General features: G+C 44.2%; 1 protein-coding gene across 2 annotated transcripts; it reads left to right on the top strand.

Moving 5' to 3' along the window:
- Positions 1 to 28,032: 28,032 nt before the first annotated feature.
- Positions 28,033 to 58,751, top strand: PTP4A2 (protein tyrosine phosphatase 4A2). Of its 2 annotated transcripts, XM_023219363.2 has the most exons (6): positions 28,033 to 28,397; positions 44,468 to 45,156; positions 48,470 to 48,562; positions 52,924 to 53,054; positions 54,957 to 55,031; positions 56,276 to 58,751. In XM_023219363.2, exons 2-6 carry the CDS (start codon positions 45,061 to 45,063, stop codon positions 56,382 to 56,384), a joined length of 504 nt encoding a protein of 167 aa, XP_023075131.1. In that variant the 5' UTR covers positions 28,033 to 28,397; positions 44,468 to 45,060; the 3' UTR covers positions 56,385 to 58,751. The 2 variants fall into 2 exon arrangements, with proteins under 2 accessions (XP_023075131.1, XP_023075132.1); XM_023219364.2 differs by lacking the exon at positions 54,957 to 55,031 and having other exon boundaries at positions 28,258 to 28,397.
- Positions 58,752 to 62,045: the final 3,294 nt, after the last annotated feature.

Here is a 62,045-nt window from a genome sequence, read left to right on the forward strand (position 1 = left end):
TCCTGAAACTTTGCCTTCTCTGCTGTCTTTCTTTTTCTTTTCTTTTTTTTTTTTTTGACAGAGTCTTGCTCTGTCGCCTGGGCTGGAGTGCAGTGGCCGGATCTCAGCTCACTGCAAGCTCCGCCTCCCGGGTTCACGCCATTCTCCTGCCTCAGCCTCCCGAGTAGCTGGGGCTATAGGTGCCCGCCACCTCGCCCGGCTAGTTTTTTGTATTTTTTAGTAGAGGCGGGGTTTCACCGTGTTAGCCAGGATGGTCTTGATCTCCTGACCTCGTGATCCGCCCGTCTCGGCCTCCCAAAGTGCTGGGATTACAGGCTTGAGCCACCGCACCCGGCCCCTCTGCTGTCTTAAACCCCAAGTTCAGACCATGAGTGCTCTCTCTAGTGGACAGGCAAGCTCTCCGTCACTTGCTCTAGCTGTCAGAAAAGAGTGTCTCCTGAAAGTCACTGGCTTGGAGTAGACAGCATTGTTCAGACAGGTGTGCAGTCTTTAGACTTAGGCTGCTAAGCCCTGATTATGGCCCGTTTTGGGACGGGGTGCTGGGCTACTGATGCTGGTGCGCATCGCATTAACCGTAGGGGTAGCCAGAGGTCACACTTCTGGGGATGACCTTGGTTTTCAGAGTAGACTGGGTGAGCTGTTTCGCTAGATCAAGCTCTGACCTGTTCTGACCACAAGAGGACAGTAATGAGCTGCCTAGCGTTTCTGCCAGACTCATGGAAGGCCCTTCCTGCACAGGGAGTGTCTGGAGTAGTTCCCCGGAGGACTGGGCAGCCAGGTAAATTCTCCTCTTCCTGAAGAAGGAAGGTATGTTAGAGGAAATCTGGTCGAATGTTATTTGAGGACAGTATAGGAGAAAGTAAAATCAAGGTGGACTCCTCATGAAAATAGCTTCATTTTTTTCTCATAATGTATGCAGATTATAAAAACTTCAAATAATACATAAAAGTACCAAGAGGCCAGGTGCAGTGGCTCCTGCCTGTAATCCCAGCACTTTGCGGGGCCGAGGCAGGAGGATCACGAGGTTAGGAGATCAAGGCCATCCTGGCTAACAAGGCGAAACACCGTTTCTACTAAAAATACAAATATTAGCCGGGCATGGTGGTGCACACCTGTAGTCCCAGCTTCTCAGGAGGCTGAGGCAGGAGAATCACTTGAACCTGGGAGGCGGAGGTTGCGGTGAGCTGACATCGCACCACTGCACTCCAGCCTGGGCAACAGAGCAAGACCCCGTCTCAAAAAAACCAAAACCAAGAAGAGAAAGATCTCCTGAAGTGTCGTGGCCTGAAATAACCACTGTTCACATTTTTGGCAATATTTTTGTTTTTTGGAGTCTTTTGGCAGTTTTGTTTTTTTTGAGCAGTAGCAAGGTTTATTGTGAAGAGTGAAAGGACGAAGCTTCCACGGCGTAGACGGGAGATCCAAGTGGGTCGCCCTTTTTTTGGCAATATTTTTGAAACCTGCGTTTTGTACTCGGAACATGTTGTGGATATCTATCTTTGTAAATACCTTTAATGTTAGAGGCCTCAAGACTTGCACTTGCATAAATGCTTCTTAAGTTTTTCCACCCAGTAACCCCAGAGGCAGAGAAGATGAATGCTGTGCCAGACAGGTAGTGCGTGAGACTGTGTGTGGGGTCTGGAATGTAAGCGAGCAACAGAAACTTCTTTGAAATATTGGACTTTCGCCTTAAACATTCAGACAAGTTCTGCAGCATATCCCATGACATTTTGAATTCTGCTCAGTAGTTGTTTTCAATTAAAAATATTATGTCCTTTCTCCTCCAAATCTTTATAACTGTCCGTTGTATGAAGGTATCATCGTTTTTTTTTTGTTTTTTTTTTGAGACGGAGTCTCGCTCTGTCGCCCAGGCTGGAGTGCAGTGGCGCGATCTCGGCTCACTGCAAGCTCCGCCTCCCAGGTTTACGCCATTCTCCTGCCTCAGCCTCCCCAGTAGCTGGGACTACAGGCACCCGCCACCTCGCCCGGCTAGTTTTTTTTTTTGTATTTTTTAGTAGAGACAGGGTTTCACCGGGTTAGCCAGGATGGTCTCTATCTCCTGACCTCGTGATCCACCCGTCTCGGCCTCCCAAAGTGCTGGGATTACAGGCTTGAGCCACCGCACCCAGCCGGTATCATCGTTTAATAAGCAAAACAGAGTGTTGGCCATTTAAGTCACTTCCAGTTTTTTTCTAATGTAAACACTATTGCAGCGAGCATCCTATGCATATGTATTTTCTCTTGTTTGATTATATCATTAGAATAGAGTTCCAGAACGGGTTTCTTTAAAAATAAAGCTATTTCTTTCCCCCTCAATGCTTTTAAAACATTGGTACAAGGCCAGGCATAGTAGCTCATGCCTGTAATCCCAGCATTTTGGGAGGCTGAGGTGGGTGGATCATTTGAGGCCAGGAGTTCTAAACCAGCCTGGTCAACATGGTGAAACCCTGTCTCTACTAATAACACAAAAGTTAGCCAGGCATGGTGGCAGGCACCTGCAGTTCCAGCTACTCCGACGACTGAGGTGGGAGAATCCCTTGAACCCATGGGGCAGAGGTTGCAGTGAGCCGTAATCCTGCCACTGCCCTCCAGCCTGGGTGACAGAGTGAGACTGTCTCAAAAAAAAAAAAAAAAATTATATATATATATATATATATATATAGGCACAAATGAGATGAAAAAATTGCTGATGGGGAGACGGGTTGTCCCTTTAAGCCTCTTTTCTGGTCTCCCAGCTGGGACCAACCAGGGGATGCTCTGGGCTTGGACGTAGCCCCTCGTCTGTGTTCAGCACATACAGGTGATATGGATTCTCTGTGCCCAGCACTCTGTTAAGCTCTGATTTCCACCTTCTGTCATTCAGTCTGATAAGATAGGCGCTATTATTTTTATTTTACAGGGGGCCAAGCCAGTCCAGTGAATCCAGGTGTTCTGGCCAAGGTGACACAGCTAACAAATATATGTTTGGGTCTCGATTCAGGGACCCAGAGTCTTTGTCATCACAGTGAACAAAACTGCTTAGCTGCAGACCTGTTCCTACAAAAAAAAGGTCTAAAAACCTTTTGGTTACAAGCAAAAACAAAAGATCAAAAAAACATTAGAGCTATTTTAAGTTTTAAAAAAATAGTGTGGAGGATAATGGTGAAAAGGAATTATAGAAACCCAGAGAAATCTCATCGAACCCAAGAGGAGAAGTAATTAGTCTCACGAGGAATGAGGAAGCAGAGCTATCTCTCTTTCTGTTTCTTTCTGTCTGGGAAATCATGGCCTTCAGCATCTGCTTCTATAAGTGCGTCTTCGTCATTCTTTACCCCGTATCTACCAAAAAATACAAAAATTAGCAGGGCGTGGTGGTGCGTGCCTGTAGTCCCAGACACTCGGGAAGCTGAGGCAGGAAAATCGCTTGAATCCATGAGGTGGAGGTTGCAGTGAGCTGAGCTCGCGCTACTGCACTCCAGTCTGGGCGACAGAGTGAGACTCTGTCTCAAACAACAACAAAAGCCTATAAGGAACCTGTCTACCTCTTTCTGTCTCTCACACCTTTTTCTGTGTTTGCTTCATTCCTAGGTAGGCCTTTGCCTCATGGTGGTAAATTGCTATTAGCAGCTCTATCTGGGCTTATGTTCTCATGACTTGGCTTCCTCAGTGGAAAGCAAATTTCCCCGTTCCAATAGTTCCAGCTCCGATTGTCCTTGATCGAGTCATAAGTCCATCCTGAACCCATCACTAAGGCCAGGGGATAGGTGTCTCTGACTGGTGAGCCCTTGGTCAGATGACCATTCCCAAGCTGAGGTGGGTCAGCCACATTGAGTAGAGGAGGGACAGCTCTCCAAAGGAAAAATGGGACGACATTAACAGAGACTCCAGAACCTACGAAACAGTGGATTGAGATTTGTACCAATAACATCCAAGGATATGTTAAAGGTCATGGTGGAGGGTGAAGAGATGCCTTTCATTCTTGTATTCTATACACATTATTGAGAGTTCTACGTGTACTCAGCATGCTTGGCTCAGGGGATAAAATAGGGAATCAGATAGACAAAGGTCCTTGCTCTCACGGAGCTTAACTTCCAAGGAGCATGCCAAGAAATAAATGTTTCTTGAATACCTACTATGGACAAAACAATGTTCCAACCCCATTTCTTCCCCTTTGCCCATATAAAGAGAAATAAAATGTGGCCTTTCACTCAAGAAGTTTAAAATATACCAAGGCAGATAAGATAGTAGTAAATAATAGCCTTTGGAAGGCTGAGGTGAGAGGATCGCTTGAGCTCAGGAGTTTGAGACCAGCCTGGGCTACATAGTAAGACCCCATCTCTACAAAAAATAAAAAAATTAGCTGAGTGTGGTAGTGCATGGCTATGATTCTAGCTACTTGGTAGGCTGAGGTAGGAGGATTGCTTGAGCCCAGGAGGTCAAGGCTGCAACGAGCTGATTTGTGCCATTGCACTCCAGCCTGGGCAACAGAGTGAAACCTTGTCTCAAAAAATAATGGGCCGGGCGCGGTGGCTCAAGCCTGTAATCCCAGCACTTTGGGAGGCCGAGACGGGCGGATCACAAGGTCAGGAGATCGAGACCATCCTGGCTAACATGGTGAAACCCCGTCTCTACTAAAAAAATACAAAAAAACTAGCCAGGCGAGGTGGCGGGCGCCTGTAGTCCCAGCTACTTGGGAGGCCAAGGCGGGCGGATCACGAGGTCAGGAGATCAAGACCATCCTAGCTAACATGGTGAAACCCTGTCTCTATTAAAAATACAAAAAAAAAAAAAAATTAGCTGGGCGTGGTGGCAGGCACCTGTAGTCCCAGCTACTAGGGAGGCTGAGGTTGGAGAATGGCGTGAACCCGGGAGGCGGAGGTTGCAGTGAGTCGAGATTGCACCACTGCACCCCAACCTGGGTGACAGAGCGAGACTCCATCTAAAAAAAAAAATAATAATAAATAAATAAATAATAATAATAAATGGTAAATGCCCGCAGTTATACAAATGTTTTGGGAGAGAGGGCTGGAATGACGAGGAATACTACTGCTAATGGCAGTAAAAATAAAAGTGGCTGACATCCATTCAGTGCTTACTGGGTGCCAGGCACTGTGCTAAGAGTTTTCTGAGCAGCATCTCATTTTATCCTAATAACAACCCTATGAAGTAAGTAGCCCATTTTACAGAGTAAGGAAGGAACTGAGGCTCAGAGAAGAAAAGTGACTTGCTTAAAGAGCACACAGCTGGGGAGTTGCAGACTCAGCAGCTGAACCTTGGTTTGTCTGGCCTCAGCGCCCATAACTTTTAGCTATTACATAATCTTGGGCCTGGAAAGAAGGGCAGGAGGTGTTGGGCCAGGAAACGTGGACATGTGGTGTATCCAGGGGCCAAGGAGTCAGCAGGAACAGGTTTTGTTCTCCTTGCTCCGCAGAGGGCTTTCTCTGCTTCTCCATACACACGGCAGAAAGTGGCTGTCTCCAGCTTTGAGTCCTGTGCCTAAACCTGACTCTCTGGCACCATCTGCAAACTGGCAGCCCTGTAGGCCAAATATGATGTAAAAAAAATATTCTTAGCCTGTGGCATTTACAAAAATGAATTAGTGCCCCAAATTCAAAAATTGGGAAATCTCACACAAAAATCTGGAAAATCAGAATATCTGACAAGTCTGGGCCCATATTCCCATGGCAACCATCTGCTAGAGCAGAGATGCAGCTGCTACCTTTAGCCAAGACACACCCTTTCCATTTGCCACAATTGCTGCCATTCCCCGTTGTCTCTTACTGGGCTGTTTCACTCATTGTCATTACTGTTGTGACCCCTGGGGGTGTTTGAACTAGAGTCACTATGTCCCAGTTTTAGAGTCCCAGGAGATATAATTCAGCCCAGTGTGGGTCAAATGGGCACCTCTGGTTCAAAACACTATGGCAATAGCAGAGCAGGCATCAGCAAGGTCAGCGAGAGTGTAGGGGGACCTCTTCAGCAAGGCCCGTGGCAATGGTGGGGTCTCAGGAAAGGGAGTCTAGTTGGGCAGACACTTGAAAAGGAGTTTAGTGCAAAGGGGAAAGAGGTTGAGGCTGAGAACCCCCTTATGAGACATGTAATAATAGGCCTGTGTGGTGGCTCACGCCTGTTATCCCAGTAGTTTGGGAGGCTGAGGTAGGAGGATTGCTGAAGTCCAAGAGATCAAGCCCAGCCTGGGCAACAGGGTGAAACCCCACCTCTACAAAAAATACAAAAATTAGCCAGGCATAGTGGCACATGCCTGTAGTCCCAGCTGGTTGGTTGGCTGAGGTGGGAGAGTCATCTGAGCCTGGGAGGTCAAGGCTGCAGTGAGCCATGATCGTGCCACTGCACTCCAGCCTGGGCGATGGGAGTGAGACCCTATCTCAAGAAAAACAAAAAAGAGGCTGGACACAGTGACTCATGCCTCTAATCCCAGCACTTGGGGGATCGAGGTGGGCAGATCACCTGAGGTCAGGAGTTCTGGACTAGCCTGGCCAACATGGCAAAACCTTGTCTCTACTAAAAATACAAAAATTAGCCAGGCATGGTGGCGCACATCTGTAATTCCAGCTAGTTGGGTGGCTGAGACACAAGAATGGCTTGAATCCAGGAGGCAGAGGTTGTAGTGAGCCAAGATCACGCCAGTGCACTACAGCCTGGGCGACAGAGCAATATTCTGTCTTTAAAAAAAAAAAACAAAACCACCAAAAAATGTATCAATCCAGGCTTCAGGTCATGATGAGGGCCTAAACTGAAGCAAAAACATTGGAGACAGGCCAGGTGTGGTGGCTCACGCCTGTAATCCAATCACTTTGGGAAACTGAGGCAGGAGGATCACTTATGCCCAGGAGTTCAAGACCAGGAGTTCTGGACTAGCCTGGGCAACACAGTGAAAACCCATCTTTATAAAAATAAGCAAAAATTAGCCAGGAATGGTGGCAAGTACCTGTAGTCCTAGCTACTTGCAGGGCTGAGGTGGGAGGATCACCTGAGCCCAGGAGGCTGAGGCTGCAGTGAGCTGTGATTGTGCCACTGCACTCCAGCCTGGGTGACAGAGCAAGACCCTATTAAAAAAAAGAAAAAAAGAAAAAAAGAAAGGCCGGGCGCGGTGGCTCAAGCCTGTAATCCCAGCACTTTGGGAGGCCGAGACAGGCGGATCACGAGGTCAGGAGATCGAGACCATCCTGGCTAACACGGTGAAACCCCGTCTCTACTAAAAAATACAAAAAACTAGCCGGACGAGGTGGCAGGCGCCTGTAGTCCCAGCTACTCGGGAGGCTAAGGCAGGAGAATGATGTGAACCCGGGAGGCGGAGCTTGCAATGAGCTGAGATCCGGCCACTGCACTCCAGCCCCGGCGACAGAGCAAGACTCCGTATCAAAAAAAAAAAAAGAAAGAAAGAGAGAGAAAGAAACAGTGGAGACAGAGGGAAGAGGGGAGGTTTATTTATAAGATATTATTAAGAGCATGGTGATTGGTGAGCTGGGCTGGGCAGAAGCAAGAGTGACATTTGAGCTTCTGGCTTGGGTAACAGGGTAAAAGGTGGCGTCATTCATCAAGATTGGGAACCTAGGAGGAGCAGGTTTGGGGGAAGATAAAGAGTTCAGTTTTGGCCTCGTTGAGCTTGCTGTACATGGCAGCTTGCAAGTGAAGCTGCTTGACAGGTGGGTGGCTCTTGGGGGGAAGATCTGTGGTTAAGATACAATCTGGGAAGTCACCAGCAAAGAAGTAGAGGTTGAAGACACAGGCATAGCTTAAAAGTGGGAGGGAGCATGAGGGTAGGAAGGGAAGAGGGCTAAGAGCAGAACCATGAGAAGTGATATATAAGGGCTGGAGTGTGGCCAGCAACCAAAGAAGAGAGAAGGAGGAGGAGAACCAGGGGTCTGTGGCCTCACAGAAGCTCAGGAAGGAGAGTTAAGAAAGAATGTGGTCAGGGTGGGGCACGGTGGCACATGCCTGTAATCCCAGCACTTTGGGAGGCCAAGATGGGCGGATCATATAAGGTCAGGAGTTCGAGATCAGCCTGACCAACATGGAGAAACCCTGTCTCTACTAAAAATACAAAATTAGCCAGGGGTGGTGGCGCATGCCTGTAATCCCAGTTACTCAGGAGGCCAAGGCAGGAGAATCACTTGAACCCAGGAGGCAGAGGTTGCAGTGAGCCGAGATCACGCCATTGCACTCCAGTCTGGGAAACAAGAGTGAAATGTCATCTCAATAATAATAATAATAATAAAATATGAAAGAAAAGAAGCTGGGCACAGTGGCTCACGCCTGTAATCCCAGCACTTTGGGAGACCGAGGCAGGTGGATCACTTGAGGTCAGGAGTTTGAGACTAGCCTGGCCGACCTGGTGCAACATCGTCTCTACTAAAAGTACAAAAATTAGCCCATGTGGTGGTGAGTGCCTGTAATTTCAGCTACCCAGGAGGCTGAGACAGGAGAATTGCTTGAACCTGGGAGGCAGAGGTTGCAGCGAGCTGCGATCTCGCCACTGTACTCCAGCCTGGGTAACAGACCAAGACTCTCTCTCAAAAAACAAACAGGCCGGGCACGTTGGCTCATGCCTATAATCCCAGCACTTTGGGAGGCTGAGGTGGGTGGATTACCTGAGGTAGGGAGTTTGAGACCAGCCTGGCCAGCATGGTGAAACCCCATCTCTACTAAAAATACAAAAATTAGCCGGGCATGGTGGTGCATGCACCTGTAATCCCAGCTATTCGGGAGGCTGAGGCAGGAGAATCACTTGAACCTGGGAGGCAGAGGTTGCAGTGAGCCGAGACTGCGCCATTGCACTCCAGCCTGGACCACAAGAGTGAAACTCCATCTCAGAAAATAAAAAATAAAAAAGAGAGTGGTCAACAGCTCTGACTGTTTAGAGAAGGCAAGTAGGAAAGGCCTGGAAAAAGTCTTTGGATTTGGTGATGAAGAGATCATCACTGAGTGTGATGAGAGACAGTTCAGTGGCCGGGCAGAAGTCAAATGACGGGGACTGAGAAATGAGTGGACAGTGAGAATGGGAGACAGGGTTTCGACTCTCCTGAGGCCTGGGATAGGGAGGAAAGGAGAGAGTTTGTCCAAAGGCAAAAAGTTTGTGTCAAACAAGACTCCAGAGAAAGGCCTGGCTGCTGTCGAGAGACTCAGGAGTAGCGAAGGCCTTTCTGGGTTCAGGAGGGCCTGGGAAGGTGCTGTTTTGTTTGTGAACCTGAAGTGAAAGCTCACCAGAGGGGCCAGCAGAGGGAACTGCCCTTCGAGAAGGCCCCAGCTTTGCGGCTGGGTTTTCCCCACTCTGCATCTAGTTTCCTTGATCCACTGATTATCTTGGGCTGGTTTTGCTCAATGACTCAGGAGCTTGAGCAAGCTTTGCTACTCAGTTTCACAGCTCTGGGGGAGGGGAAGTTGGATTCCTTTCTGATAGCTGGGAAACAGTCATTAGATATTGAAGGAAGAAGGATAATTGGGCCCCAGTTTCAGAAAAAAAGGGGAAAAAAAAGACTCTTCAAGGCTTTATTTATTTATTTATTTATTTTTGAGATGGAGTTTTGTTCTTGTTGTCCAGGCTGGAGTACAATGGCACAATCTCGGCTCACGGCAACCTCTGCCTCCCGGGTTCCAGTGATTCTCCTGCCTCAGCCTGCTAAATAGCTGGGATTACAGGCATGTGCCACCATACCTGGCTAATTTTGTATTTTTAGTAGAGACGGGGTTTCTCCATGTTGGTCAGGCTGGTTTTGAACTCCCGACCTCAGGTGATCCTCCCACCTCGGCCTCCCAAAGTGCTAGGATTACAGGGCATGAGCCACCATGCCCCAGCTCCTTTATTCTTAATAAAAATAACAATATCTAACAGTTATTGAGTCCTTGTACCATTGCCAGGCAATGTTCTATGGGCCTCCTGGCTTTATCTCTGGGATTGACTACTTGTTATTATCCTTGTTTGACATAGGGAGCTGAGAGTTAGGTGAAATGACTCGCCTGGGGCATCCAGCCAGTCACTGGAAGGGCTGAGACTTGACTGCCAAAAGCCCATGTCCTTAACCACTGTGCAATACCGCACCTCTTAGGACCTCTGTCGGTGATCCAGCAAGGCCCGTGGGATTGAGGAGGGGCCTCCCAAATGAAGATCCTGGGCAAATGGCTGGAAAACAAAGTCCTTAAAAAAGAAGCTTCTCCCCTGCTAGGATTTCTGCTGAGAAGGAAGGGATAAGATCCCCTGAGCTTGTTCTGAAGCTCCTTATCACCTGAGACCCCCTTCTGTGACTCCTTTCCCCCATTTCAGCTTAGATAAAGGGCCTATTCACAGCCTCCCTGAGCTGTGTCTGGAAGCTGGCCCTGGCAGCAGCCAGGGGTTTGTCCCCTGTCCTGCCTCCTTCCTCCCTGCCTGCCTCCCCTGCCCCTGATTCGACACCTGGTATCTCTTTCCAGTGTCCCTGAGTTCAGGGCACGTGAGGCCCAGGCAGGCACAGTATCACTTTCTTCCTAAACTGTCCCTGAAGCGGGGATAATTTTGTGTGCTGCCTGCCCCCCACTCTGTTGTCAGTGCACACTTCCAAGGGTTCCTGTGGAATCCAGGCTCCCGTAAACACCCAAAGAGGAGGAAGTGGGCCAAGCACTAAGCCTGTGATTGCATCAGGACTGACGCACTCTCTGCCTTTTCCCCTACCTCGGTCTCCAGGGGAGCCACGTGGGCAGGCCATTGGGTCAGGCCCAAGCCCTCTCCCCTTCATTCGGCTGAGGGGAAAAGGGAGATGCTATGGAAGGAACACAGACCTCCAGCAGCACCTCCTTGGCCTGAAAGGGAAGTAGCCAACACACTTGAAAACTGAAGAGAAGGCAAAGGTGGGGTAGCCTGAGGAAAGGGTCTGAAAAGGCTGGGAGGTAAAGTTTTTGGAGTGTCAACCAAGTGCCAGGCTCTCTATACATGTAACACTATTAACAATAGGTTGGGTACAGTGGCTAACATCTGTAATTCCAGCACTTAGGGAGGCAGAGGTGGGAGGATGGCTTGAGGCCAGGAGTTTGACACCAGCCTGGAAAGAAAAAAAGAGGGAAATTAAAAATAAATAAATAAATAACAATAATAATATCTGACTATGAGGCTCTCGATCAGGAATTCCATTTCTAGACTTAAAAGCAACTACCATAGGGGCCAGGCATGGTGGCTCATGCCTGTAATCCCAGCACTTTAGGAGGCCGAGGTGGGTGAATCACCTGAGGTCAGGAGTTCGAGACCATCCTGGCCAACATGGTGAAACCCCATTTTTACTAAAAATACAAAAAATTAGCCAGGCGTGGTGGCACGTGCCTGTAGTCCCAGCTACTCAGGAGGCTGAGGCATGAGAATTGCTTGAGCCTGGGAGGCAGAGCTTGCAAAAGGCCAGGCGCAGTGGCTCACACCTGTTATCCCAGCACTTTGGAGGCTTAGGTAGGTGGATCACCTGAGGTCAGGAGTTTGAGACCAGCCTGGCCAACATGGTGAAACCCCGTCTCTACTAAAAATACAAAAAATTAGCCAGGCATTATGGTGGGTGCCTGTAATCCCAGCTGCTAGGGAGGCTGAGGCAGGAGAATCGCTTGAACCCGGGAGGCGAAGGTTGCAGTGAGCCAAGATCGTGCCATTGTACTCCAGCTTGGGCAACAAGAGTGAAACTCTGTCTCAAAAACAAACAAACAAAAAAGCAGCTACTGGCTACCGGCCGGTTGCAGTGGCTTACGTCTATAATCTCAACACTTTGGGAGGCTGAGGTGGGGAGATCACCTGAGGTCAGGAGTTCAAGACCAGCCTGGCCAACGTGATGAAACCCCGTCTCTACTAAAAATACAAAAATTAACCGGATGCGGTAGCCCGTGCCTATAGTCCTAGCTACTCAAGAGGCTGATATTGGAGAATCACTTGAACCTGGGAAGTGGAGGTTTCAGTGACCTGAGATCATGCCACTGCACTCCAGCCTGGGTAACAGAGTGAGATTCTGTCTCAAAAACAAAACAAAACAAAACAAAACAAAAAACAAAAGCAGCTATCATTTTATTGTATGCTGGTGCTATGCGGTTTACATATATATATTCTCTTATCTAAGTCTAGAAACACCCTTATGCGTTGTGATTACCCTTTTACAAAGTAAGGAAACTGAGACTCAGAGACATGAAAGTTCAGAATTCTCCCAGTCACTCAGCTGGGCATTGGAGAATTAGGGTGTGGTGGGTCTAGGTCTGTCTTCTCTTTGCTTCATCATTATGTATTAATGAATGTCATTTTGTCAATAACAGTAATGCAGTTATTATTAGCTTTGACTTACAGATGGGGAAACTGAGGCTTGGGAAAGTGAGCAGACTTGTCTGAGGTCAGAGTAAGTCTCAACACGTCTCACCCTTAATTTTGATGCCCTTATGCTGTGCTCTTATGGGCTTGCCAGAATGTTTGTAAGAGTCCTTCTCAACACAGCTGAGACTTCACACAGTTTCCCAGCTCCCCACGAGGTGACAGAACCAGCACCTGCCTCAGTGAAGTCACTTCTTGTCTTAGCTTGTGATCACCTCCTGAACCAACCTTCCCTCTGTACTGCTGGCTCTCTGGGGGCCAATTCCAGCTCTTCATAGTCATCTGTGTATATCTGCCAATGCCTGACCCAGAACAGGGGTTGTTGTTTTGTTTGTTTGTTTGTTTTTGAGACAGAGTCTCGCCCAGAAAGTGTGCAGGCTGAAAAGCTAAGAGGCTCAAAAGTCGCAGACTTTTGGATGTCATCAACAGTTAAAAGTTTTAAAAATGAGGAGGGAGGCCAGGCGCGGTGGCTCAAGCCTGTAATCCCAGCACTTTGGGAGGCCGAGACGGGCGGATCACGAGGTCAGGAGATCGAGACCATCCTGGCTAACACAGTGAAACCCCGTTTCTACTAAAAAAATACAAAAAACTAGCCGGGCAAGGTGGCGGGCGCCTGTAGTCCCAGCTACTTGGGAGGCTGAGGCAGGAGAATGGCGTAAACCCGGGAGGCGGAGCTTGCAGTGAGCTGAGATCCAGCCACTGCACTCCAGCCTGGGCGACAGAGCGAGACTCCGTCCGTCTCAACAAAAAAAAAAAAAAAAAAAAAAAAAAAAAATGAGGAGGGAGACCCAGATAAGGTTGCTAGCTTTTAGTCTGGCTAAATGAGAACATTAACACTCTCAGCCAGGCTGGAGTGCAGTGGCGCAATCATAGTGATCATAGCTCACTGCAACCTCCACCTCCCAGGTTCAAGTGAGTCTCATGCCTCAGCCTCCCGATTAGCTGGACTTACAGGCATGCAACACCATGCCAGGATAATTTTTGTATTTTTAGTAGAGACAGGTTTTCACCATGATGGCCAGGCTGGTCTTAAACTCCCGGCCTCAAGGGATTCAACTCCCGGCCTCAAGGGATTCACCTGCCTCGGCCTCCCAAAGTGTTGGAATTACAGGTGTGAGCCACTGGCCTCCAGGGGTTGTTTGAATGAAAAAAATAAAAAGGGATTCCTTGAGGAACTGAGATTTGAACCTAGGTCTGTTGGGCTCCACCTGAGCCATTTCCACTTCCTCCGCCTGCTATTGGCCTCCCTCCCCTAGAGACGCCTAGATGTGCAGGCTGAAAAGCTGGGGCAAGGCAGCATGCGAGCTGATTTAGAATCCTTCCCCTCCCCTTTCCTTTTTCAGAAGCCAAGGAGAAACATGAAAACTCAAATGTGCCCTGAACCAGTCTCAACCCTGAAGTTAAGGAATGCAAAAGGTGAGGAGTCACCATGGTAACCACAGTGGCAGGTGTGTTGGTGAATACTTTGTTTCTGTAGCATCCACAGGCAAGGCCTGCCCAGGGCCTGTCTGAGGGTTTGTGCTATCTGGCTACAGGGGAGCTGCATTTCATTCATTTTTCTTAATGGGACATTATGGGAGACTTTTGCTTTTCATTGCCTCCATTTTCTTATAAGTAGAAGGGGAGGAAAAAAAAAACATTTTCCTTCCTTTCCCACCCACTCAGAGAAATGCCCAAAAAACACCAGCATTCCCATCAGAGGCTCTGCTGCCGCCGGTCATGAAACCCCATCATCACTTAAATTGCTCTATTTTAAAGGTTTGTGAAAACTGCACCAAATTGATTTTTCCCATATCACTTCTATCTGTTATTTCTGTGGTCTCTCTTCTTCATTGCTACATTTCCCCGGAGCAGGGGAGCAAATCTATATGGAAACTTGAAGGTACTCTTATGTGGTTTGGGAACCAAAAAATAAAAGTGTTTTAGAGGCTATCAGATTGTTGTCTTTCTGTTACTTACTCATGGACTTATGTATTTATTTTTACCCTGGGTCTGTTGAAAAGGATTTGGCTCACAGATTCTGAACTTAATTTAGCTTCAGGCCTTAATCACCGTTGAGCCGAGAATTTTATAATCACAGAGATGGAAAGAATCTTAGATGTCATCTGGCTCAGAAGTCCCCAGACTTTTGGATGTCATCAACAGTTAAAAGTTTTAAAAATGAGAAGGGAGACTCAGATATGGTTGCTAGCTTTTAGTTTGGTTAAATAAGGACATTAGAAAAAACACAACTATCATGTAGTACCACCACTGTTTCATTAAAAAAGCACATTTTAATATTAAAAAAGGTAAGAAGGAATGGTATACATTCTTAGAATAAAATACTGTTCTTAAACAATATATTTAGTAAATAATTCGCCCCTTTATACATATTTTTTTCTTTTTTCCACATACTAGCACCAGTCTGAGAGTAGACGTTTGAGAACCATTCATCTTGTTTGCTATCTCTGCCAGTATTTCTTGGAGATGGTATTTTGGCCTCTGCTTGGGTACCTTTGGTAGCTGGAGCACTCACTACCTTCCCTCTTTGGATAATTCAAGCTATTACTTCTTCTTCTTCTTCTTTTTTTTTTTTTTCTTTTTATGAGATGGAGTCTTGCTCTGTTGCCAGGCTGGAGTGCAGTGGCACGATCTCGGCTCACTGCAACCTCCGCCTCCTGGGTTCAAGCCATTCCCCTGCCTCAGCCTCCTGAGTAGCTGGAACTACAGGTGCGAGCCACTATGCCTGGCTAATTTTTCTTTTTTCTTTTGTATTTTAGTACAGATGGGGTTTTACCATGTTGGCCAGGATGGTCGCGATCTACTGACCTCATGATCCACCCACCTCAGTCTCCCAAAGTGCTGGGATTACAGATGTGAGCCACCACGCCCGGCCTCAAGCTATTACTTCTTTCTCGTAGCCCTTCCTCTTCCCCTTCCCCTTCCCCTTCCCTTCCCTTTCCTTTCCTTGCTTTTCCTTTCCTTCTTCAGGCGGGTTAGATGTCTCTTTTATGTGTTCCCTTATTTCCCCTGCAGGCAGTTACCACATTATTTATTTATTTATTTATTTCAGAGATGGAGTCTCACTCTGTCACCAAGGTTGGAGTACAGTGGTACAATCATAGCACACTGCAACCTCCATCTCCTGGGCTCAAGCAGTCCTGCCACCTCTACCTCCTAAGTAGCTGAGACCAAGGTATGAGCCACAGCACTTGGCTTGTTAGCATTTTTGTAGTACTCATCTCATGATGTTGTAATTGCTGGTTGAGACATCCATCAGTTTCTAGACTGTCAACTTTTTGAGGGCAGGGTCTATGTCTGTTCACTGTTGGGGCCTCAGACCTATTATATGGCAGAAGCTCATCAATAATTGTTGACTGAAGGAATGAGCTTCTATCCACTGAATTAGTGGTATCATGAACAATGGCCATGAAATTGATATTTGTTTCATGTGTACTATATGCTAAGCATTTTATTCAAGTTTGATCAGGAACAGGCTTTTATGTCAGGACATTTGGAATAAGATGAAAATTATAGTTGATGAAGCATATTGTTTTAAAAGGAAGTTTCTCTGGGAATTTATCCTACAGAATTTCCCTAAAAGTGCTCCAAGATGTATCAGGATATATGTGCAAAAATGTCCACTGCAGTACTGCTTCCAATAGCAAAAAATTGGAAACAACCAGGATATTTACCAGTAGGGAACCTGTTAAATTATACTTCAGTTGGCTGGGCACAGTGGCTCAGGCCTGTAATCCCAGTACTTTGGGAGCCCAAGGTGGGTGGATCATGAGGTCAGGAGTTCGAGACCAGCCTGGCCAACATGGTGAAACCCTGCCTCTACTAAAAATACAAAAATTAGCCAGGCGTGGTGGCGTGCGCCTGTAATCCCAGCTACTTGGGAGGCTGTGGCAGTAGAATCGCTTGAACTCGGGAGGCAGAGGTTGCAGTGAGCTGAGATCACACCATTGCATTCCAGCTCTGGGCGACACAGCAAGACTCTGCCTGGGAAAAAAGAGAAAAAGGATAACAGTTCAGTCATACTGTGTAGGTAGCCTTTAAAAAGAACAAGGTAGATTTAAACGTACTGACATGGAAAACTGTCCAACACATACTGTTAAGGGAAATAATTCTACTTCTGTTAAACACACACATACATATAAGTACACAGAAAAAATGTAAATGTACAGAAAAAATCTGGAAGAACAATATAATCCAAATTGTTAATAGTGGTTCTTTGGCCAGGCACGGTAGTTCATGCCTGTAATCCCAGCACCTTGGGAGGCCAAGGAGGGTGGATCACCTGAGGTTGGGAGAGTTCGAGACCAGCCTGGCCAACATGGCAAAACCCTGCCTCTACTAAAAATACAAAAATTATCCAGATGTGGTGGTGTATACCTGTAATCCCAGCTACTCGGGAGGCTGAGGAAGGAGAATTGCTTGAACCCAGGAGGCGGAGGTTGTGGTGAGCCGAGATTGTGCCACTGCGCTCCAACCTGGGCAACAAGAGTGAAACTCCTTCTCAAAAAAAAAAAAAAAAAAAAAAAAAAACTGGTTCTTTTTCTGGATAGGAATACAGAAGACTTTTGCTTTATTAAGCATCCTTCTCTGTAATTTAAAAACTGTGTGAGAAGCGTGTCTTATTTTTTTAGCAGCTTTATTAAAGTATAATTTACATGCCATAAAATGCGTGTATCATCTTTACAGTGGTGGTGGACAGATTATTTATTTATTTAAGACAGTCTTGCTCTGTTGCTCAGGCTCAAGTGCAGTGGCGTGATCTCCGCTCACTGCAACCTCCAGGGTTCAAGCGATTCTTGTGACTCAGCCTCCCAAGAGGCTGGAATTACAGGCAAATCACCACCACGTCCGGCTAATTTTTGTATTTTTAGTAGAGACGGGGTTTTGCTATGTTGGCCAGGTTGGTCTCTAGCTCCTGGCCTCAAGCAATCCACTTACCTCGGCTTCCCAAAGTGCTGGGATTATAGGCATGAGCCACAGTGCCCGGTCAGGGTCAGATTTTTTTTTTTTTTTTTGAGACGGAGTCTCGCTCTGTCACCCAGGCTGGACTGCAGTGGCCGGATCTCGGCTCACTGTAAGTTCCGCCTCCCGGGTTCACGCCATTCTCCTGCCTCAGCCTCCTGAGTAGCTGGGACTACAGGTGCCCACCACCTCGCCCGGCTAGTTTTTTGTATTTTTTTAGTAGAGACGGGGTTTCACCGTGTTAGCCAGGATGGTCTTGATCTCCTGACCTCATGATCCACCCGTCTCGGCCTCCCAAAGTGCTGGGATTACAGGCTTGAGCCACCGCGCCCGGCCCAGGGTCAGATTTTAAAAAACGCAAATGGAAGGAAAGGTTTCTTTTCTTTCTTTCTTTCTTTCTTTCCTTTCTTTCTTTCTTTCTTTTCTTTTTGAGATGGAGTCTCGCTCTGTTGCTCAGGTTGGAGTGCAGTGGCATGATTTCGGCTCTGCAACCTCTGCCTCCTGGGTTCAAGCAATTCTCTGCCTCAGCCTCCCAAGTAGCTGGGATTACAGGGACCTGCCACCATGCCCCACTAAGTTTTGTATTTTTAGTAGAGATGGGTTTCATCATCTTGGCCAGGCTGGTCTCGAACTTCTGACTTCGTGATCCACTTGCCTTGGCCTCCCAAAGTCCTGGGATTACAGGCGTGAGCCACCAGGCCCAGCCAGAAGGAAAGGTTTCTATGCAGGCACCGTAGCTCACGCCTGCAATCCCAGCACTTTGAGAAGCCAAGGTGGGAGGATTGCTTGAGCCCAGGAGTTTGAGAAGGAAAGGTTTCTGACATTGAGGCTAATCTAATCTTTTGTCCCTTTGCCTGCCCTTCTGTTTCTTTCCCCATAATAGCTTTCCCTCAGCCCCTTCTCAGACCCTCAATATCCCTGAGTGGCCTAAAAACTCTTTTTCTAGGCCAGGCACAGTGGCTCATGCCTGTAATCCCAGCACTTCGGGAGGCTGAGGCAGGTAGATCACCTGAGGTCAGGAGTTTGAGACGAGGCTGGCCAAAATGTCAAAACCCCATCTCTGCTAAAAACACAAAAATTAGCCAGGCGTGGTGGCAGGCACCTGTAATCTCAGCTACTGGGGAGGCTGAGTTGGGAGAATCGCTTGAACCTGGGAGGCGGAGGTTGCAGTGAGCTGAGATCACGCCATTTTACTCTAGCCCTGGGAGACAAGAACAAAACACTGTATAAAAACAAAAAACAAAAAACAAAAACAAAAACACCACCTCTTTTTTTTTTTATGTGTGCCTATAAAAGGAGGGGTTCCACTAGATGACTTCTAAGGTCCTTTCAGGTACTAATTGGGGTGAGTTGATAGTCCTGGTCTCTCTCCTACTAAAACTTGTTCCTAGGAAGGATCTGGTAATTTTCTGTGTGTGTGTGTGTTATTAGTAGAGACGGGGGTTCACCACATTGGCCAGGCTGGTCTCGAACTCCTGACCTCTGGTGATCCTCTTGCCTCCGCCTCCCAAAGTGCTGGGATTACAGGTATGAGCCACCATGCTTGGCCAGGATCTGGTCATCTCATTCTCATTACATGAAAATAGCTGATGAGGCCCAGTTTATTTTTCTCTCTTGTGATGTTTGCATTTTAACAAAAGATGAACTATCATTTTTGGCTTCAAACCAAGAAGGAAACCTCCAACTGTGCAGTTGTTACACATATAGGGGTAAGGGATATGTTTGAGTGGGCAGGACAACCTTTTCAGCATCCTTGAAAACACAGCAGCAGATAGGAAGTTTGGATCACTGATGTGGAGATAGGAAGGTACTCAAGGTTGCCACTAGGTAAAATGGGACCCACTATGGGTGGGAAAGTCAAAATTTTGGCCATCGCAATTGGCAGAATTAAGAAAGCTGTGGACCATTGGGGAAGCAGTCCTCTCAATTTCACATATGACCTTAATTGCCCCGTTGAAGCTAGTACTTTGAAGTTTCAGTGTGTAGAAACATTATCACCGGTCAGATAGCATATATTAAACATTTATACCGGCACAGATAATCTAAGTTACTCTGGAAGAGGTTGATAAAATGAAAAGAGTTCACACTGTTAGACCAACATCCAGAATGTGGTGGATTGTAACCACATTCTTATTAGGAGAGGCAGACACACAGTGGTTGAGGAAGTGGGGCCCTGGAAATATATTTGCTGGGTTCAAATCCTCCTGGCTCTGTCATATACTACCAGTTGGGTGACCTTGGTCAAGTGGCTTCACTGTTATTTATCTCAGTTTCTCCACGAAATGGGAATAACACGGTAATACTAGGAATAGTGATGTAAAATGGGGATAACGACAATTCCCAACCTTCAGGATTACGAAAGTTAAATTAGTTAAAACATATCAAGTGCTTAGAACAGTGCCTGGCACAGCCGGGCGGCGGTGGTTCACGCCTGTAATCCCAGCACTTTGGGAGGCTGAGGCGGGTGGATCACCTGAGATTGGGAGTTCGAGATCAGCCTGACCAACATGGAGAAACCCCATCTCTACTAAAAATACAAAATTAGCTGGGCCTGGTGGCGCATGCCTGTAATCCCAGATACTCGGGAGGCTGAGGCAGGAGAATCGCTTGAACCCGGAAGGCAGCGGTTGCGGTGAGCTGAGATCGCGCCATTGCACTTCAGCCTGGGCAATAAGAGCGAAACTGTTTCAAAAAAACAAAACAAAACAAAAACAAAAACAGTGCCTGACACATAGTAAGTGCTCAATAAATGTCAGCTATGAACATCATTACCTCTTAATCCCTTTGTTGTGTAGGTAGACTTGCTGCTTCACTTCCAACAGCTCTAGCTTCAGTTATTAATAACTCCTTTTCTATTTTCCAACTGCCAAATGGGGAAGCTGAGTCACAGAGTATCAGAGAATGCTGTGGAGGGAACCCAGAAGGCAGGGCAGCGCCAGAGGTTCAAGTGCAGTAGGCCCTCCATATTTCTGAATTCAACCAACCAGGGATCAAAAATATTCAGGAAAAAAAAAAAAATAGCATCTGCACTAAACATGTACTTTTTTCTTGTCATCATTCTGTAAACAATACAGTGTAACAACTACATAACATTTACACTGTATTAGGTATAAGTAATCTAGAGACGATTAAAGTATACGAGAGACAGGATGTGTGTAGGTTATACGCAAATACTATACCATTATATATATACATTTTTTTTTCTTTTTTTTTTTGAGACGGAGTCTCGCTCTGTCACCCAGGCTGGAGTGCAGTGGCCGGATCTCAGCTCACTGCAAGCTCCGCCTCCCGGGTTCATGCCATTCTCCTGCCTCAGCCTCCCAAGTAGCTGGGACTACAGGCGCCTGCCACCTCGCCCGGCTAGTTTTTTGTAGTTTTTAGTAGAGACAGGGTTTCACCGTGTTAGCCAGGATGGTCTCGATCTCCTGACCTCGTGATCCACCCGTCTCGGCCTCCCAAAGTGCTGGGATTACAGGCTTGAGCCACCGTGCCCGGCCCATTTTATATTTTATATTTTATTTGTTAGACTGAGTCTAGCTCTATCATCCAGGCTGGAGTGCAGTGGCACGCTCTCAGCTCACTGCAACCTCTGCCTCCCGGGTTCAAGCTAAGATTCCAGTGCCTCAGCCTTCCGAGTAGCTCGGATTACAGGTGCCTGTCACCATGCCCGGCTAATTTTTGTATTTTTTTTGTAGACACATGGGTTTCATCAACTTGGCCAGGCTGGTCTCGAACTCCTGACTTCAAGTGATCCTCCCGCCTCAGCCCCCCAAAGTGCTGGGATTACAGGCGTGAACCACAGCGCTTGGCCCATTTTATACTTTATAACAGGGACTTGATTATTCGCAGATTTTGGGATCCGCAGGGGTCCTGGAACCAATCAATCCCCCACGGAGAGGGAATGACCTATGGGCCTGCAGTCCCCCCGCTGATGCTCAGCGAGGCCCCGAGGAGCTCCCCGTCCGCGCCAGGCCTCCGCTGCCCCATGTGAAAGATGAACTAAGGAGGCTGAGCCATGTTTCTCAACTTTTCCCTCTCCTTCGTTGCCAGTTCCCGAAGTCGTTTTCTTCTCTGGCCGAAATCCAGTCCCACTTGACGGCGGGGGAGCTGGGGATCGTGACTGTGGATCGGCCCCGGGAAGGATCCCGCGGAGGCCGCCGCCCTCCCGTCCACTCAGGCCCCAGCTGAAGCTTTCCAGCTCCCGCCGGCACCAGGACAGAGAACCCCTCCGCCCGCGGACCCACGCCCCGAGCGAGCCTTGACTTCTCCCGGAATTCACAGCTTCACTCCCTCCCCTCCCCCAAAGGCGGACGCAGGGGAAGCTCTAGTGCCTGAGGAGGCCACAGAGTGCGAACTGGAGCGTCTCAGGGTACGACACCAGGGCTTCCTGCACAAGCGGATAGGCCAGGGGCGGGGGATTCCTGCAAACAGCTGGAACCGGCGCCCTGCCCCCTCCGCCCCGCCCCTGCAAAAGAGGGCTGTAAAATTCCGGAAGAGAGATTAGAGGCAGGGGATGGGTGGGGCGGCGAATAAGTACATTTCTTCTTCCCCCTGCCTCCTCCTACCGGGTTATCACTCTGGGAGGGTTGAGTCGTCTCTTGGCCTTCTCTTGGCCGGTGCACTGGCAGCGTCCAGACATGGGGCTTGAAACCTCCCATGCTCATCTGAACTTTGTGGAGCCTGGATCGCTTATTTCGCAGCTCATGACTCCATCTGGTTTCGGGCTCGGAAATTTTGGTTGTTACTTGCAACTGGGTCTTTTCCATAAGAGTGCTTCATAGGTCTGTCTGTGCGTTTGTTAGTAGTTCCTATTTATTGAGCGAACTTTGCAATGGAGGCATACTTTATTTAGTGTTAGAGGGAAGGAACCTGAAGGTTCAGACAGGCTGTGAAACCTCAAGGCCACACAATGGCAGAGCCAGGAATCAACTCAGCGATTGGTTCCACACATTTCCCATCGCATCCTGCTGCTTCCTTTGTTTCAGGTCTTTAAAAGGCAAGACTTATTTGTTAGGGGGTAGGGAAGTAACATTTATGGACCACCTCCCACTGTGCCAGCTACTTTAAATATATTGTCTTTAATCACTTAATTTGTCACAACACTTCAAGACAGATGTGATCACCGTGCCCATATTACAGATGAGGAAAACTTTAGAGGTGAGAAGTTTAAGCGCCAGAGCAGGGATTCCTGTACAGTCATATTGCAAGGCCTGTGCTCTTTCTAAAACCATAGTTAATGTCTGCATAGTGCTTGACAGTTTACAAAGCAAAGTATTTTCAAGGTCTTCATTTTAGAGCTATCATCCTATTTCATAGATGAAGAGAAAGGTTCATTTGTGAAGTTACAACATCTGTTCAAGGTCACAAAGCTAATGGTAAATTGCAGAAACTGTAATTTTGAAATCAACTGCAGAACTGGTGGTATCAAGGCTCATTTCATTTATTCATTGCATGGTGCCAAGTACCAACCTAAATAATACTAGCTAACATTTATTGAATACTTAACGTGTTCAATACATGAGTTATACACACTAAGTCCTTTAGTCCTCTAAAAACCTTTTTTTTTTTTTGAGAAGGAGTCTCGCTCTGTCACCTACGCTGGAGTGCAGTGGCACGACTTGGCTCACTGCAACCTCTGTCTCCCAGATTCAAGCAATTCTCCTGCCTCAGCCTCCCGAGTAGCTGAGATTGAGATTACAGGCATGCGCCACCACGCCCAGCTAATTTTGTGTTTTTAGTAGAGACGGGGTTTCACCATATAGGCCAGGCTGGTCTCGAACTCCTGACCTTGTGATCCGCCCGCCTCAGCCTCTCAAAGTGCTGGGATTACAGGAGTGAGCCACTATGCCCAGCTTTAAAAACCTTTTTTTTTTTTTTTTTTGAGGTTTACCTTTTCCATTTTACAGATGGGGAAATAGAGACTCAGGCAGATGAAATAACCCCCCCAAGTCTACATACACAACAACAAAATGCAATGCAAAGATGCCAGATGAATTAGTGTAAAATCCCAGGGTGGGAACCAGTCACCTGTTCCCAACCTCTGTCTAAACCACTTTTCTGAGGGCTTCAGTTTCTTTGCCACACAATCATGACTTTTTTTCTTTTCTTTTCTGAGACAGAGTCTCGCCTGTCACCCAGGCTGGAGTGCAATGGTGCAATCTCAGCTCACTGCAACCTCTGCCTCCCCGGTTCAAGTGATTCTTCCGACTCAGCCTCCCAAGTAGCTGGGATTACAGGTGTTCACCACCACGCCCAGTGAATTTTTTTTTGTATTTTTAGCAGAGACGGGGTTTCACCATGTTGGCCAAGCTGGTCTCGAACTCCTGGCCTCAGGTGATCCGCCTGCCTCGGCCTCCCAAAGTGCTGGGATTACAGGCATAAGCCACTGTGCCCAGCAGACCATTACTTGTTTTTCTAACCCCTGTATGTGGTGGGCCCACATAGCTCCTGCTCTCAAGGAGCTAACGCTCTGTAAAATCAGCCAAGAGTACTGCCAGCTTGCCCCCACAGGGGCACTGGAAAGATTAATCAGCGAATGGCACTTGGAATGCTTCAGCAAAAGCACTGGATAAACTCAGAGCACTTATGCATGAAACTCACTGCTAGGGGTGGTTCCTGCTGTAATAAGGCACCTGCAGCCCAGTTCCTGATCTGTTTAAGATGTGGAGGGAGTAAGACCACGTTACAGCCTTCTGTGGGAAGCCATTTGGATGTCAGGGGTGAGAGCATCTCTCTGCGGTTGGGGGGAGAGGGGGTAAGAGAATGTGGCAGTGGTGTCATGGGTTAGGACCTTTTCTGTCTCAGAGGCAGATATTTCACAAGGGGTTCCAGCTTATTCTGAGGACACCAGTTATTGACTGAAGTCAGAAACAAATATGATTATTTGGGCTTCAGAGGCAGACAAACCTGGGCTGACTCCTGTTTCCGTCATTTCGTCTCTCTGAGCCTCTGGTTCCTTTTTTCTTGCTTTCTTTTTTTTTTGACGGAGTCTCACTCTGTTGCCCAGGCTGGAGTGCAGTGGCATGATCTCAGCTCAGCTCACTGCAATCTCTGCCTCCCAGGTTCAAGTGATTCTCTTGCCTCAGCCTCCTAAGTAGCTGGGTTTACAGGCGCACGCCACCACGCCTGGCTAATTTTTGCATTTTTAGTGGAAATGAGGTTTCACCATGTTGGTCAGGCTGTTCTCGAACTCCTGACCTCGTGATCCACCTGCCTTGGCCTCCCAAAGTGTTGGGATACAGGCGTGAGCCACTGCAGCCGGCCTTTTTTTTCTGAGATAGAGTCTGGCTCTGTTGCCCAGGCTGGAGTGCAGTGTCTCAATCTCGGTTCACCACAACCTCTGCCTCCCAGGTTCAAGTGATTCTCCTGCCTCAACCTCCCACGTAGCTGGGACTACAGGCATGTGCCACCATTTCCGGCTAATTTTTGTATTTTTAGTAGAGATGGGTTTTCACTATGTTGGCCAGGCTGGTCTCAAACTCCTGACCTCGTGATCCGCCTGCCTTGGCCTCCCAAAATGCTGGGATTACAGGTGTGAGCCACCGTGCCCGACCGATTCTCTTTTTTAATGGGGGTAATAGTACCTTCCTAATAGGGTCATTTTGAATCATAAACTTGATAATAGATTTTATTTTATTATTTATTTATTTTGAGATGGAGTTTTGCTCTTGTTGCCCAGGCTAGAGTGAAGTGGCGCAATCTCAGCTCACTGCAACCTCCGCCTTCTGGGTTCAAGTGATTCTCCTGCCTCAGCCTCCTGAGTACCTGGGATTATAGACGCCTACCACCACCCTTGGCTAATTTTTGTATTTTTAGTAGAGATGGGGTTTCACCATGTTGGCCAGGCTGGTCTCAAACTCCTGACCTCAGGTGATCCACCTGCCTCGGCCTCCCAAAGTGTTGGGATTACAGGCATGAGCCACTGTGCTGGGCCTTGATAACATTTTAAAACATTTCAATCAGGACTTGGAAAAGAGTAGATGCTTAATAAAAGGTAACAATGGCTGGGTGTAGTGGTTCATGCCTATAATCCCAACACTTTGGGAGGCTGAGGTGGGAAGATTGCTTGAACCCAGGAGTTCAAGACCAGCCTAGGCAACATGGCAAGACCTCCATCTCTACAAAAATAAAAAAATAATTAGCTGGGCATGGTGGCATGGGCCCATGGTCCCACCTACTTGGGAGGCTGAGGTGGGAGGATTGTTTGAGCCTAGGAGGTTGAGGCTGCAGTGAGCCATGTTTGCACTACTGCATTCCCTCCTGGGTGACAAAGTGAGACCCTGTCTTAAAAAAAAAAGAAAGGCTGGGTGCAGTGGCTCACGCCTGTAATCCCAGCACTTTTGGAGGCTGAGCAGGCGGATCACGAGGTCAGGAGATCGAGACCATCCTGGCTAACACGGTGAAACCCTGTCTCTACTAAAAATACAAAAAATTAGCCGGGCGTGGTGGCGGGCGCCTGTAGTCCCAGCCACTCGGGAGGCTGAGGCAGGAGAATGGTGTAAACCCAGGAGGTGCTTGCAGCGAACCGAGATCGCACTACTGCACTCCAGCCTGTGTGACAGAGTGAGACTCTGTCTCAAAAAAAAAAAAAAAAAAAGAGGTAAACGTAACTATTATTGGAGCCATTATTCTTATCCTTATGTTGTTAATGTTGTTATTACACTATTTTATTTCAGAGCCAGAAGGAGAGCTAGGTGGAGGGGAGTGTCATTCACTTGGTCAAACAATCTACTAGATGAAAACAAACAAGCAAACAATCTGCTAGACTGCCCCAAATAGATCCATCTAAGCAGGGTAGAGTCTGAAAACAGGCAATTACAGTATTATGTTAAGTGCTATGGTAGAGGATTGCACAAGGTGTTTTGTAACTTTATCGGAAGAATCAATAACTCATAGACGCAGCAAAAGTTTTGCAGAGGAGGTAGCTGTTTGTTTCACATCAGTCTGTGTTTCCAGGAAGTAGAAAATACTGCTTGCTGGAGGCAGACAGAATACAAGTTAGCCCAGTCTGTGCTTCTCACCCAAGGGCCTTCCTACTGATCTGCAGCCCTTCTTGCTCCTTAAGGCCTCTCTCAACTCCCACACAGCCCTGCTAACCAGCTTTGCCCTAGAATACCCCCTCCTGGGCCACCTGCTGGTGGTGAACATCCTGGACTCTGCTGTGTGGCTTGATGCGGCTGAGTCATAAGACTTTTCATTTTACTGCTAAGCTCTAATGGAAGCCTTCTGGTCAGTAGCAATGCCCCAAGTCTACCTTGTGGGGAAGGTCTAATGATGACAGATTACTGCTTCTCCCCACAGGGCTGGATGAGCATGGATGTGGTGGTGAGGTAGGGGAGAAACACCCACGGGGGCATCTTCATTTCTTCCTAGATAGGCACCAGTTCTGGGCAGGCAAGACTTCCCAGGGGTGGACAGAAAGAACAGACCCTCCCCAACCCGCAATTCTCGGGGGGGGAGACATCTGCCTTCCTCCCAAGCCAGCCTCCAATGCCGCACTTTGGCTGCCATTTGGCCATGGCCCAAACCAGCCACCCAGCTCGCTAGTGACCACATTTTCCAAACCAAAACTCAGGACGCATGATCTGACAAAGAATTTCTGGCTAGCTTCCAAATGCAAGAGGCAAAAACCTTTCCACTTGAGAATCTCTATGATAATCTGCGTCGTTAAAGGTGACATTAAGTCGGAAACCTTGAAATTCAGGGTCTCCTCTTTCTCAAGCGTTTTGTTTTCCTTTTTTTTTGAGATGGAGTCCTGCTCTGTCGCCCAGGTTGGAGTGCAGTGGCGTGACCTTTGCTCACTGCAACCTCCACCTCCTGGGTTCAAGCGATTATCCTGCCTCAACCTCCCGAGTGGCTGGGATTACAGGTGCGCACCACCATGCCCGGCTAATTTTGTATTTTTAGTAGAGACAGGGTTCCACTATGTTGGCCAGGCTGGTCTCGAACTCCTGACCTAGTGATCTGCCCGCCTTGGCCTCCCAGAGTGCTGGGATTACAGGCATGAGCCACCGTGCCCGGCCTTTCTCAAGCGTTTTCATACCTTATCATCGATCGTGAAAGAGCCCATGAGGTTGTTGATTATTATTTCCACTTTATAGTTGACAATACTTGGAGAGAGGGAATCACTTGCCCAAGATCCTACATCCTGAAAGTCTGAATTTTGGCTTGTCAGGGACAGTTCTTAGGATGTGTGTGTGTCTTGTGGGCAGAGCCGGGGGTGGCGTATTAATATCCTCCACGAAGATGCACACGCCATTTATTTGGGGCCTCAGGAAGGGCAGCCAAGAACTGAGCTGCCCAGGTTCCCACTTCTGAGTTGGAAATCCCCAAGCACAGGACTTGGTGGCCACCCTGTCCCATCAGGATCTGACTCCAGGCCTGACGGCCTAGGAGCGAGAAAGAACCCTTCGACCTTGCAGGTCACACTTCGGCTGCAGGCCCTCGACCCAGCCCAGGTGCGGATGGGCGGGGCGCAGCGTGGGCGAACGACTCCTCAGGCCACGTTCTGCCTTTCCCTCCCCGGTCACATGGACTCGCCTTCCGTAGCCCGGAGTGCGGAGCGGAACGAACCACCAGGAGGAGGAGCGGGGGGAGGCGCCCAGGGCAGTGGGTCAGCGCCCCGCGGGGCAGGTGGGCGGGCCCAACCGCCCGCGAGCCGGCCGGCCAGCCAGTCAGCGAACGCGGAGGGCGGGTCAGCTGCCCCTTGAGCCGCGCCCCGCAGCGCCCCCTGAGGGGCGGCGGCGGGAGCTGGTTCCGGCTGCGCGCGCAGCGGTGGTGGCGGCGGCGCGATCGGCCGGGCTGTAACCGTCGTCCGTCCGGGAGCGGCTGGAGCGGCAGCGGCGGCCGGGCACGGCGCGAGGCGACGCCACAGGGCAGCGGCGGCAGCGGGGGCAGCGGCGGCAGCAGGAGACTCAGCGGCGACCGCAGCAGCAGCAGCAAGACGGACTCGTGGAGACGCGCCGCCGCCGCCGCCGGGCCGGGCCGGGTGTCGCGCGCCGAGGCTGGGGGGGAGTCGTCGCCGCCGCCGCCACCGCTACCGCCGCCGCCGCCGCCGCCGAGGTGACTGAGGAGAGAGGCGCCTCCTCGCTCCCGCCGCCGCCGGACTTCAATGCCCAGTCCCCAGCTCGCCAGCGTGAGTGCGCCCCTCCCGGGCGGCCCCCGCGCCGGCGCCGGGGGCCTCGGGGAAGGGGAGGGCGGGAGGCGCCGCAGCCATTAGTACAGGCCGGAGACACGTCCCCGGAAGGAGGGCCGGGCCGGGGCGGGGGAGCGAGGGTGGGTGAGCGAGGCGCGGGCTCGTGTGTGTGGAAGGGGGAGAGCTGTGCGAGCGTGGGGGAGAGTGTGAGTTGGTGAAGGGAGGGCGTGTGAGTGGGGGACAGGGCTGAGTGTCCGTGCGAGGAGGTGGGGGGAGTGGGAGCGGGTCGGGGGGCAGTGTCGATGTTGGGGGAGTGTGGGTGAAGGCGAGGGAGGGTATGGGTGTGCGGGGAGTGTGTGGGCATGAGGGGTGGGGGTACATGAGTGAGAAGTGGGGGAGGAGAGAGTTGAGAGTGTGGTAGAGAGCGGGTGAGTGTAGGGGGAGAACGTGGTGTGTGTCGGTGAGAAGGTGTGTGTCAGAGGCGGGAGTGTGGCAGGGTGTGCCGGCGTGTGTCCAGTGTGTGAGCAGGCATCCTGGAGGCCCTTCCCCTTCGTCTTTGTGTGTGGCTATAGTGAACTGTGGTGTGTTGGGTTAGGGAGTTCTTTCCGGGAGCATCTTGTCCCTGGGTCCTCAGGTTCAAGTTTGAGGAAAGGGGGTATAAGTTTCTCCTAGTGGCACTATGATCTTCTGGCTCTGGCATTTTAATTTTTTTTCCCCCAGAAAAGATGGTGTGTGTTTTTTTGTTGTTGTTCTATACGTTTTTTTCACCCACGTTTCATGACTTAAAAGTAAATTTTCAAATTTGTCAAGGATGCCATCCTATCCTAGTCTGGGGTCCCTGAGAGCTAACGAAAAGAAGTTTGTTTGTTGCCCAAGATCCTACACTCTGGCCTGTAGAGTGTTCAGGAGCATAAACTTTTGTAAAGTATTGCTAGTTTTTCAGGTGAAGAGTATTTTATTGTTAGGTAAATTGAACTGTAGGCTACTTTATTATTTCCTGGAATTTGTCAAGAAATTAGCAGTGACCCGCAGTTCTAGTGTCACTGTAGGCATTCAGCAAATGTTTGTCTGGAGTCACCGAACTACAACCACTGCTGAGTTGGAATATGGTACTTGCTGTCATGCTCTGTAACAGAATAGTTTCAGAGGGAAGTGAGTGAAGTTATGCCTTGCCGAATGTGCAAAAGGAAATTAAGGATGCAGAATGACACATTATCAGGGCTTCAGAATCACTTGCCAGCACACCATTGTATTGGTGAAGATGGTGAGAAGTTGTTTGCTGGTATTCTGATCTTGGCGTTTTTAAGTTTCATAATGGATGGACTAATTATTGTCATGGACTTTTCCCATTCTTGAGTTGTAAAAGTAGGGATTCTTGATGAAGAGTAGTACCTCGATAGGGATTTTACACTTTGATATAATATTAAAAATGATGTTATCTTAAAAACAATTGTCTCTTAGAAGTTAGTCTTTCAGTATAAGCAAAAAGTGGTATGGTCCTTTTGTTTTTGGTTTTGTTTTTTGAGATGGAGTCTCACTCTGTTGCCCAGGCTTCCCAGGTTCAAGTAATCTCCCGCCTCAGCCTCCCAAGTAGCTGAGAATACAAGTGTGTGCCACCACACCCAGCTAATTTTCATATTTTTAGTAGAGACGGGGTTTCACCTTGTTGGCCAGGCTGGTCTCGAACTCCTGACCGCCACTGATTCACCTGCCTTGGCCTCCCAAAGTGCTGGGATTAACAGGCGCGAGGGTGGTCCTTGATCGTGAACATAATAGAATTACAGGCAAAATCATTGATGTGTAATTAAAGTTAGAAATTATATTTTTCGGCTGAGCGAGGTGGCTCACGCCTGTAATCCTAGCGCTTTGGGAGACTGAGGCAGGAGGATCGATTGAGCCCAGGAGTTCAAGACCAGCCTGGGCAATATGGTGACTTCATTTCTACAGAAAATACAAAAGTTAGGCATGGTAGTATGTGCCGGTAGTTCCAGCTATCCTGGAGGCTGAGGTGAGAGGAACTTCTGAGTTCAGGAAGTCAAGGCTGCGGTGAGCCAGTGAGACCCTCTCTCAAAAAATAAGAAAGAAATAGTAAATAGTATTGTGACTATTCAGTGAGGGAAGGAATTAATTAGTGTTAATTGCCTACTGCGCTACAGGTGCTTTTTATATTCATTTAATTCTCGCAACTACAAGAAAGGTGGTATCTTCATTTGCATCCATTTGGCTTATTTTGAACCACTTCTGTTTGCCCGGCACTAGGGATACAGCGATGAGCTCCCATGGATTTACAGTGGTGAGAAGAAGAGATACAGAAACTCAAAAGGTTAAGTAACTTATCCCAGGTCACACAGATAATAAGAATTAGTGCTGGATTAAAAATCCAGGTCTTTGACTCCAAAGCCGTTGATTTTTCCAATACATCATACAGCTTTCTCAATAGCTCGTCTTACATTGAGGTTTCTCATCCACATGATGACCTAGCAGCTTGTACTTAGGAGAGCTGTTGAAACTAATGGAGAAGGCTGGAGGCAAGGGGATCATTTAGGAGATGCTGACTGGAGGCTCTTTGGGGCTAAGCTAGGCTTTTATGTGGGGGGAGATGCTGCCTTGAAACTCTCTTGGGGCCCCAGGTGTGTGCTTTGAGACAGTTTTTATGAGGCACCTGGGATATGTTTGCGTGAGAGAAGTCTGATTAAAGAAGTGCAACAGCCTTTTATGTTTTATTTTTTGGAAAAAAGAGAATATATTTATTGGGGCCAAGAACGAACTAGAACTTAACCACTGTATGAAAGTTTCTCTGTTGAGCCGTGTGGGACACTTAAATCAGAATACGTGAGAATACACATGTGAAAGCATTTTGTTAATTATAAATTGAACTACAGATTCAAGGTATTATTGCCACTAAGATCTTTCTACTAAGGCAACAGATTTTGTAGCTGGAAAAGGCTGGCATTTTTGAACACCTTTATAGATGGAAAAATAGTTTCGAACTGCTGAACGGGGTATTTTCTGACTCAGAACAGCAAAAGTCAGGCCACTCCCTCTGAGTCAGTCAAGTAATATTTAATTTGAACAAACCAAATTTATAGGCAGAAACCATTTACAACATCATTGAACTTTGTAGCACTGGGAAGAGTAAATGTTTGAATACTTTTGTATGTAGCTTTGAAGAAACATAGTATGAGAGCCCCATATATAGTTGACTTGAAAAAAATTTCAAACAAGGTAAATTGGATTTATTTTTCTTAAGAATTAACTTTTTATTCATTTTGTCCGATAAAGGTAGTATTTCCTTATGCAGTAATTAAGGAACACTTTACAATTTTCAGACACAAAGTTGAAATTTAGTGCGGATTTATTTTACAGGATTTGAATATACTTTTTCCTTTTTGTTGTAATGTGGGGATTGGTAACCAGTGAAGCCTAGAAAACTAATGTATTTACAAACAAGATGCAGAGGGAGCAGGTGCATACGTTTTTAGCTGTTGCTCTTGGTCTTGGAAGAATGAAGCTTAAGTTTTTGTGAAACTAAGTTTGGTTGATTTATTTGGGTGCTAGTCCATCAGCTATATTTGTTGAATAGAAGATGGGATCTAGTTTTAACATGACGGACTTAGTTATGTTTATTGAATAGCGTGATGGTAGAGATCTTGGGGTACTGGTAAAGTTCAGTATTACACTTTTAGGGTTTAGGTTTCCACGTTCCTTTCTTATGCCAAATCATGTATTGTCTCATTTAAAATTCAATAATCCTGTAAGTAGTATTCTGTTAGCTTTACAGATGAGGACATTTATTTATAGATAGATTGTTGTTGTTTTTTTTTCCAGACAGAGTCTTACTCTGTTGCCCAGGCTGGAGTGCAGTAGTGCGACCTCAGCTCACTGCAGCCTTCACCTCCTAGGTTCAAGCGATTGTCCTGCTTCAGCTGGGATTATAGGTGTGCGCCACCATGTCCCACTAATTTTTGTATTTTTAGTAGAGGCAGGGTTTTGCTATGTTACCCAGGCTGGTCTTGAATCCCTGAGCTCAGGCGCGAGCTGCTCGCCTTGGCCTCCCAAAGTACCGGGATTTGATTATTAAATCCCAGGTTTTAGAATCTAGGTTAAAGATTATCAATAGATAGCAGCGAATAATTTTTTTTTTTTCCTTTTAGGGACTTAAAGTTCTTAAACCTCTGTTGAACAGTGGATGCCACCAGTTATAATTACTTTGGGAGATGGTGATTTGAGTCTCTTAATCTGTGAATATTAGAAAAGTCTTGGCTAGGCACAGTGGCTCATTTTGGGAGGCAGACACAGGAGGATCACTTGAGGCCAGGAATTCGAGACCAGCCTGGGCAACATAGAGACACCATCTCTACAAAAAATACAAAAACTAGCCAGGCATATGGCATGAGCCTGTAGTTCCAGCTACTCGGGAGGCTGAAGTTGAAAGGATCACTGGAGCCTGGGAGGTCAAGGCTGAAGTGAGCCAAGATTGCGCCACTATAGTCTAGCCTGGGAGACAGGGAGACCCGGTCTCAAAAAAAAAGAAAAAATCTTTTTGCCATTTTCATCTTTTGAACTGTTACTACGTATTGAGGTGGCAGTTAGCTTTATCTCATTATCCTTTGTTTTATTGGCTGAATTCTATTCTATGGGCTCATTCTATGGGCTCCCTTGACTCCCTGGCCACTGTCTTAGCACTTGAAGCCTTTTAGGTTGTTTAGTGTAGAGCTGAGGTACATATTGTGTGAAAATCTTTTTGCTCTTTGGAGTGGTAGAGGTCTAGGCTCAACCAGAAACTGTCACTACCCTAGCACCTCCATGAAAGAAGCTGCACAGCAATGCTGTCTGCTTTCCACAGTTCCCCATTGTGGAGTTACCAGGACTCAGGTGAGAGAATGACTCCTTTCCTGCACTGTTTGTTCAGTCAGTGTAGATTTACAGGACTCTGAAATCTTTCCCAGAAAAATGACTGTGAGGAGTTGACAGATTATACGGATTTTATATACATATATAATATATATAATATACATATATAATATATATTATACATATATAATATATAATATACATATATAATATATGTAATATACATATATAATATATATTATACATATATAATATATAATATATATATAATATACATGTGTAATATATAATATACATATATAATATATAAAATATATGATATACATATATAATATATAATATCTATTATATATTATGTATATTATATATATGTATATTATATATATTATATATATATATATATTTTTTACTTTTTTTGAGACAGAGTCTTGCTCAGTCGCCCAGGCTGGAGTGCGGTGGCGCGATCTCGGCTCACTGCAAGCTCCGCCTCCCGGGTTCACGCCATTCTCCTGCCTCAACCTCCTGAGTACCTGGGACTACAGGCGCCTGCCACTACGCCTGGCTAGTTTTTTTGTACTTTTAGTAGAGACGGGGGTTTCACCGTATTATCCAGGAAGGTCTCGATCTCCTGACCTCGTGATCCGCCCGTCTTGGTCTCCCAAAGTGCTGGAATTAAGGCGTGAGCCACTATACGGATATTTTTATGTGACTTGAATATAGATGGTTTTTGTTTGCCTATACTGATTTTCTTGCCCACAGGTTACATTAACACAGCATCCACTTCATTTTAAGTGGCCTAGACACTAAATTTTCATCATTTGAATATAAATTGACATTACACAATGTTGGCTTTTTAAATTGTTGAGAATTTTAAGATTAGGCTTTTTTGTGACCCTTTTTTTGCTAGTTGAGTCTGGTTTGAAAAAATATTTTGAACATTAGAACAGTCTTTACCTTTAGAGAAGTGGTGTATTTAATTTCTCTCATAGTATTTTTTATTTGAAATTTTATTCTTCTCAAAACTTTAATTCTTTTGGAATAAAATGTACACATGATATATTTGTTTTAGCAGATCAGATAAATTACTTTATATTTTTATTTCTGCGGTGGTCAGATATGTTGGCTGTTAACTAAATGTATTGTTTGACAGGAATTCAAATTCACAATCAGGTCTGTTTTCTTCCAGTTGTCCTTTAGTTTTTGTTTAAATTTGACCATCTTTTTATTTTCCCCACTGTTTTACAGGAAACATTCACTAGGTTGTATCACCACAGTATTTGTAAATTGGATTTATGTACACGTTTGTATTTGTTTTTAGTAGCAGAACAAATAGTTGCGTATTGTATTTTCCATTATTGGTGAAAAGCCTTTCATTAGGAAACGGAGAGACTGGTTAATGCAGAAGGATATGAGTCACCAGCAGGATTTGTCAGCAACTAGAGAAGGATATGATGGAGAAACAATAGATTCTAGTGACATTATTTTCATTCCACATGTGTGGTTACAAACAAGTTTCCTTTTGGTGATTAGTTTAAGTTATGCAAATTTGGTCTTTCTGGGTGAAAAGTACTTTAAATACAAGTCACAGACTGTATTCTCAATTGTTTTTTTAGATGGGGTCTTCATTTGGAGGTCATCAACGGGTAGAATTTAGTTAAACTCATTATCTGTTGACTACGATTTAGTAAGTTGAAAGAATATTTTTGTTAAGCTTTTTGGTGATTATGGAGCTGCTTGCTCAGTAGATCAGAGGAGGCACATAAATACGGCAATATTTGCTCTCTTTCTCAGTGAGCAAAGACTTGCTTTTTACCACTATTCTGCTTTTAAATTCCTTAGAGCTTTTATTGCATTTGAATTGGTCTGAAATTCTCAGCCTGGTCAAGACTTCTCCAGAGTTATCTAACCAAAGACTAAGCCCTTTCTCACGTCACACTACCATGATTCTTCACTGTTTCTACCAGTTTTCTATTATAAAAGTTTTACCTTTCTTCAGAAGCCTTAATCCTATTCCATTCTTCTCACGCTTACTTTGTATCTTTAAAATATATGGTGTTAATATGAAAACTTAATACCAATCAAGCATTTTTCACCCACGTTGATTCTTCTAGGAGCTTGATCCTGGATAGTGTTTGTATGATGTGCACACATCTCTGCAAATGCTTGTTCGAAGATTGGCTGTGCTGCATTTTGGTATAATTCAGAGGTGACATATTGTCCCTCGTCTCAGTAAACATTTGGAGGAAGAGGACGAGAAAGATTGAATTTTGCATTCTTTAATTAGAAAGAAAAGGATCCCAGCACTTTGGGAGGCCGAGACGGGCGGATCACAAGGTCAGGAGATCGAGACCATCCTGGCTAACACGGTGAAACCCCGACTCTACTAAAAAAACACAAAAAACTAGCAGGGCGAGGTGGTGGGCGCTTGTAGTCCCAGCTACTTGGGAGGCTGAGGCAGGAGAATGGCGTAAACCCAGGAGGCGGAGCTTGCAGTGAGCTGAGATCCGGCCACTGCACCCCAGCCTGGGCGACAGAGTGAGACTCCATCTCAAAAAAAAAAAAAGGAAGAAAAGGAAGGTTAATCCATGTTGAACTAAGCTAGTGAGTAAAGAATAACTCCTTGACATGGCATTATAGAGTTATTTCACCATTTTTATTTCACGTTAATATGTAGTATGAAATATTTACTTTCACTGTGTGGTTTTTAAAGATCGTAATGTTACTGTGTTTTGTGGAAGTATGCCATTATTGGACAATTAGTGGATAGACAGTACATTTTAAAAGGCCACCAGCAGCTTCAAATAGAATGATTTGGATTCTTGACTGTTTATCTTGTATTATACCCAGTACACAAACATATGTCTGTGAACTGTAATGTAATTTATAAAAAGCAAGTTTAGGAGAAGAAGTGAAGTGTAACTTACCCAGTTATAGGGGAAACTTGGACCAGAGTGCCTGAGCAGCAGAAACATTTCTGGGGCTCAAACAAAGTAATTTATGCTGACAAGATGTATTTTGGGATGTTTTTATTCTGTGTCTTGTCCATAGAGAGTTTCCCTCCCTCTCTTTGGGGGTTAATGCTGGAACAGGACCTTTAAATATGCCCAGTACATTTGACAAAATGGGGAAATGAAAAGAGTTAAGTTGACCTGTAGACTACTAAGTTCTGAGACACAGTATATTTGAAACAATGTGAGCAATAGCCTGAAAGTTTTTACTTTGCATGCTGCTCCTGTGCTGTAGGTTATTTTGAAAGGTGATTCAAATAACCTTTCCCAAGTATCTATTTTGCAACCTCAGGGAACTTGCAGCTGTTACAGTCATTCTAACTGTCCTGATACAGCTCAGAAAACATTTCAGTGTGGTGTTAACAGGCTGAATCCAGGTGTTTTTTTGGATTTTTACTACTGAATTTGCTTTATTACAATTGAAGTTCAGAATCTTAAGTTATTTATTAATGAAATTATTGATTCAGTGGTTCTTGGGTTAATGTACGTATAGTGATGTTGGAAACTAAATTAAAATGATTAAGACTTAAGTTGTTCTCTGAGAAAATTAGCCTTTTGAGATTAAAGAAAGTAGGATGGGAGGAGGAAAGAAAACAAATGTTAGGATTTAACTTTTTGGGGAAGCAACTGAATTGGAGATAGTTCCTATCCTTAAGAAGGTTACCAAAGTTATTTAGGAAAAGAATGTGCCTAAACTTTATAATAAAGGGGCTTGGGAGTCTTAAAATGCACATAAAGTCTTTAAACATAAACCCCATAGAAAAGATAGCCATGATACTTTTATCACAAAATTATTGATGAATAGAATCCATTTAGTAGAACTATTTAATGTAATTTTTAGAAGATTAACTGAAAACAATTAGATTAATACTCAATATTAGGATTGTGCTGTTAGGATTTTTAAATGTTATTACCAGTGCTATTCAAATACTTTTTAAAGAGAAAGTCAGCGTTGGCCATAGTGGTGTTAACCTGCATTTAAATTTTATTTATGAAAGGAAAATACCATTTTGGGACAAGAGATTTCGTTTTGAGAATTGCAAATCTTTAGAGGAAAAATGGAGTACAAAATTGTAAAGGAAATATTTTTAAGTGTGGCCTGAAAATATTTAATGCAATTTTTGTCTTTTAGTTATTTGTAGAGGTAAAAATTACTAGAAAAGTACAACTGTTAATCACCAGGGTACATGCACATCTAAAAACCACTCCCTTTTCATTTTGGTGGGAACAGGACCCACAGGACTTCAGTGAATAACTGTCACTGTTCTCAGAAGCAGGTGCGATTGTTGACTAATTGCTTCCCTTACCTTTCTGAGTGGCTGGCCATGTATCTTCTACTGGTTTTGAAATGTTAAGACATTTTCCCACCATCAAGGTCATGATTTCTTTTTATAGAACTGATTATTGATTTCTGTACTGGAACTTGAGTCTCGAGTTCCCTCCTTAAATGAGGAAGTGGAAAAGTGGGAATAACCAAGGGAGTAACTATGAAATTTTTTTTTTTCTTTTTGAGACGAAGTTTTGCTCTTTCGCCCAGGCTGGAGTACAGTGGCGTGATCTTGGCTCACTGCAACCTCCGCCTCCCGGATTCAAGCAATTCTTCTTTCTCAGCCTCCTAAGCTGGGACTACAGGCACCCACCACGCCTGGCTAATTTTTGTATTTTTAGTAGAGACAGGGTTTTGCCATGTTGGCCAGGCTGGTCTCGAACTCCTGACCTCAGGTGATCCGCCCGTCTTGGCCTTCCAAAGTGCTGGGATTACCGGCATGAGCCACCGCACCCAGCCAAAAAATTTTTTTTAACAGTAAAAAAGCATCTTTTTTTGGCTTATTCACTGACATTTTGGATTCTAATTTGTGTAGAATTAAATTGATACCTCTTTATCAACTTCCTAGTACTGTAGTTGTTGTGGATAGGGAGGAAAACTAATATTAATTTAAATCTAAGTTTCAAGGAGCTAGATTATTCAATTTTAGTTTGGCAAATGGAACAGTAGAGGGACAAACAAAGGTAGCGCAGAGGATAGATAGAACTGTTTTTCTGGCAGGGCGTGGTGGCTCACGCCTGTAATCCCAGCACTTTGGGACGCCCGAGGCCAGCAGATCACAAGGTCAGGAGGTCGAGACCAGCCTGACCAACATGGTGAAACCCTGTCTCTACTAAAAATACAAAAATTAGCCAGGTATGGTGGTGTACACCTGTAATCCCAGCTACTTGGGAGGTCGAGGCAGGAGAATTGCTTGAACTCAGGAGGCAGAGGTTGCAGTAAACCAAGATCGCACCACTGCACTCCAGCCTGGGCGACAGAGCGAGACTCCGTCTCCAAAAAAAAAAAAGAAAGATAGAACTGTTGTTCTATCTACTTGATTTGGCAGTAGGTCATAAGAGATGAATAAATTTTCAGTTTGAGACCAGTTAATCAGAAGATGAGTGTTTAATTAGTAAAGGCGAGATTTTTTTTTTAGCTTACAAGTTTTCAGACACTTTTTTCCCCCAAGTGGTCAAAATACAGTAGGTACAGTAGCATTTTACAGAGTAATTTCCCTACTACTTTGATGGTTGAGAAGATTTTACAATCTATTGTCTGAGTAGTCTCTGAATGTTAAGTTAGACTCCACAAGTTCTGTAGTTACTCAGAGCCTTTACTGTTTTTCATAACTCTATATCCAGTCTGTGGACAAATCCCACATCAAAGTATATCTTGAAACTGACCCCTTCATATCTTCCCTCCTGCTGTTACCCTGGTCTAGGCTACCATTATCTCTACTAGTCTCCTTGCTTCCACCCTTACAATTTTTGTAATGACATAGCAGATAGAGTGATCCTTTGTAAAACCTAAGTTGTCACTCTTTTTTTCCCTCCTTTTTTAGCTTTTATGTTAGGGTCAGCGTGTACATGTGCAGGTTTGTCACATGGGTAAATTGAATGTCGCTCGGGTTGGTGTACAGATGATTTTGTCACCTCGTCACCAGCTAGCGAGCACAGTACCTGATAAGTAGTTTTTCAGCCCCCACCCTCCTCTCACCCTCCACCCTCAAGTGGCCCCCAGTGTCTATTGTTCCCCTCTTTGAGTCTATGTGTACTCAGTGTTTAGCTCCCACTTATAAGTGAGAACATGCGGTATTTGGTTTTCTGTTCCTGCGTTAATTTGCTTACGATAATGGCCTTCAGCTGCATCCATGTTGCTGCAAAGGACATGATTTCATTATTTTTTATGGCTTTGAGTTGTCACTCTTGAGTGAAACCTTTCATTGGCTTCATTTGGAGAGGCATCATTCTCTGAATCAAAATCAAATGCTTTTAGTGGCCTATAAGGCTTTTATTTCTCTGACTCTATTCATTCCATTGTACTCTCTGTTCCAGTAGCATTGGTTCCCTTGTTCCTAGCATACTCTAAGCTTGTCCCCACCTCATAACCTTTGCAGCAGTTAATCCTCTGCCTAAAATGCTCCCCCAAATACCTGTTTGGCTCACACTCTCAGCTCTTGGATAAAAAGTCACTTTTTTCAGTGAAGCCTTTCCTGTTAGCCTTATTTAAAATTGGAACCCCCCTCCCTCTGGCACTGCTAATTCCCCTACTTCAAATTTTTCTCCAGAGCAGTGACATTTTTATTTCTTTTTTTCTGCCCAGTGTAAGATCCATCCCGACAGAAATTTTTGTTTTGCTTACAGCTCTTGCACCTGTAAGAGTATGTGACCCATAGTACATGTTCTGTAAATATTTGAATTAATGAAAGAATTTGAGGAAAATGCCTAGCTCTTCAGGAGGATAAATTATTTACTGTTGACAGATTAGATTTTTTTATACTTATTTTAAGGGGAAATAAAAGTGGCTATTGACATGAAGGGAATTTGCTTTAGGAAAAAATTGTTGCAAGGTTCTAGTTGTATATTACATTATTAGGCTTTCATGTTGACTGATTGTAGAAACCATGCTGACTCAAATTTGCATTACTTCCTGTAAAATTTCTGGTAAGAAAAGTAACATAGTAAATATATGCATACTCGTTTTTTTTTTAGACCTTTGCTTGTAGACTGTATTCCCTTAAATCTAGAATTATTTTGTTGTACCTTTATATTTTACTGTTTTAATTTGGTGAATACTGGCATAGCCCACCAAATTAGAAGGTTTATTGTATCATTTAATTTGGAAATGTAAAGAGATGATTTCTTAGTAGAAATCTTGATGTGAGTGGATTGATAAGGATATATATATATATTTTTAAATTTTTTGAAACGGAATCTAGCTCTGTTGCCAGGCTGGAAGTACAGTGGCGCAATCTCAGCTCACTGCAACCTCTGCCTCCCGGGTTCAAGCGATTCTCCTGCCTCAGCCTCCTGAGTAGCTGGAATTACAGGCATGCGCCGCCACGCCCAGCTAATTTTTGTATTTTTAGTAGAGATGGGCCAGGATGGCCTCGATCTCCTGACTTCGTGATCCGCCCACCTCGGCTTGCCTGAAGTGCTGGGATTATAGGCCTGAGGCACTGTGCCCGGCTAATTGATAGGAATTTTAAAAGGATGCCCAGTAAGATTGGATTAAATTAAATGAGACTGCTTTTATAAAATTCCCTTATACCTCTAAATTCACCTTTTTTTTTTTTTTTGAAACGGAGTCTCACTCTGTCGCCCAGGCTAGAGTGCAGTGGCATGATCTCCACTGACTGCAAGCTCCGCCTACCGGGTTCCCGCCATTCTCCTGCCGCAGCCTCTCAAGTAGGTGGGACCACAGGCACCTGCCACCACACCCGGCTAATTTTTTTTTTTTTTTTTTTTTTTAGTAGAGACGGGGTTTCACCGTTTTAGCCAGGATGGTCTCAATCTGACCGTGTTCGTGATCCACCCGCCTTGGCCTCCTAAAGTGCTGAGATTATAGGCGTGAGCCACTGCGCCTGGCCTCTAAATTCACTTTGTTTGTAGTTAGAATTACAGTTGGCCGAGGCAGGACCTGAATTTTATTCATTTAGCCTCTTTAACAGGGAAGAAAACACTTTATGGAATTGTGTAGGTACAGACCTGCCTGGGACAGAGGACTAGCCCTCTGGAACCTCTTTCTAATCCTATGATTATAGAACTTTTTTTTTTTTTTTTTTTTGAGACGGAGTCTCACTCTGTCACCCAGGCTGGAGTTCAGTGGCGCCATCTCGGCTAACTGCAAGCTCCGCCTCCCGGGTTTATGCCATTCTCCTGCCTCAGCCTCCCAAGTAGCTGGACTACAGAAGCCCGCCACCACGCACGGCTAATTTTTTGTATTTTTAGTAGAGACACGGTTTCACTGTGTTAGCCAGGATGGTCTTGATCTCCTGACCTCGTGATCCGCCCGCCTCGGCCTCCCAAAGTCTGGGATTACAGACGTGAGCCACCGCGCCCGGACTTTTTTCAAAATTTAAGTTCTGGGGTACATGTGCACAACGTGCAGATTTGTTACATATGTGTACATGTGCCATGTTGGTGTGCTGCACCCATTAACATTACGTTAGGTGTAACTCCTAATGTTATCCTTCCCCTCTCCCTCTACCCCACCACAGGCCCCAGTGTGTGATGTTCCCCTTCCTGTGTCCAAGTGTTCTCATTGTTCAATTCCCACCTATGAATGAGAACATGCGGTGTTTGGTTTTTTGTCCTTGCGATATGTTTGCTGAGAATGATGGTTTCCAGCTTCATCCATGTCCCTACAAAGGACATGAACTCATCCTTTTTTATGGCTGTATAGTGTTCCACATTTTCTTAATCCCGTCTATCATTGATGGACATTTGGTTTGGTTACAAGTCTTTGCTATTGTGAATAGTGCCACAGTAAACATCCGTGTGCATGTGTCTTTATAGCAGCATGATTATAATCCTTTGGGATGGCTGGGTCAAATGGTATTTCTAGTTCTAGATCCTTGATATAGAACTGTTTAAGAATGTAGTTTGATTGTAAATCATTATAGGGTTCTTATCACCCTAGAATTTTTTTTTTAAAGGTAATACCATATGTACATGGGAAAAGTTTAAAAAAATTCAAAAAGTATATGTTAGGATGTAGTAAATCATGCTCTTGACTTCCAGCCTCCAGTCCTGTGTTCCTGGCCCTGCCCCAACCCCAGGAAACCACTGTTACCTCTTGTCTTGGTAATTTTCCAGATATCCCATGTGTATGAATGCATACAGTACTCACAAATATTTCTAAACACACTGTTCATACTGTCATGTACCATGCTCTTTTTACTTACTAGTGTCTTTTAGCTGTCATTTCATATCAGTTCATACAGATGTTTTATTCTTTCTAACCTCTGGATGGTTTTTTCTTTCTTTTTTATCCCTTACCTCCCTCCTTTCTTAATTTAAAAGGACTTCGCTTTCAGAGACTATCCTTTCTCATCCTTTATTGAAGTTATGTTCTTTTGTTAAAAGTGGAAATGTTGCCTAGGAAATGGAAATGTCCTAAATTCAACATTTTAAAAGTTAGGTTTTATGATAAAATTAAATGGCAGAGAGAATATTTGGGTGTATATTTGAATTTACCACTGTTATATGTCAAGTAAACTAGCCTCTTTCATCACTTGGTAAGTTTAAACAGTAACTTATTTAAGTAGATAGAGCAGAATTAATGCCAGAGAGACAACTTTAGGAGAATTTTCCTGTATGGTGTACATGCACAGAATTTATGTTAAAATATAGGGTTCTGCAACTTTTGAGTACTTTCTAGCTGTGATAGGTTATGATATTTTACACACTGCTTTGCATTCTTAAGTGTGTCACAGGAATTAACATTAGTTTATCTGAATTGACAGGTGCAAAAATGTAACTGTTGATGTGTAGTTGAACTCTTGATGGAGGGGGAGGGAACAGAAGCTTGTTTTTATCATGTGTCTGTTAACAGTGCTAGAACATACTGTTTCTTTTGGCAGAAATTCCTTTGCTGGGTTCTCAGTATTAAGAATTGAAAATCTAATAATGAATTATCTTTATTCCTGGAAATGGTCTTTCCAAAATGAAGTTGGGGGAGTAAGATGGGATAAAGCTTGTTCTATTTGCTGAGCGGGCACACACTGGCGACTAGGTGGAAAACTTAATGCTGGAGCTGTAGCCTTTATTAAGCCTGGCTATCACTACAATGCAGGTCTTTCAGTGCCTTTACTCAGCTGACACACATTTGCAGTGATAACATCATTGAACCAAAGGGAATGGAATAGGTTAGAATTTCCTTGTGTTTTGCTCTGCATTGCATGCAAACTATTGTTCTTTGAGTAGTTACTTTAATAAACTCCACCCACTCTCCCACCTTATTTTAAGGTCACAGAGTTGGAGATGAACATCCAAGCAGGTATTTGGAAAAAAAATTATACTTGTATGGAAGATTGCAACTTGAAAAATATGTGGGGCTAGAATCAGCAGCTCAGGAGGCCTGTAATCCCAGTGCTTTAGGAGGCCAAAGCTGGAGGATCGCTTGAACCCAGGAGTTTGAGACCAGCCTGGGCAACATAGCAAGGCCCCCATCTCAACCACAACCTCAACCTCCAACCTCCCAGGTTCAAGCAATTCTCCTGCCTCAGCCTCCCGAGTAGCTGGGATTACAGTCACGTGCCACCACGCCTGGCTGATTTTGTATTTTTCGTAGAGACGGGGTTTCTCCATGTTGGCCAGGCTGGTCTTGAACTCCTGACCTCAGGTGATCTGCCCTCCTCGCCCTCCCAAAGTGCTGGGATTAAAGGACCGTGCCTGGCTCGAGTCTCTGATTTTTTTTTTTTTTTTTTTGAGACAGAGCTTTGCTCTTGTTGCCTAGGCTGGAGTGCAACGGTGCCATCTTGGCTCACTGCAACTTCCACCTCCCGGGTTCAAGCGATTCTCCTGCCTCAGCCTGCCAAGTAGCTGGGATTACAGGCATGCACCACCACGCCCGGCTAATTTTGGATTTTTAGTAAAGACGGAGTTTCTCCATGTTGGTCAGGCTGGTGTTGAACTTCCGACCTCAGGTGATCTGCCCGCCTGAGCCTCCCAAAGTGCTGGGATTACAGGCATGAGCCACCACACCTGGCTTGAGTCTCTGATTTTTAAAACTCTTGATAATACCCCTTTATCCAATTCTTCATAGATGATAATAACTTATAATTGGTGACATTTCACATTGCTTTGGTCTTATAAAGAATGTATTTTGACTTCAGGCATTTGTGTTTACTGTGCCATCAGCCTCTAGTTCATTTTACTTATTCTTTTCTTCTCCAGGTTTTTCGTTGGAATATACGTTGCACATTTATGGCGATTCTGAGTGTGAGGGCAGACTTCTGCCAGGCTCAGCACAGCGTTTTCGCTGACAAGTGAGCTTGGAGGTTCTATGTGCCATAATTAACATTGCCTTGAAGACTCCTGGACACCGAGACTGGCCTCAGAAATAGTTGGATTTCTTTTTTTTAATTGCAAACATATTTCTTTTAATGACTCCAGTAAAATTAAGCATCAAGTAAACAAGTGGAAAGTGACCTACACTTTTAACTTGTCTCACTAGTGCCTAAATGTAGTAAAGGCTGCTTAAGTTTTGTATGTAGTTGGATTTTTTGGAGTCCGAAGGTATCCATCTGCAGAAATTGAGGCCCAAATTGAATTTGGATTCAAGTGGATTCTAAATACTTTGCTTATCTTGAAGAGAGAAGCTTCATAAGGAATAAACAAGTTGAATAGAGAAAACACTGATTGATAATAGGCATTTTAGTGGTCTTTTTAATGTTTTCTGCTGTGAAACATTTCAAGATTTATTGATTTTTTTTTTTCCACTTTCCCCATCACACTCACACGCACGCTCACACTTTTTATTTGCCATAATGAACCGTCCAGCCCCTGTGGAGATCTCCTATGAGAACATGCGTTTTCTGATAACTCACAACCCTACCAATGCTACTCTCAACAAGTTCACAGAGGTAAGATTGTAGCGTGGTCTACCTTTTGGATTGATTTCTAGGTAAAATCCCATTAAAAAATTCTCTTAGCACAAAGCCATTTATTTCTGTATTCGGAGTGTGGATGGTCATCCTGCCAATCCTGGTTTGAATTGGGTTGGGTTAGTTACAGCAGATTTTTTCAAGAACATTTATGGAATTTGGGGACTGTAGAGGTATCTAGTAGTGTTTTTTTCTGTGTCCTTTCTACATTTATTGACAGGTTTTTTTTGGTCAAACATTCAGTCATAAAAATAACATTTATTGAACACAGTATGCACCCAGCATTATAATCAACAGTGTTAAACATTATGCAACAAGCAATGTTTGTGCTTAAGGTCACAAATACAAAAACCCTATCAGGTGTAGATACCATTATTATTTCCCTCTTACCCACGAGAAAACAGGTTCAGAGCCATTTAGTAATTTGCATAGTGGCACATAGTATGTGATGGAACTGCTGTACTTGCCTAGGTGTCTGACACTAAAAACCATTCTGTACGTACTTCAGATATTCTAACCACCTTTGATGAAAAGACACCACCAGACTACTTAGTTGTAATAATCGTATACAAGGGTCCAGAAACTTGGGGGAAGGAAAAGGTGGTAGAGGTAGTATTTTTATGTCGGATCCTTAATATTTTTTCTATTGGTAGGAGAAAAAACTCTTTGTACTTCTTTGAGCAAACATTTGAACATAAACTTTTTTTTTTTTTTTTTTGAGGCAGAGTCTCGCTCTGTTACCAGGGAGTACAGTGGCACAATCTCGGCTCACTGCAAGTTCCGCTGCCTGGGTTCATGCCATTCGTCTGCCTCAGCCTCCCTAGTAGCTGAGACTACAGGCGCCCACCACCACGCCCAGCTAATTTTTTGTATTTCTAGTAGAGACAGGGTTTCACCATGTTAACCAGGATGGTCTCGATCTCCTGACCTTGTGATCTGCCGCCTCAGCCTCCCAAAGTACTGGGATTACAGGTGTGAACCACTGTGCCCGGCCTTTTTTGTTTTGTTTTTTTTTTTTGAGACGGAGTGTAGTGGCATGATCTTGGCTCACTGCAACCTGCACCTCCCAGGTTTTAGCTGTTCTCCTGCCTCAGCCTCCCAAGTAGCTGGGACTACAGGCATGCGCCACCACACCCAGCTAATTTTTGTATTTTTAATAGAAACGGAGTTTCACCATGTTGGCCAGGATGGTCTTGATTGTTGACGTCGTGATCCGCACGCCTCGGCCTTCCAAAATGCTGGGATTACACCGCGTCTGGCCAGAACATAAGCTTTTTCATCATTCTTGGGTTGTTGAGTTTAAATGAGTTCTCTTGCTGTATTTATGGAGTAGACTTAGAAAGGTGGGTGAACTCCTAGTGATTCTCATTTTATAGATGGCAAAACTGAGACCGCAAGAGGTTTTGACTTGTTTAAGGTCGCAAATACCATAGAAAATTCTATCACAGCTTTTCAATGAATGACTATTACAGAGTTTATTTTAATGGGATTTCATTTGTATTTTGAAACATTTTTAAAATTCCTGACTTAATACTTCTACCTTTCCTGAGTCGGTATTGTAAGAAGGCCTTTTTGTGAAAAATGAAGTCCTTTAGCAATTAAAATAATTTTACACTTTAAATAACTAAATAATGGACTCTTCTTAAAGAATATCACTGTGCTTGCTTATTTATACTTATAATTCCCTGAACTTCTTAACTTTGTATACACAGTGTACAAGTTGATTCTAGGCCTGGTATGCCCTCACATTGTTCAGTTAGCTTTAAGCCTGGCTGAATTATGTGATACTATTTTCTTTTCTTTTTTTTTTTTTTTGAGACGGAGTCTCGCTCTGTCGCCCAGGCTGGAGTGCAGTGGCCGGATCTCAGCTCACTGCAAGCTCCGCCTCCCAGGTTTACGCCATTCTCCTGCCTCAGCCTCCCGAGTAGCTGGGACTACAGGCGCCCGCCACCTCGCCCAGCTAGTTTTTTGTATTTTTTAGTAGAGACGGGGTTTCACCATGTTAGCCAGGATGGTCTCGATCTCCTGACCTCGTGATCCACCCGTCTCGGCCTCCCAAAGTGCTGGGATTACAGGCTTGAGCCACCGCGCCCGGCCTATGTGGTACTATTTTCAACTTGTGGATTCTTTGGCCATAGACTTCACAAGTGGCACAGGCCACTGTCCTCCTGCAACTATAAAAAAGATGTTGGTAGCCCCTTGAAGATAGGTAGTCAACTGGGTTAGGCATTCACCGTAGGGAGAGTTTTAAAGGAGCAAGGCTTCTGGCTATAATTGCATTAGCTGTCTTTTTAATATACCACTTTTTCTCCTAATTTCAGAATTTTATTTCTTTAAAAAAAGCAGTGTTTATTTCATAAAAATAAAAAGATATAGATAAGCAAAAAATTAACAACATTTAATTGTTAATAATTGGCTTCTAGATGTTTTTCTCTGCATGTATCTGTGTATATTCATAAATACACATACAGATAGGATCACATTATATATTTTTAAAAATCTTTCCCCATCCTCCTTGGTATTGTTTTTATAGCTGTCATAGTGTTCACTATATGGATGTGCCATACTGTTTTAATCATTCCCTTATTTTTGGACAGTTAATGTGGTTTCTAATTTTTCACCATTCCAGTTTGTGGTGAACATGCTGTTACCTAAATCTTTGTATATTTCTTTATTTCTTTTGTATAAACTCCCAGAAGTAGAATTTTTAGGTCGCAGTGTATGTGAACTTTTGTGTAAGTTTTTGTGTTATGCTACCAAATTGCCCTTTAGAAAGGTGAATCTTACTCACACTCCCGCTGAGATTTCATGAGTGTCCATTAAGTATGTAACCACAGTGAGAACAATTCTGATCTTTGTCTAAAAATGATATCTCATTGTTTCAATTTATAATGGTACATTTCTTTTGTTGTTGTTGTTGTTGTTGTTTTTTGAGACGGAGTCTTCCTCTGTCACCCAGGCTGGAGTGCAGTGGCACGATCTCGGCTTACTGCAACGTCTGCCCCCTGGGTTGAAGCGATTGTCCAGCCTCAGCCTCCTGAGTAGCTGGGATTACAGGCCCGTGCCACCACGCCCAGCTGATTTTTGTATTTTTAATAGAGGCGGGGTTTTACTATGTTGGTGAGGCTTGTCTCGTACTCCTTACCTTGTGATCTGCCTGCCTCAAGCCTCCCAAAGTGCTGAGATTACAGGTGTGAACCACCGTGCCCAGCCTATAATAGTACATTTCTACGTTTTTGGCTGTAGGTTTCAAAAACAAGTTCCCTTATAATTTTTTTTTTTTTTTTTAAAGGAACTTAAGAAGTATGGAGTGACGACTTTGGTTCGAGTTTGTGATGCTACATATGATAAAGCTCCAGTTGAAAAAGAAGGAATCCACGTTCTAGTGAGTGTGTAGTCTTTAACTTTTTCACTACAAACAAGTTACATCTTTCAAACACACATTTATAAAACTAGGCCAGGTGCACTGGCTAACACCTATAATCCCAATATTGTGGGAAGATCACTTGAACCTAGGAGTTCAAGACCAGCCTGGGCAATGTGGTGAGGTCTCATCTGTACAGATAATTAAAGAACTGGTGGCGCATGTTGGTGCACACCTGTGGTCCCAGCTACTTGCGTTTTTGAGGTGTGGGAATCACTTCAGCCCAGGTGGTTGAGACTGCAGTGAGCTGTGGCCACGCCACCACACTTTAGCCTGGGTGGCAGAAGGAAACCCCATCTCAAAAAAAAAAAAAAAATTTAAAACTTGGTATTAGGTGGACATGGTGGCGCACATCTGTAGTCCCAGCTACTTGGGAGGCTGAGGTGAGAGGATCGCCTGAGCCCAGGAGGTCAAGGTTGCAGTGAGCCTTGATTATGCCACTGCACTCCAGCCTGTATGACAGAGTAAGACCTTGTCTCAAAAACAAAAATGAAAAAACCCTGGCAGTAGTACTTTTGGATTTTTTAAGGTTGTAGTGGAAAATACATTATTGATAGCAATCTTTCAAATTCCTTTGGATTAACAGATAGGGAGTTTTGTTCATTCGTGCTCTTAAAGCCTAAAATCATAGTATTTTCAACTAATAAAAAACAAAATTTAGTGCTCCTATTTTAACAAAATGTAAATTTGCAATTTTTATTTTTTAGGAAATTAATGCAATATTTAGCTTTGTTTCTTGGCTACTAATTTGAATATAACGAAAGTAATTTCCATCAGACATTCTTAAGTCCATATGGAACTCTGCCACTTTGCAAGTACAAGATTAGTTACTTAATATTTTGTGGATAACTTGTAGGGGGCAAAAAGGTGGGATAAGAGGATGAGGAGAGGTAGAAGGCATCTTGCTCCAGAGTAATCAGCATAGTTTCTGATACTTTTTGTTAGGTTTCTGAGGAGTTTTAGGTGATTAGATTTCTTACCTAGCTCAATTTGAGTACAAAGTGATTGGAATTATTTTAAATTAAGTTCCTTTTTAGCACCAAAATAGGCTGTTTCCTTATAGCAAATGGGAGCGTCAGATTAGTTAACATTTTATTCTTTCTTCCCTAAGTTGTAGGAGCAGCTTTTAGGAGCATGTAATGAAATGTTCTTGTAGTTTTAGGTGTCCTTGAGCTGTTGGTTTGATTGTGGGAAGGTTACGTAGTAGGAAGAGAACTGGAGATTTTATATAGGTAGTTAGGTAGGAAGAAGGTAATAAGGAAGATACTGGTTTAAGGTTATGTTCCTGCTTATTGAGAGGTAGTTCTGTAGTCTTTATTATATTGGTCAGTGGTTGGGAAGGCAGTTGATGCAAAAAGAATAATGACCTATTGGTAAGGCAGTTCTCTCATATCTGATCCATAAAGTTTCCTCATATCCATTTTGGTGAAAACAAAAACTAAATAGCCAAACGTGTTTTAAAAAAAAACGTTTTAGGGCTCCGTGTGGTGGCTCATGCCTGTTCCCAGCACTCTGGGATTCCAAGGTGGGTGGATCACTTGAGCCCAGGAGTTCCAAGACTAGTGGGGCAACATGGTGAAACCCTCTCTCTCCGAAAAATACAAAAAATAGCTGGACGTGGGGGCATGCGCCTACAGTCCCAGCACTTGGGAGGCTGAGGTGGGAGGATCACCTGAACCCAGGAGGTCAAGGCTGCAGTGAGCCGTGATTGTGCTACTGTGCTCCAGCTTGGGTGACAGAGACCTTGTCAATCAATCAATCAGTCAATAATGTGTTTTAATAGTTTGGCATGGTAATAATTTGCTTGCAGTCAGATTTCTAAATGACTTTACTATCCACTGCTGGAAATCACTGGGAATGAGTATAAACGTGTCAAATGCAGTCCTGTGTTTAAAAAATAGTAATAAAATTTAAATTTCTGAAAATCAGCTGCATACAAGTTTATTTTGCTGCATTATGAATATGTTCTCCAGTGAACAAAAATCAACTTGTTTTGACAGATGGCATAGTGAGAAAATGACTGGATTGACCATAGTCTGTTTGAGTCAGTAATGTTGGTAAACATCTTTGTGAAATAGAAATGAACTAAAGAACTTGAACTAGTTTGTAGAAGATAATGGTAGGCCTAAGATTTATTCCAGGCCTTTAAATTTAGGTTTTTGTTTTGTTTTAAATAGCTGTGATCTGGGAAATGCAAATCAAAAGCACAATATGATACCACCTTACTCCTGTAAGAATGGCCATAATCAAAAAAAAAAAAAAATAGATGTTGGCAGGGATGCGATGAGAAAGGAACACTTTTACACTGCTGGTGGGAATGTAAACTAGTACAACCACTGTAGAAAACAGCGTGGAGATTCCTTAAAGAACTAAAAGTAGAACTATCATTTGATCCAGCAATCCCACTACTGGGTATCTACCCAGAGGAAAAGAAGTCATTAAAAAAAAATAAATAAAAACAAATAAATAAATAAATAAATAGCTATGATCAGATAAAATGAAAGGTTTAACTTACACTTGAAAAAACAAGGGCATTTAGCCTTAAGCTTGGAATTTCCTTTTCCCAGACAGAGATTTTAAGAGTTAATCTACTTTTGCTAGGTGAAGAGGGTTTTGGAACATTTCATGGTAAGAGGATATCCCCAAATAAGGCCTGTCAATCCTTTGAATGCTTCTGCAAACCAGACACACGTTGGAATAGACTAACGGTGGTTTTAGCTGTATCAGTTTGAGGGTCAAATGTTTCTAAATGATTAATGATTTTTTAAAAATAGACACTACTTATATGAGTAAGTGAAGCATGTTTTATGTTGTTTCTTAACTAGGTGCATTTTAGGGAGTATTAGAGGAAGTAAGCTCTTGACTAAGGTACTGGTTTTATTGCTATTTACAGTTAAACTCTCTAGTGCCATTTATAATAACACTGACAGTTTAATTACGGGGCGTAGTTGTCAACTCAGACATGTACTGTTATGGCTAATGGGCTACGTGAAGTGTTCTAGTGGTGCCAATAATGAATGCAGAATCAATTTAATGCTCTGTCACTTTTTTCTTTTTCCCCCTCTAGTGTCTTAAAGTGTCCTTATGCAATCTCATTAGAATAGCTTTATGTTTTAAAAAAAATTCCTAACTGTTTTTGCGTTTCTGTCCTTGAAGCTTAGAAGGGAGGAGGGAAGGCTTATAAAATGTCAGCCCCCAGTCCCCCTCCTCCACTCCCCTTTTGTGTTGGTTTCTTAGGACCTCTTGCCAAGTAGTGAGGAAGATAAACCCCTGCCTATACTGTGAATGCTTGTGGGATTAGTCTTAATTGAAAGATAGCCCAAATAGGTGAATACAGAAAGAGAAAGGGATACTTGACAAAATGGTCTCCATTTGCCCAGGACCCTGTCATGCAGCACTGTCCTTGTTAAATGGGGACATATATAATTTAGTAAGCACTTTAAAAATATTTGCTGCTTGCCTTTTAATAAGCACAAAGATGGTAGTATGTTTTTGTTATGATTTGCTAACTATTGGAGATTTCTTATCAGGTAACCTTTCTCTAAAGTTGTCATAACTTAGTTATCTTCAATTATAATCTTCAGTTATCTGTAGAGACCAATGAAACACCAGTTGGTATGCTTTGCCAGAGTGGACTTTTTTTTTTGAGACGGAGTCTGGCTCTGTCGCCCAGGCTGGAGTGCAGTGGCCGGATCTTAGCTCACTGCAAGCTCCACCTCCCGGCTTTACGCCATTTTCCTGCCTCAGCCTCCCGAGTAGCTGGGACTACAGGCGCCCGCCACCTCGCCCGGCTAGTTTTTTGTATTTTTTAGTAGAGACGGGGTTTCACCGTGTTAGCCAGGATGGTCTCGATCTCCTGACCTCATGATCCGCCCGTCTCGGCCTCCCAAAGTGCTGGGATTACAGGCTTCAGCCACTGCGCCCGGCCCAGAGTGGACTTTTAAATCATGTTGACAAATGTGCTGTGTCCTCTCTTACTTTGTCTTGGCTTTAATTACAGTTTTGTCTATTATGTCTAATTACTATATTCAGATGTCATATTTGGGAGAACACTAGCTCTTATGACTCTGATAGAGATTTCTGTAAGTTTTTGTAAATTTAGATGTGTGTGACGCTGCATTGAGAAGGCTAATTTATTTGGCAGACTTTAATTTCAATCCTGGATCATTTTACAGCAATGATCAGAATTGTGTTAACAATGGGTATATATAGTGTGGTTAGTTCAGTTAGGCCTGCCGTGTGTACTCTGCACAGCTATTCTGTATTAGAATGTTAATCTTGGAGAAGATATCAATTTAATGTAAAAAGTGATTTCTTTTCAGGATTGGCCATTTGATGATGGAGCTCCACCCCCTAATCAGATAGTAGATGATTGGTTAAACCTGTTAAAAACCAAATTTCGTGAAGAGCCAGGTTGCTGTGTTGCAGTGCATTGTGTTGCGGGATTGGGAAGGTAAACTCTTACCCTTATTACTCTTTTTGTCTGAATTCATTACCATGCCTAAGTTAGTTGAAAGTTTCACTTTGGTAGGTATTTGCATATATTTTACTAAGTAACATTAAATTACCTGAAAGGAAAGGAAATGAGAAGAAAAACTAGTGTAATGATTTCTCAGAATAGTCTGTTCATTTCATCTGGTTGTCTGATTCTGATGCCAGCGTGGATTTAGTGGATGTTTTATTTTTCTCCCTATTTCAAGTAATCAAAAGTTCAGGTCACTGAAATAGGCAACAAAATTAAAATAATTTTAGAGTTTGATGAATCTATACATGGGTAATTTTGGACTGAGATGAATGGGAAGTTAATAGGTAGAGAACGGATATCTGAACTTTAAACTCTTGAAAGGAGATGTATGGGCAAGAATTGACTTTGATCTTAAAACCTTTTCCCCTGAGCATTGCTTGGAATGGTGTTGCAACGCTGTCATCAACGGCAGATTAAATGCCAATTTAGGATGCACACTTTGACTCAGAACATTAGTGTAGGCTGCCATTGCCTCAAGGTGGTGGTGACTCAGGCTGTTAGTTCTGCTCTGCCCTTTTGTTTGCTATTTTCCTTTTTTGTAGTGGGGTACTGTTTGTTCATAAGGTTAGAAGTTTTAGTCCTTATACTGACGATTGAAGATAATGTTGTAACTTGACTTGACAGTTTTATAACTAGTAGCTATCCTAGTTTTAGGTATTCCAAAATTGGTGCCCCGTATTGGGCTTTATAAAAACATCATTTCCTTTGTTAAATTTTTTTAAAAAGATAGAACTTTTCCTAGTCATCATTTCTTGGGCATTTTCCTAGCTCATCAAAAGGATTTACTTGAAAAAGTCTAGCACCTTTTTAGCATTTGATAAGGAAATATTAAAATGAATTGGTGGCCGGGCGTGGTGGCTCAAGCCTGTAATCCCAGCACTTTGGGAGGCCGAGACAGGTGGATCATGAGGTCAGGAGATCGAGACCATCCTGGCTAACACGGTGAAACCCTGTCTCTACTAAAAAATACAAAAAACTAGCCAGGCGAGGTGGCAGGCGCCTGTAGTCCCAGCTACTTAGGAGGCTGAGGCAGGAGAATGGCGTAAAGCCGGGAGGCGGAGCTTGCAGTGAGCTAAGATCCGGCCACTGCACTCCAGCCTAGGCGACAGAGTGAGACTCCATCTCAAAAAAAAAAAAAATTGGTAATGAAAATTCTGACACATTGGAGATACGTAATGTGTTTGGCCATTTATTTTACTGTGATAATGGCTAAAGACCAATGAAGGATTTTTGATAATATCTAGTGATGAGAAAATTTGATATATAATGTGATGTTTTAAAGAGTGAAGATCTCTTAAGGTTTAGAATTTTGTGCATTACTAAAAGTAGATAATCAGGCTGGGCACTGTGGTTCACACCTGTAATCCCAGCACTTTGGGAGGTGGAGGCAGGCAGATTGCTTGAGCCTAGGAGTTTAAGAGCAGACTGGGTAACATGGAGAAACCCCATCTCTACTAACTACTAAAAATACAAAAATTAGCTGGGCATGGTGGCGGGCACCTATAGTCCCAGCTACTTGAGGGACTGAGGCAGGAGGATCCACCTGAGTCTTGGGAGGTTGAGGTTGCAGTGAGCCATGGTTGTGCCACTGCACTCTGGCCTGGGTGATAGAGCGAGACCCTGTCTGTCTGTCCCCCCCTCCTCCCCCGCCAAAAAAAATCATAGAATTTATGATGATGAGATATATTTACTATATTAGGCAGATACCAGCTACTTTAGTATATAGGATAAAGAAGCTCATGTATTGCATTGGTAATATGCAGTTACAGGTTTTTAAAAATCCTTCATTCCAAGACTTATGGATACTTACATATGGGTTTCTTTCTGCAGGGCACCTGTGCTGGTTGCACTTGCTTTGATTGAATGTGGAATGAAGTATGAAGATGCAGTTCAGTTTATAAGACAGTGAGTATGAAGTTTTGTGTTCAGAAGCACAGAAGGCAAGATCATGCACGAGGAAGGAATTATGGAAGGGATATTTATTTATAGTATGGGATAATTTGCTTTTTTTGGCTTAAAGTATTTGAAGAAGTAAAAAATTTAGAGCAGGTGATAGAGACTTAGTACAGCTGGTTTCCAGATTTAAAAAGTTTTCTAATTTGGACATTATAGACTGTGTCCAGTATATTGTTTACGAAAATGCCCCTTTTAATAGATTCCAAATATCTTCCAAATACAATTCTCTATTAGGAGGAGGCAAGAAGAATGTGTAGAGGAACAGTTAATCACCTGGGACTCTTTTTTGTTTTTGAGATGGAGTCTCCCTCTGTTGCTCAGGCCGGAGTGCCGTGGCTCGATCTCAGCTCACTGTAGCCTCTGCCTCCTGGGTTCAAGCGATTCTCCTGCCTCAGCCTCCCAGGTAGCTGGGACTACAGGTGCGCACCACCACGCCCAGCTAATTTTTGTATTTTTAGTAGAGACGGATTTCATCATGTTGGCCAGGATGGTCTCAATCTCCTGACTTCATGATCTGCCCACCTCGGCCTCCCAAAGTGCTGGGATTACAGGCATGAGCCATCACGCCTGGCCTTATGTGGGACTCTTAAGTGATTTATTCAGGGACAAAATCAGGATGCGGCATCTTGACATTGATCTGGAATAACGAGTCATGCTATTTTGTTATGCAGAATTCTTTGACAATTTTTGTCTTGCCCTTTCCCTTTCAACCCTGCCTTTAAAAAAAGAAAACGAAAGAAAAGACTATTTGCGACAGAGAGCATGAAATATATGGTAGCGGCTAGGAAGGTAACACATTTCAAGGAATGCTATCTGTGTATGTCTTGAACCTGTTTCTTCATCTGAATATTATTTTTTAGCATCCTAAATTAAAAACTTGCTACCAACTCTAATCTGAAGAATACATCAGTCTAATTGGAAGAATGTAGTCAGATGTTTCTGGATAAACTATTCTGATCTTTATTAAATGGTTAATAGACTATAATGACAGTCAGCAAGAAAAATTATTCCTTCTAGGAGGACTTAGAAAGTTCACGTTGCAACTTATCTCTTTAAGAAGTGTTGTAGTATGGGAAATACGCTGGTTTTCAGCTGTGTGGAATTAGAAAGGCCTTCGGATGTAAATAATGCATTTCAGTGAATCAGACAGCTCTTTTTTTACGTGATAAAGTTTGCCATTCTTGTGTTTTCAGAAAAAGAAGGGGAGCGTTCAATTCCAAACAGCTGCTTTACTTGGAGAAATACCGACCTAAGATGCGATTACGCTTCAGAGATACCAATGGGCATTGCTGTGTTCAGTAGAAAGACATGTAAACGAAGGCTTACTTGATTGTGGCATTTAGAGGGAACTCTTGGTACCTGGAAATGTGAATCTGGAATCTTACCTGTGTCATCAAAGTAGTGATGGATTCAGTACTCCTCAACCACTCCTAATGATTGGAACAAAAGCAAACAAAAAAGAAATCTCTCTATAAAATGAATAAAATGTTTAAGAAAAGAGAAAGAGAAAAGGAATTAATTCAGTGAAGGATGATTTTGCTCCTAGCTTTGGAGTTTGAATTTCTGCCAGGATTGAATTATTTTGAAATCTCCTGTCTTTTTAAACTTTTTCAAAATAGGTCTCTAAGGAAAACCAGCAGAACATTAGCCTGTGCAGAACCATCTTTTTGGGGAGCACACTCTTCCATTATGCTTGGCACTAGATCTCCCTGTGGTGGGATTTTTTTTCCCTTTTTTTGTGGGGGAGGGGTGGTGGTATATTTTTCCCTCCTTTTTTCCGTTCTCTCCTACACCTCCCTTTTCCCCTGATCCAAGTTGTAGATGGAATAGAAGCCCTTGTTGCTGTAGATGTGCGTGCAGTCTGGCAGCCTTAAGCCCACCTGGGCACTTTTAGATTTAAAAAAAAAAAAAAAAAAAAAAACACAAAAAAAAAAAAAAAAAAAAAACAGTGACACACATATATATTATATGATCCAGGTGGTTTTTAGTCTTTACTGATGAAGGGGTGTTCATGTTCGTTTCTTTTCCTCAAAACCCTATCTAATACTAGGCAAAGTAGCCAAGAGCCTTTTGTTTTGTTTTTATTTTGGTAAATTAGTGGGGAAACGGCATTTTAAGAGGAGTCTCTTCTCAACTTAGCTGAGTCATTAATTCTTCTCTTCCCTAACCAGTGAAACTAAGTGGATATCCCAGAAACTTGTCTTCTAAAAGGGAGGACTCCGGGCCATCAATAAAGATGTCCAGGGAGTGAGCGTACTTTCTACACCCTGTAGAATTGTGGGCTGTAGCGTTACTCTGATTTTCTGTCTAGTATCAGAGAATGCTGGTAGCTTAAAATTTTTATTTTAGGACTTATACTCTGAATTTTCAGGAACCATCAAAGGAGTAGCAGCAAATTCACATTTTTCGACTTGAGAAATGCTTGTGGTGTGTGTTTTCCAAACTGCCCTCTATGTGTAAAGTTCAGTTTAACCACTGATTGCCTTGTTATTACTAGGTTCTTTGGAGATTAAAAAAAAAAAAAAAAAAAAAATCCCTGTTTTAAAACCAACAATGATGCCTAGTGAGCATGTGTCCACAGGCCATAACGGTAGAAGAGAGACATCGCACAACCCAATGAGTAGCGAAGGGACTGTGTTGCTTGTGAAGTGGTGTAGTACCATTTTTGCAGATTGTTTGCTGGGTTTAGCGTACTGATCTAGAAAAGCTGTTTTTCTGCTCCTTTGTGGAAGGCAGTTACAATCAAGCTGCATGGACAAAGCAGGTAGAGGGGCACCATCAGGGGCTCTTGCACTATTTTCTCCTCTAAATATTACATACTCAGTAGTGCCCTGCTTCTAAGGCTCTGAATACAGGCTTAAAGTCATCTTGTCCTGCTGGAATTTGCTGTGCAGAGCCATAAGCCTCCCATTTTGTTAGTGTCAGCTAGGCCAGTAGGAACAGACTGGGACCTTGTCTCACACTGATGATACCTCAAATGTTGGCCGGCTATGTGAACTGCCTATTTCCTATTGCTGGAGTTTTGATTTTTAACTAAATGCAAATCTTTAGATTCTCTCCTCTCCCATCCCAGAAAACAAAACAAAATAATGCTTTTTAAATTGTTTATAGGACTTTAAAACATAATAGTATATCCAAAATTCTTTATTTCAGAATACAACAATGGATGCCATTAATATAGACTCAAGATCAAAACAGCATACCTGCTAAGATAGATGGTATTGACTCCACTGGGTTTTGATCAATACAATAACAAACCTTTTCCCTTTGACATACTCTGAATTTTGTTGTTTGGGGGGAGAGTGTGCGTGTGCGTGCGTGTGTGTGTGTGCGCGCGCGTGCGTGCTTGCGTGTGTGCGTGCGCAGTGTCCATCAGTATCAGTGCCTGAGTTAGGAAAATTACATTCCTGGTTCTGTATTGAGGAGAAGGATGTGTAAAGCAACATGAAACATTAGCCCTCATTTTGTTTTAAAGACTAATGTTAATTGTTCTTAAAACTGGATTTTTTTTTCCTTAAAATTAAAGCAATTTTTTTCTTTTGGATTTAATGAAGTATTGCTAGCTGAAGCCAGTTTGACATAGAGATGTCAGATTGATTTGAAAGGTGTGCAGCCTGATTTAAAACCAAACCCTGAACCCTTTTAAAGAACAATAAAACGTATTTTACACGCTCTTTGTGCATTTTTTTCCTCCATCCTCATGAGTTTATGTCTGTGCTTATAAAGCAGAGTTTAGGCTGGGTGCAGTGGCTCATGCCTGTAATCCCAGTACTTGGGGAGGCCAAGGCAGGCTGATCACTTGAGCTCAGGGGTTCAAGACCAGCCTGGGTAACGTGGTGAGTCCATCTCTACAAAAAATTTTTAATAATTAGCTGGGCATGGTGGTGTGTACCTGCAGTCTCAGCTACTTGGGAGGCTGAGGTGGGAAGAACACTTGACCCCAGGAGGTTGAGGCTGTGATCATGCCACTGTACTCCAGCCTTGGTGACAGAGACCCTGTCTCAAAGAAACAAAAACAAAATGTCACTTATATGTGTTCCCCTTTCTTTGCCTGCTATTCTCAAGGACTGTTTTGGGTCCTGCTAGTTTACTTCAAGGAGGTAAAATAGAGGCTTGAAAATTCAAAGATTTTATGTCACTAAGGTGTTAGTCTAGAGCCAACTTAACCATAGCTGGGATACATCTAGTACATTTTCTGGTTCAGTTCTTGTATACAACCCTGTAGGAATTCAGCATCTTGTCAAAGGCTTGGTTTATACCATAGATGATTATTTTTTAGAGACAGTCATGTAGTGCTTCCCAGACTGGAGTGCAGTGACTATTCACAGACTCAGTCATCACATACTGTGGTCATCCTGAGTAGCCTGTCACTGCACCCAGCTTATTTATACCATAGGTTTTGGTGGAGCATTGCAACTTTGTACTTGAATTCATATTAAAGAACAGTGAGGAAGTAACAACTCTATATTAATGTATCAGAACTTGGGAGTGTGGAATTTCCCTTTCACTATGGGTAAGCATCCATCCACCCAACTAACGACATGCTTAGATACTAGGAAAAGATGCGACACTCATTTCACTTTGGAGGACCTCAGTCTGGAGGGGGCGTCAGATATGTAGACATAAAACAGTTACAGTGGGTGGTTGTAGTAATGATATTTATAGTTCATTGATCCACAGCCTGGGCAACATGGCCAAACCCCGACTTGACAAAAAATACAGAAACTAACCGGGTGTGGTGGCGCACTACCATCTGGACCACAGTCCCAGCTACTCGGGAGGCTGAAGTGAGAGGATTGCTTGAACATGGGAGGTTGCAGTGACCCAATACTGTGCCACTGCACTTCATCCTGGGTGACAGACCAGTCTCAGAATTCATTGATCCTGTCACTTGTCGTCTTCACCTTTTCATGTCCCTCATTATCTAGCTTAGACTCTGTGATTCATTGTGGCAATCACTCAGCTTTTCAGCCTTGCCCCATCTCTTGTTTCATTGTACTTCCCTGGCTAAACTCCATTTTTGGTTAAGGTCGGTACTCCACTTTCTGTTCACTTAAGTACTTATGCAACTGAATATGCTGATTCAGTCTCTCTAAGGTCATGACCTCCTGGGGCCAGGTGGTGTGCACCTATTAAGTCTCAAGTTACTCGGGAGGCTGAGGCAGAATCACTTGGGCCCAGGAGTTTGAGGCTACATTGTGAAATGATTGTGCCTGTGAACAGCCACGGCATGGCATCCTGGGCAACATAGTGAGACCCTGCCTTGAAAAATAAAGCTATGACCTCACATGGGCCTCAAAACCTCTCAATCCTAGTACATTTCTCTATCCCATTTACACTTCCTCTTAAATTTTTAACAGCTTTGCCATTCTCTCAGCTTATGAGTTTTTTTTAAATTTAGAAATAAAATTTTCACAGGCTCCTACCATCACATCTACTCACCCACCTGCATCTGTGCTTCTGTCTTTCTTGTAGTTACTATAGACAGACTGTCCTTGCCCTCTTTTTTTTTTTTTTTTTTGAGAAGGAGTCTTGCTCTGTCACCCAGGCTGGAGTGCAGTGGCGCAATCTCAGCTTGCTGCGCAATCTCAGCTTACTGCAACTTCCTCCTCGTGGGAGCAAGCAATTCTCCTGCCTCAGCCTCCTGAGTAGCAGGGATTATAGGCACGTGCCACCAAGCCCAGCTAATTTTTGTATTTTTAGTAGAGACGGGGTTTCACCACGTTGGTCAGGCTGGTTTCAAACTCCTGACCTCGTGATCCGCCCACTTCGGCCTCCCAAAGTGCTGGGATTACAGGCATGAGCCACTGCCCGGCCTGTCCTTGCCCTATTTAAGGCAAGCTCTTTCACTTGTGTGCTAAATTCCATCCCTTACCTGTTCAAAGGGCCCTGATGTGTAGCCATTTTGCTTCTCTGTCCTGCTCATTAACTTTTCCCCCACTAGATCATTCCCATGAGCCTACGAACATGCTAGTATTTCTTCCATATTAAAAGAAATCCTTGTTTGACCCCACATCTGCTGCTTCAGCTACCATCCCCTTTCTTTGCTCTTCTCTAGTACAACTTGAGAGCTATCTACCTGTACTCTGTACTTCTTTTGAGCTCGCACCAATGAGCATTTTGACTCCACAGGAACAGCCCATGTAAAGATCACCAGAGGCTGGGTACAGTGGCTCATGCCTGCACTTTGGGAGGCCAAGACAGGCGGATCACGTGAGGCCAGGAGTTCAAGACCAGCCTGCCCAACATGGTGAAACCCTGTCTCTACTAAAAATTTACAAAATTAGCTGGATGTGGTGGCACATGCCTGTAATCCCAGCTACTCTGGGTGACTGAGGCATGAGAATCGCTTGAACCTGGGAGGCAGAGGTTGCAGTGAGCCAAAATTGTGCCTCTGTGCTCCAACCTAGGCAACAAGAGTGAGACTGTCTCAAAAAAAAAAAAAAAAACAAAAGATCACCCCAATGGTAAGTTATCATAACTTTTTTGAGGGTCTCGTTTTGTCACTCAGGCTGAAGTGTAGTGGCACGATCATAGCTCACTGTAATCTTGAACTCTTGGGCTCAAGCGATCCTACCTCAGCCTCCTGAGTAGCTAGGACTACAGGTGCATGTCACTGTGCCTAGCTACTTAAAATTTTTTGATTGGGCATGGTGGCTCACGCCTGTAATCCCAGCACTTTGGGAGGCCGAGGCAGGCAGATCACCTGAGGCCAGGAGTTCAAGATCAGCCTGGCCAACATGGTGAAACCCTGTCTCTTCTAAAAATAAAAAATTAGCTGGGCATGGTGATGCATGCCTGTAGTCCCAGCTACTCCGGAGGCTGAGGCAGGAGAATCATGCCATTGCACTCCAGCCTGGGCGACAAGAGCAAAACTCTGTCCCCAAAAATAAAATATTTTTTTTGTTTGTTTGGAGAGACAGTCTCTACAGCCTTTTTTTTTTTTTTTTTTTTTTTTTTTTT

The sequence above is a fragment of the Piliocolobus tephrosceles genome, chromosome 1 (assembly GCF_002776525.5).
Source record: "Piliocolobus tephrosceles isolate RC106 chromosome 1, ASM277652v3, whole genome shotgun sequence".
NCBI lineage: Eukaryota > Metazoa > Chordata > Mammalia > Primates > Cercopithecidae > Piliocolobus > Piliocolobus tephrosceles.

Excerpts from the sequence above, each read along its gene's own strand:
- PTP4A2 (XM_023219363.2), top strand. The coding sequence starts at position 45,061 with ATGAACCGTCCAGCCCCTGTGGAGATCTCCTATGAGAACATGCGTTTT. Across the intron at positions 48,563-52,923 it reads AAGAAGGAATCCACGTTCTA|GATTGGCCATTTGATGATGG; the intron begins GTGAGTGTGTAG and ends ATTTCTTTTCAG. Across the intron at positions 53,055-54,956 it reads TGTGTTGCGGGATTGGGAAG|GGCACCTGTGCTGGTTGCAC; the intron begins GTAAACTCTTAC and ends TTCTTTCTGCAG.